The sequence below is a fragment of the Oreochromis niloticus genome, linkage group LG9, assembly GCF_001858045.2.
Source record: "Oreochromis niloticus isolate F11D_XX linkage group LG9, O_niloticus_UMD_NMBU, whole genome shotgun sequence".
Lineage (NCBI taxonomy): Eukaryota > Metazoa > Chordata > Actinopteri > Cichliformes > Cichlidae > Oreochromis > Oreochromis niloticus.
The window spans coordinates 27,773,936-27,846,024 of record NC_031974.2 but is presented as its reverse complement, the minus strand read 5'-3'; the positions used below and the strand labels follow the sequence as shown (position 1 = coordinate 27,846,024).

Below are 72,089 nucleotides of genomic sequence, written 5' to 3'. Positions count from 1 at the left end.
TACTCCTCTTGGATAACTGAATGGTATTTTCTACTCCAAGTGCCTTTTACCACAAGCCTCATTCATGGAAGCTTGTTTCCACCATGGAAAAAAAATTAAAAAGGCCACACATTGGCCGAAATTTCAAGTTGATAAATCAAAATGTTAGGTTTTGCATTAGGTATCTCAAAATTTTGAGTTGATAAGTCAAAATGTCAAGAAAAAAATTGTGAATTTTAAATGACTTTTTAGAATTTCTGAGAGTTAGCGCTGTCAATCAGAAAGCTCCAGGTTCTTCAGCTCTGAATGGCTGCATAAAAGGTATGAAGTGGACATGCACAAAGTGTGCTGGCATCCAGTGTGGGCATCAATTGCAGATATCCAGTGTGGACACGCAGACTGGACCCAGTTTGTTGACGTCACATCAGTGTGGTCATAGTGAACTACTGGACAGCTGATGTCTTCTGTTCCCACATAAGAGCTAACTCTGCCTTTTCAGTTATTTTCTTGAAATTAAGCCATTACTGAATTCAAGATAACGTCAGATGTCTTTTTCAGTGGCAGAAACAAACTTCACACACCCAGTTTTTTCCTACACCCAAGCATCTTGTCTAACATCACTGACTTCATATATTTTTAAAATCATCTCACTTCATCCAACAGTGCTAACGTTAAGTAACGAAAAAAAAAGGAAACCCAATCAGCTTTTCTCATATCTATTCCCAGCTAACCAGATTTCCCACGTCCACCTCTCGTTTCTTTCACCTGCCACATGCCCGATTGTCTTTTGCTCTGTAGCGAAGCCTCCCAGTGTTCCTTGTTGTTTTTCCTGGTGTTCACAGCTGTCTTATGCATGACCTGTTGCCTATTTTCATTCTTTGGTCCTTGCCTTTTTTCCTGCGGTGTGCCTACATTGTTTGGTTTTGCTAGGAGCTTTCTTTGTATGACCCATGCCTGGATTAAAGACTGGATTTGGGATTTTACTCTGCCCCCTGGTGTTCCTTATTACATTGTCATTGTCAGGATCCCTAAATTTTCTGTCCCACTGAAATCCATCATTTATTTCTACATTTTTTTCTCTTTACTTTTCTTTTTTAAATCTTCAGATCACTCTCAGGATGCCGCTAGGAGCCGCTGCTAGCACCTTGGTGTCTGATACGACAGGACACCTTCAGCGCTCTTGTGGAGTTTGTGCCTCACCGGGTCGAGGCGTTTAGGCAGGACGTGTTGGACCCACACTGTGTGAGGCAGGGAGTTTAAAAGCTCTGTTCTTAATTGGAGTATTGGATGCTAACATGCTCGCCTGCATATTTATTATTAATATATGTGTTCAAAACAAATCTGTGAACATTTGAAATCTCAGCTCATGAAAATTCATGAGCATTTTAATATATCTGGTTTAATCCTTTTTTGTATGGAATTTGTTGCTTATTAATCTATTTAAAAGGATTTCTCGTGACATGTTATTTGGTGCAACCATTACCCACGTGGAGTGACCAGCTATAGCAATAACTGTATTCAAAATTGAAAAAGAAAAATACTATTTTAACACATTTTTAAGTCGGTTTTATGTAATATGCATGAACTAATTTATCTGTATAAAAAAAATCACTTAATTTGAAATCTTAAAATGTATGAATGTATTATATGAATAGATATTTATTGTTAGTGTTTGAACAACACTTATTTATCGTTGTTGTTTTAATACTGTATCAGCTGTAACTTCATGGTGTCTTTGTGTATTAAAGTAAAGGAAATCTTATTTATCGATCAGATACCAATAACAAAGTTGGTATCGATACCTTTCAGGTATGATTTTTATAACAACTTACAAATTGTATATATTATCTATATTAGCAGATCTCAAACGAATGGCGACATTACATGTGCCTGTACTCTCCTAGCATTACGTGTACATAGGGCTGGGCGATATGGCCTAAAATCCATGTTGCGGTATAATTTGAAGCATGTGCAGTAACGATATATATTGCGATATATTCTTTTCTTCTCTCTCTCACTCTCTCGCTCGCTATATATATGTCAAAATGACTGAACAGTATAGAATACCATTTTAAGAGCATTTATTGTGCAAAAGTTGTTTTTTTTATTTTTCAACTTACAAAACTTTTCAAATAATTTTTAAGATGAAGCAGTTTTTTTTTCTAGACAATGTAACACAAAATTCTTAAATAACAAATAAAAAAGAAGGTAAATGCGCAAAAATTTTTGAATAAAAGATACAAGTAAAATATCAGTAAAACACTAAATTATACGTTTTTTTAAATAAAGTGCAAAATGTGCCTTTGGAAAACATCAGTCTGCTGGTGTGTAGGGCCACCTTTTTTCTTTCCACTTGACTCACTGGGCGTTTGTGGAGGGCGCCGTTTTTGGCTTTCCTCATATTCCAAAATGTGCTTCGTCTCTTCGCTATTACTGTCGCCTGGCATAATTTGCAGAAGATATTTTTCTGGTTAACATCCAACTGCTTAAACCCAAACCAGGTGTATATGACTGACGTCGCACCGTTCTTCTTTATGAGCACCTCCTCCTCCTCTCCACATGTAAGCTCCATGCTTGCAGCCGCTGCAGTGCTTTCGACCAAAACAGGCGCAGCTTGATGTCACCATCAACATGCGCTATCGTGGTAGAGTGGTATAGTCAAAATCTCTCCCGTTTGGCAAATTCATATCATTTCTTGCATATACTGCTTCTACCGCCCACCCCTATAGTGTACCATATGCGGTTGTTTGTAAAAAGATTTTGTAAAGCTATTTTTAGTGCAGTGTCACTCTGGGGTCAGCAGAATGCGTTGCCATGCATCTTTAAACCTTTAAATAAGTGTTCATCAAACAGTGACGCTAACAGTGCCTGTAATTGATGATTTATAATGTAGTTTGCAAAGAAGAAGGAAAAATATACGTATTTATTATTTATTGTTGTTAGTCAGCCGGAACCATTCTCTGAGTGTCATCTCAATTCATTTTGGGGTTTTGTGTCAGTTCAGTTGGAAAATCTGAAAAATGCTGGTCTGCCAGAGGTACAACAAGAAGAAGGTTAAGGTGAGGTTTAGGACAAGGATTCATCCTCTGTGCAAAACTTCACAGCTGTCACTGGTTACTGAGATATTTCAGTCAGAACAGAAGGCTCACTGCGTGCCCTCAGCCATGCAGCAAAACACTTGCTTGCACAGCGCGATCAAAAATGAAAGATCGAAAAGTGAAAGATGATTAACATTTGTTTTGCTGTAAAACCAAGACGGCTTTGCCCCCTGCAGGGACTTTTCAGTTCTGGTGGTTTTGTCAATATATTTTAATATTTGGCCTGATGCAAGAAGACACAGTGACATAAAAACGCGATGCTTCAGCTCCACTGCTTCATAACAGGTTAAATGGAGCGGAGGGCGATGAGCAATTCTCCAACAATCCCTCTCCTTGGGTTGTTCTTCCCCCTCCAAACCCATCACTTCCTGGTGTTCCGGCTTAAAGCTTTACCCTGTGGGGTCCCAACAGGCTGGAATAAAACACGAGTGGATGCGGCAAGTTGCCATGGAAACTTAATAAGCCAGCAGTTGTAGTGAGAGAGGGAGTCAACTACAGTACCCGGTGAAGCATGCGTCTGAAGGAAATAAATTGAATGCTGTGGAGGGGAAGAAGACGGAGGGAGACGGGAGGGGAGGAAAAAGAGGCAAGGGGGACCGGGTGCTATTGTGAAATAACCTTTTAAGTCGGAATTAAATATTTTGTCGAGAGCGCGCGACTCTGATGTCCCACCCAGGCCTCCTCCGCCTCTCTGCGATGTGCCAGAGGAGGGTTGGAGGTTAAATGGTTGTCTGCGTTGTCACAAGGACACTCTGAGCCGTCTTCTGCCGTGCGTCTCAACTTGTGACCAAGGAGCGCCTGACTGCTACCTCCAGCCCCACCCCCCAGCTTCCCCTAACCTCACCTACAACTGTCACGGCTGTCGGGCCATTACGCAGGCACTCGTCTCCAGGGCGCAATTGATGCGCCTTTAGCTGTCAAAGCTCAAAAGCCTCCAACATGCTACAGTATTGCCGAGCATCCTTTACACCGCGTTCATTAACCGCCAATCTATCATTAATTATTGGCTCCTGGCATTTATGGAGAGGTGGGGAGATTGATAGCGTGGGGGCCGGGTTGCTGATTGAGCCTGTGTATAATGATTCACAACAAGGAGGATCCCTCTTAGCTTTTATTTATAAGGCATGGAGTGAGAAGGGGAGGGGGGCGCTTCTCACCACTTGCCAGAGGTGTTGTACATTGGTCTAGCTAACCCGATAAGTCCTCACGGCAGCTGGAAAACAGCTTTATCTTCATTCTCCACGTCTCTCAGGGTCCGTCTCCATATGTTTTTGGACAGCTCGATGATCATCTCTCTTTACCTCTGCGGGCTCCTCTTCCCCCCGGCCCCCTTAACAGAAACAAATTAATTCCCCTCTGAGGCTTAAGCCCTGGACCCCGCAACTTTAAAGGTGATGAGCTTCCTGCTCTTGATTCAGGGGCCAGGCCACTGCCAGCTTTCTATTATTGGGCTTTGAATAGAATTAGCTATCTGCTGCAATAGCAAAAAAAAATTAAATAACAGCGTCAATGACATCCTTATGTCGCTGTAGCTCTAAATACAATAAAACCAGGCCTCGCTGAGTCTATAAATCATCAGGAAACCTTGGCCTGAAAGTGCCAGCAAAAAAAAAACCAAAAAACCTGAAACGTCTTCCTTCTCTTTTTACACCCTAATTCTTTTTCATCCCCCTCTCTCCCCGGACCTAACACTATTTACAGCTTTTCAGATGCTCAAGCCACCAAAATATACCGTTGTTTTATCTTTAGACAAGTCGATAAGGGACCATATTGGTTTTCTGCTAAAAGCTACGGATTGCGCTGCCTGTATTGACTCATCAGGCGGGCAGTTCAGACCGCAGCTCAGGGAGGCACATCCGTCCACACACACACGCACACACATAGTCCTCGGTTTGCTCACAGCGTTTCATTTTCTGAGATTCACCTGGTGGAGAGAAAGATATTAAAACTAAGAACAAGGATCAGAGCCAGGATAACACAGTGTAACAAGAAAGAGGTAGCGAGCGGGAGCAAGAGAGAACAGAGAGGTACGAGACAGAGCAGACGGAGTAAGACAGGGGAACAGGAATAGACGTGAAATGAACACCCCTCCGGAGCGCTTTATCCTGCATTGTCACGCTCTGTTATACCGGCGGTCTGCTTGATATTTAGTGACAAAGACTAGATTAGGGCTGCCTGCCTATCGCTGCTGTCCCCAATCAACCCAGCGGTGCACAAGCAGTCACACGGAAACCTGCTCCTGCTGGGAGCTAGTGAAAGCTCCTGGAGGCGTCAGGTGAGAGTTAAGATATTGTCAGAGAGGCCAGAGAGAGAGACGGACAGATTCGTTACATCGGTTATTATTCCAGGTCGCGTCACAGTGGAATGGGAGAACTCAGCAGGTTTCATTAAAGCCCCCAGAGTGAGCTGTTCAGCAGGCTGGTTAGTGTGCAGATTCTGGGAAAGCATTGAATAGATGGAGGGTTACTGGAGGTGACTGAGATAAAATGAACTAGTGTGTTTTGGCCCGCAGAGGTTATTATATGTTGTTGCACTGAGGGCTCACAAAAGGCTGGTCTGAGCTACAGCTCGGTCAAGCTGTTTATTATGAACTAGGTTGATGTAACCAGAAATATCCAGAGGCTTAGGAAGCCAAATGGACAGCTGCCATTTAAAATAATACCAATAATGCATGGGTGACTATCATTAGGCAACAGGATAAGCTTTCAGAAGATGTTTGACTTTATGCATTATTCTGTACCGTCGCTCATAAAAGTATTCCAGGAGATGGAAATCTGCCTCCGAAAGACTTTCATCTGCAGGCTGAGAACAGTTCCCATGTTAACCCGGGAAAGACGAGTGTTGAGCTTTCAGCAGAAAGCCACAATAGTAGAATTAGGATTCATGTAGCGTTGGCTTTACAGGTACTCTTCCAAATGACTCCATGGAGCCCTTCAGGCTGCTGTCAGCAGAAACCCTCACAGGAGACATACAGCTTATATGCCCTTGGTGTTTCACAGCACTGGAGCAGATGGTTATGATATGGATTACACTGACAGTAAGTCAATAAGACCCAGATCTTGGGTTTGCACCGGATTAGTCAATTGTCTCTGCCCCCTCCCCCCACACACACTTTTTTATGATTTTGTTTTCTGACTGTTAGTGCCTCTCGGCTTTTCAGCTCGATTTGAAGCCCCTCTGCCAACCAGGCTATGAAACACAGCTCTGAGGTATTCACCACAAGCCGTCCATGTCCAGATAAACAGGGGATGCTCGTCCCGATGCCGTAACCCACCAGCGCAACCCGCACAAATCTCATTTATTGCTCCGGTGCCATATGTTACATGTCCACATGCTTTTACTCTGATTTATGCGCTCAAAACCAAGCTTGCAGGCCAGCTTTGGTTACAATTAACCAGTGCGCCATCCAACCAGAGCGCGGCAATTAAACAGCATCCAATCAAATTTGCGTGACAACCAGACGCCTTTCATCACAGCGGGAAACCAGACGTGCTCCGTGCAGCCCACCTGCCCCGAGCACTGTCTCGGAGATGGTCTGGAATAGCTAATTAGGCAGGGCCGCTTTCAACCATCCAGCACGGGACACTCACACCAAGCCGATACAGAAAAAATTCCACTTGATCTCGTCATCGGGCTTTGCTGTGTTTTTTGTTGTTTTTTTATGTGTCAGCATTCTCCTGTTTCATCCTGCATCCACACAGGCAGAAGAGAGAGAGGAGCAGTTATGGTTTGTTTAACAGAGCTTCAGAGGAGTTTGGAAGCACCTGCTGTGCACGTCGCACCGCATGCTTTTCAACCGCAGTCCCACCCAGGGAAGGGGGATGGGGGGAGGGGTCGACTGTGCAATATTTTTTTTTAAAAAAAGTCTTTTCATTTTGGGAGGTTTTTTTTGGTAAACGGTGGACTCGTCTTTCTCAGCTCACACGTTTAAACTGGTTGTCATGTTGTTGCGAGAGCATTCGTGAGGTGATGTGCTGCAACTCCGGCGCTTTGAGCAGCAGGAAGTGCACTTCAAAGAATGCGTCTCTGCTGCGAGGCTCTTTGGTTACACTTTTGTTAAAAGCAATCCATTTTTAGCTATTGTTCCAGGTTTTGTTAATGCGAAAGCATCGAGGGAGTGGGGGTGGGGGGCTATTTTACCACAGAAAGGATAAATATATGCATATGTAAATAATTTCAACAAAAGCATCGAGTCAAGTCACCTCTCGCTTAGCTGTAAACTGTCAAAACTCCTCTCCGTCCTGGTGTTTGGAGAGGTGAAGAGTGGAGTTCTCACTCACAGCTGGAAAACAATAACGCAACAAATAATGTATGAGGGGCCAGCAAAGGGGGAGCGCACCGCAGCGAACACAAACAGGAATTATTCATTATATATGCAGTATTCGCTCAGTTTGTGTGAGTGAGCAAGTGAGCTCACCTCAGTTAATATGCAGTGTTTTCCATAAGTCAGGCAGGGTACCTCACCCTTGCTTCTAGCAGGAACCCTGTGAACCCACCTCCTTCTTTAGCTTTCCGACTTCCTCCCTGCCCTTACCCCCGACGTCCTGCGCTCACAATAAATTGATGTGAACGCTGTTTTATCACTAGAATACCAACTTGTCAGTAATGTGCGGGAATGTGCTCGCAGTCAGCAAGCCTGAAAGCTGCTCTTTCCCTGTCCGCTTTCTTTAATGTCTGGCCTTGACAGGGAAAAAAGGCATACGTTGGGCCTCAAAACTGAGCAGCTCATCAGTCATGACATACCATTAGTGTTCAAAAGGCCAATTACAAAAACCTACAAGGAACTCCTAGTCACTAAACGGCAGACTTCGATTGGAGCTTGACCTCGCCGCGATTTGCGTGCACAGCTAAGCACCAAATAATAGATAAAAGATCTTTAACATAATTACGCCTTAATGGACGCTGAAGCCACGCTGTCAAAAATTGATATGCAGGCCTTGGTGCGTTTAAGAGGAGATGGCAGAGCACATTTATCTCTACGTCAAAGAGGAACCGAGAGAGAGGGGAGGACAGCTAGAGGAGTGACACACCAGGATGTGGATTGCACCACCCTCTGCAAGATCATCTCCCATCAAACAATTCTGTGTTAGTGCTTTCTAGTCTAATTGCAGTGAAAATATCCACCCCTCACCCCTACCAACCCTTTTTTATATTTAATCATATCCTGCTATTCTGTTGACAAAGCCTGATGAACATCATTTCCACCGCCGGGTCTTCTGCCGGGCCGTATTAGCGCCAATGTTGACCATCTCCACCAAGGTTACCGCCAATAACTGCGGTCAGCTCCAGTTGGCTGCATTTAGCAAAGACTTTTTGTGAAGTCAGCCCCATTAAGTCAGGGATAATTGTGTGTGTGTTCTCCGTGGTGAATATTTGATCTGCTGTTTGCCCTTTGCCGGCCACACAGTGCAGAATAATGGCCCTCTTTGAGCGGTGCGAGGCAAAACCTTCAGCTCCTTCGGCCCAGTAAGAGGCCAACGCAATTACTCTATCAATTATTAATTCATCATAAAGGTCGTCCCTTTGCTCCATTATCCACACCAGTCTAAGCATGCCAATGTCATGAGTGTTAACAGGGCCTCCGGGTCAAACGCCACCCAGACAGAGAGCTACAGACACTTCACAGGATTCAACTTATTGTATGAAGCGTTGGAAGCCATATGTGTATAATTAATGAAGAGTGTGAAATTTTAATATTTGAAAATTCTAAGAGTAGTAAGGAGTCTGAATTAACCTTTAATTAAAGGTTTTACTAAAGGGTCATTTAGCGCTAGCTAGCTAACTGAAGGCTAAAGAAGAAGCAATAAGCTTGGAGCTGTACTGTAGCAAGTAGCCTAGCTAGCAACTGTGTCTAGTGGACAAAATGTTTTATACTGAATGTGAATCTACAACATTTTGTTAGTTAAAGGTTTTGTTCTCTTTCTATGATATTTCACCTCAGTGAGCAGGCTTGCTACCTAGCAAGCTATGATATATGAGAAGAGGACAGACGTGAGTGTGATAGACTGAATTTAAAGAGAGAAAAAGGAGAAAATAGGAAATGAGATTTGAAAACTTGTTGAGAAGAACACGGACAAGACTTGAAAATGTCTTCAGAATAAAAAAAAGAAGAACAGAGGAGGATATGAGAGCAGAGGTGTCAGGAGCTGATACAAGAGAATAAAATATGCGGTTCATCTTTTGTGCATCTTAAGTTACTGATCAAAAATATTAATGTTTTTTTAAATATTTTCTTATTTCAGTGGAGGACATTTTCAGGCTTCAACGAGTGAAGCTGAGAGTGAAAGAAGTGAACGACGAATGGCCAAGAGTATATAAAAGTACTGCAAGTAATACTGTAAGTATGTACTATTAGGCTCCCGTTGGCCTGATAGTCAATTCAGACAAGTGTGGTATTATTGGAGAGCTCTGACTTGCACTTACAGGAGCTCATATTATTATGTTGTGGATTCAGATGTTGCAGCTTTGTCAGATAATAATTCATTTACGTTGGCACAGCATACATGACAATGATTAGATTTTTTTTTACACCCTACCTTCTGTAACTTAAAAGATATGAACATCAGAGAGGTTTTGCCTTCGGTTTGGTAGAAGAGGGAAACATTTATTGCTTGCTTTGTTGTTCTTCACTCTGAAACCAGCAAAAATAACAAAGTATCTTTGCTCTGAAGCAGGTTTTTTCTGTCTGAAATGATGCATAGAACTGTTTGGCGTTCCATTAGCTTAGGTTTAAAAATAACTTAGGAGACCTTTAGGGCTGGGCTAAAGGTCTCCCCAGTTATTCTCGTAACTAGTTACTGCTCTCAACCTGACCCTGGTTACAGATGCCAAACCAGTGGTTCCTAAACATTTTAATGTAATGTACTTTAACGTGCCAAACAACTCAAAACCTTGATCCAACAAGACTTCCAGTCAAGCTCCAACAGCTAGAAGATATTGCGAGCTGCCCTGGTGCTAGCTGCATAGCGAGTCAGGTTACGGTGCATATGAGCTCAGACACTGTTTTGGTCAACCTGAACTGTTTGGACTCCCAAACATATCTCTAAAGCTCAGGCAGACTCATCAGCATTATGCTCACATTTGTTCATTTGAAGTAACTGTATGTGTAACATGCAATGTGTAATGCATAACTTTGCATATGACAAATAAGGATTCACTTGAACTGATTTTAAACTGATCTAGACTTCTTTCACCATACCTTCTACTTTATTTATGGTCAACCAATCATCTTAAACATTCATCCATAACTGTTGACCTGCTATTTGAACCATTTGTCCACTATTTATTTCAATTACTAATGCATTTAACAATTACTAATTGTTCCATCCTTGGCAGCAAGAACTGCAGTCAAGTATTTGTAATAACTACCAGTGAGTCTTTGATGGTGCTGTGCAGGTATGTTGGTCTTCTTTCCTTTTGCAGAATTGTTTGAATTCAGCCACTTTGGACAATTTTTTTAAACGTGAACCGCACGTTTAAGGTTACGCCAAAGCATCTCAGTCTGATTTGAGTCTGGATTTTGAAAAGCCAACTGCAAAACATTTGTTTTTGATTTTGTTTGTCTTTTTAAACCATTCAGAGGTGGATATTTTTGTGTTTTGGATCATTGTTCTGCTGCAGAACCCAAGAGTACTTGAGGTTCAGGGCACAAATCGATGGCCGAACAGAGGACTGTACCAGAAAGTTCTCTAGTGCTGGGATTTTCTGGTACAGAGCAGAATTCCCCAGTTATGGCAAATCATCCTGGTCCTGAAGCAGCAAAGCAGCCCCAGATCATCACACTACCACCACCATGTTTAACTGTTATTATCAGGTTCTTTTTTTTTCATGTAGTGCTGTTTTGCCAGATGTAACAGGACTCCCAAAAAAACTTCAACTTTTGTCTTGTCAGTCCAGAGAATATTTCCCCAAAAGTCTTAGGGATCATCAAGATGTTTTTTAAAAAAATGTTTGATGAGTCTTTGCGTTCTTATAAGTCAGGAGTAGTTTTTATCTTGAACTCTCCCACGGACACCATTTTTGTTCATTCTCTTTCTTGTTGTTGAATCATGAACACTGACTGAAACTGAGCCAAGTGAGGCCTGAATTTGTTTTTAATGGTTTTGGGGCTTTTCTGTGACTTCTTGGATGAGTCATCAATGAGCTCTTGGAGTATTTTTGGTAGGCCGACGACTCCTGGGAAAGTTCACCACTGTTCTATGTTGTATGGCTTCCATGGTGACAGATTTCAATGACTCTCAGCTGTTCTTGAGTTTCTTTAGATGGTGAGATCTTTTAGCCCACTTCACTTTGTCAGAGTTTCTTTATTTAAGTGATATCTTGATTCAAAAAGCAATAATTAGGCCACAGCATTTTGTACTTCATCGGGTCATCCTTGGCTAATGTTAAAATGTTTTTGATGACCTGAAACATTTAAGAGTGAAAATATGCAAAAGTTAACATTTTTGGAAAGGGAGAAATGCTTTTCTTAACGCTGCATACAGCAGTCTCTCATGTCTTATGGGCACAGGCTAAACAGGTTGACTGAAGCGAACCACGAGAGCTACGCAAGCGGATCAATCCGCTTTGACCATGACCAGTGGTGAGTTTGTGGTCCTGTGTGGCTACATGTCAGCGCCGTGGCAAATGTTAAATGTGTCGTCTGGTTTGACCTTTAGTTAATGGTGCTGGCACTCCTTAGCAAAGGTCACATTCTACATTTCAACCAATCGCCGTTCATTGCATTAACCGTCTGCCCGCTGGCAACCGACCAAAACAACCCCCCCCCAAAAAAGATCAAAATACACTACGTAGTATGTGGCCCATCTCACAAATAATGATGTGATCGGTGCGCGGTGAGGTGATGGTGATAATCAGTTTCATGAAGGATTTGATAGCGTGACATGCTACGACCTTTAAAGAGCCTGATAATGTATGTGTGCTGGGTCAGGGTTATATTACAACATCAATATTTATGATAATAACAGCTAAGCATGTTATTACCCTCTTCATCTGGAACAGACCACCTGTATTTTTTAGTGTGCTGTCAACAACTAGAGTGAATGCAGTTGGGGGAATTGGATAGCAGGAGGATTAAATATTTTTTCACACATTTACTGCCAAAGCAGATTTTCAATTAAAGCAAAGCAGTCTACTTTGGTAAATTATAAATTGTCAAGGCTGTCTTCATTAAATTGTATTATTAGTCGTATTAGCATTAAGTGCATAATTTAATACAATTATCCCTAATTATTCACATAAATTACATTTAGGCCACTGAAGAAGAAAAAAAGGAGAAGTTTCCGTGGTGTATTTTTCCTGCTCTAATTTGACTGTCCCGTTAAGAAGAACACCCCCCCCAAACAAAGCCAGCATTAATATTCATTTCCCACATTTCACTTTCACTGAGGAGTTTACAAAACTCCTCTCAAACTTTCTCTTGCTCGTCTATTAACAATATTTTTTATATAACATTATCTTCCATAGCCACGACGTTGCTGCTGAATATGTGCAGCTTGGACAATTACAAAGAAGTGTGAGGACCTGACAGCTTAAATACCAAATGATATTTTTATTACTATCAATTCTCATGCAGTGTTAAATTGAGGGCGTAAAAAAGCATTAATACAGTTATAATTCATGACATGTCGTGATTCGTGACTGTGAACAGAGTGATGACTGCTTTTATAACTGAAACAGACCTACACGTCTCTTTCATATCATTTCGGCTCGCCGGGATTCAAGAGCACAGGGGCATTTTCGTGCAGTGTGTCACATCGTCATGGCAACATGGGAAAGCAAAAGCCAATATGTTTGAGAAAATGTTAAAAAGGAAGAAAAAAAGTGCCAGATCTTTTCTGTGGACTCGGTGAGGTAGTGAGAAAGTCTGCCAGCCACCGGTGGAGGAGACAAAACCGAAACAAAGCGGGCGTGTGAGCGTGCACGCAAAATGTGTGTGTGTGCAGGAAAGTGCTGACTGGGAAAATGTGGGGTTTCTTCAAGAGCTCACAAAGCCATGAAAGCGTGTGATGACAGAGTCTGGTGAACACACTCCATCACTGATGTGGGCACACATGCCTGCCCACGTGCACACACTCGCACACAGAGACGCATTCACACTCACAAATGCAATAAAGGCTGTCACAGCAGATGGGGACACTTAAATTTTGTTACAAGTACCTGCCTGGAATATGAGACCTGTTTGAAATCTGCGATACCATCTTGTAGCCAGCGTAGGTGTTTTGTAGAGTAACTGTATCCTCAGATTATACTGCGGTTATAAAAACAGAGGTAGTGCTTTTTACACGAATGCCAAAGCCATAAGCATCCTGCACAAATGTCTTTCTGCACGGCCATTATTTATTGGATTACTGTCTTCTACAGTAGGCATATTTATCAGCACCTTTGCAGGCTATTACTTTAATTTTAGATGAAAAATAAAAGCACATCTCTATGTTTATATTTAGACACCTTGGGCTGTCGACTGAATATTCCTCTGTGATGGGTGGGCTGCGAGTAACACTTTACATAAAAGCCCTGAGACTCAAGTGACTGGCATGTTGTTGCACAAGAACCATTTTTAATAATCAAATTCCCCTGTGGCTTGAGAAAGAAATGTGTTTGCGTGCGTGTGTGTGCGTCTGTGTGTGCGCCCGTGTGTCTGTTCGTTCCTGTTCTCATTAGGATCTAGAGTACAGGGCGCTGCTTCAATGTTGTTTCCTGTATAGCCCATTACTGCTACCTGCCCCGGGGTTGGAAGTTGAAGCCTGAGACAAACAGCGAGCCGTGTGCAGTAAAATGCACCCGGGAGATTAGCGTGGCGAGGAAATCGGGGTGTGTGTAAGAGGGGTGAACTTAAGGTTGAGTCAACCTGAGGCCACAGTGGGCTGTTGTGGAGAGACAATTTCCAGCAAGGCTTTTAGTGTGGAGGGGTGGTGACAAGTGAGAGGCAGAGAGAGGGATCATTTTGTGTAATTTAGTTGAGAAAATAGAGAGATACATTATTAAAAATCATAGAATTGAGCAAAGCACAAAAAAGTCACCTTGAAAAAGGGTCACGCAATGCAAACAATATAAAAAACTGCACACACAACATTTCCTTTAATTAGGTCAGTAACTTTAGAGCCTGTTCAAATCTGTGTGAAGTGACTGTTCCAGCCACAAAGTTTCACTTTTGAGTCACACAGGCAGTGTTGGTGTAGTTAGTTGAAGCTAGCTAGCAATCAAAAGGCTGCATTTGTTTTAGCTTACATTAAATTCTAATGCCAACGTTACATCAAGTAGACAAGTCGACATAAAAGTTGCCGTTTGTAGGTCATTGCAAGTCTTAAAACTTCAAAGTTTGAAAACGTATCACAAAAACTATGAAGTATTATGCTACATATCTTAGGTTATAACGACATGCTTAAGCAGGCATTGATGCCACACTCATCACTTCCAGTCAGTGCACCTAACATGCATGTTTTTGGACCAAGAAACTTTTGGGGGGTAATTTTCCCTCTGTACGCCCCAACAGAGGATCTTTAGTCAAAGAATCGAGGTGTGATTGAAGTGCAGACGCAGCTTGCGTTTTTGTACATAGTCCCCGTTTTCAGCGGCTCAAAAGTAATTTGACAAGCTAAGATCATTTTAAAGATCAGGATTGTTTTTACTACTGGTGTGAAAATTCTTTGCAGTCACTATCTGAAGTTTAGAACCCATGGACATCACCAACCGCTGGATGTCTTCCCTTGAGACACTCTGCCAGACCTTCACTGAAGCCACCTTCAGCTGACTGACTTAGCCATCAAAGAATAGCCTTTTCTTTGGTTTTGTATCTTGTATCTGACTGGATGCAAAAAGCCATCCAGTCAGTTTTGTAGCATTTGAATAAATCTGAGAAGAACCACTTCTATTAGCAGGCATATCATCAGTAAGCACTAGAGAACCTAGCACCAGGCCTTTTGGTTGTTTTGTATCACATTGCCTCTAAAAACTGGAAACTGTGTATAAAAATGGCTGAAATTCCTAAATAGTTACAGCAATACTGTTATAAAGGACCTTGAATAAAAACTACAAGTGTGCACTTCAATCACATCTTGATTTGTTGATTTAAAAATAACCATTGCTGTGTACAGATGCAAAATTACGGAATATGTATACATATATGTCATTTTCCAAATGCTCTAGCTGAACACATGCTAGGAGAGGTGGGGCATGCAAGGCTAAAATGAAGAATTTCCAAAGCACGAGGTATTTGGCGGGTTTTTATGGCGTTATTTTTGTGCCACATTTTGAGGAAAAGTTTATTTTGAGCGAAGAAAAGCTAAATTTGAGTGAACAAAATTCATTGCTGCGTGCAAAAAATGTATTTCAGTGTTTGCTATTATCCGTACACACACACACACACACAATAGCAGCCCCAGGCATCTCCGAGAACGTTAGAGCACTTTTACAAATATGTGATGTCTTGATAAATGGAGCAGACATTTGAAGTTTACACAGCAACATTCTCGCATTAAAATATCTTAAAAGTTTATTTGGTGACCCAGAAAGAGTAATATTTCAAACTCCGCCACTCCGCTACTGCCTCGTTTGAGTTTTGGACGAAATGGATTCTGGGATATTGCATTTCGTCATTTCGATCTGATTGGAGACCAAAACAGCCAATCAGATTTTTTTGCATCCAAGTCTGTGATTGGCTGGTTTTGTGGCACAAATATAACGGTGTACAGAAAGAGTTGAGCGCGCACGGGCAGAAATGTTGAGAGCGCGAGCAACACATTGCGAGCAAGCGCAAATGCAAAAACTGAGTGAGAGGGGCTGCTATTGTGTGTGTGTACGGATAATAGCAAACACTGAAATACATTTTTTGCATGCAGCAATGAATTTTGTTCACTCAAATTTAGCTTTTCTTCGCTCAAAATAAACTTTTCCTCAAAATGCAACACTTGCACCTGCAAATGTTTTTTACGTGCGCTCAAATTTTTTTTACATGCGCTCAGAATAGTGGCACAAAAATAACGCCATAGGTTTTGACAGATGTGTCTCCTAACTGCCTGTGCTGGCTGCAGAAACTTTCCTCATCACACTGTGTGAGTATGGATGAAAATTCCTGTCCGGGTTAGCTAGCTACTGAGACTCATGCTAATGCTGAATTAGCACAATAAACAGACAGTAGACAGCGTAGCCATAGACGGGACCAAAAGTTAAAGGACAGGAAAGCTAAATGCAGAGGTGGAAACGGGCAGGTGTAGTCAAAGTTAAAGTTATGCTTTAAATGCTGCTCGTACTTTTTACCGTGACTTATCTGAGCAGCCATGAAATCTAAACCAGCATCAGACATTTTGCGAGAAGAGAGGGTTAATACAGAAAGGCAGCATGTGTCTGTTCTGACTCAGTGCTCTGTACACAGTCCGATCTGCCTCATATTCCCCTTCTTCAGTCGCGGGCAGTACTTTCCCTCCACATTAATATCAAAAGGCTAGTCCGTTAGCATTGCGTGACTCAGCTCATACTATGCCTGTGTTGTGCCAGTTGCAATTTAGCAGGTGTTTGGTGGGGACGGTTCACACTGATACTGTCAGTCACCATGTTTTCCAATTACCATAGCCTGCACACCAACATGATTGCTTGATTGGCAGCGTTATTTCCGTGGCAATTATTACGATTTTGATTATGTCAATCATTTCACTCTCTGCTCCACGTGGCATCGACTAGCAGCAGCTCGCATTGCTCCCTTCTTCGTTCCCCCTCATGTGTCTGATGGCTGAGGTATATTCTCTCTTTTTACAGTAGAAAAACTTTTTAAAAATTCATGCTCTGCTCGCCTCTAGCACTATTACCTTTGAGCTCGGTAGCTCATTCTAAATTACTAACGGCCTGTATATGGTCCCCATAATGATCATTTTCACTCTGTGTCAGTAATAATTGCGAGGTTAGTTCTATTTTAGTGCAAGCTCAGGGCTTCTAGTTTTATCTTGCTACTTCTTGTATTATTCATGTCATCGCTGTGTCTTTGACTTTTCCTACAGCGCCCTCCATTTAAACTGCAATTACTACTATTACCTCTTCGACACTCCTCCAGAAAAAAAAGGAGGGGGAAAAAAAGCTATTTTCTTCATTACCGTCGTCATCACTGCCACCACCATCATCATCTATTTACTACATGATTCAATTAGTGAGCCATCAGATAAAAGGTCACAACCGTAATCAGTCCTTTAAGAACATGTTTTTCTCTGAACGCCTTCCACTGGGCCCCGGCTTTACATCCAAGGATGGCTAATGACCTCGCCTTTCCATTTTGCGACTGCGACTCGAACGCCTGCATTGTTTTGAACTAATGCAGTATCCACAGCAACAAATGTCTTTGGCTGTGAGCCCTTAATAGTTGGTACAGAATCAGCAGAAATGCAGATATTGGTCAGGCTTCACTCCCGCACTCTTCATGTGATGCTTTATTTATTAAAACCTTCCTTCCTGATTTAATTCTTTCTCATAAATTTTGCAAAGGGATTGAACTGATTGAAGCTTAATATGCAATATTCCAGCTCATGTCAGTGCTCTATGCTAAGGCGAATGTAGGTGGACATGTGACTCAGTAACGGTTGTTTACCATGTGTACTCTACCTGCAGTTTAGGCAGAGTTAAATAACTGCATGCCACATTTTTCTTATCCTTTATAAATGACTGCCACAACAACTATTGAATGAATTACTTTTGCTTTGTTCAGGTATCCGTGTTCCCAGTGATGCGTTCTACGTCAACCTTTAAGTTTTTACTGTTAAATGGACTGCCCTGAAAGTTCGACGTTTCCCAGATGTTGAACCTTAATAACTTTGATGAGCTATTAGAAGCTCTCAGACTTAATTTCTTCCATCTACTGATGGAAGATCCCATCCCATTTTTTTGTTATTGTTGGAACCGAGAAATTCTTGGAATAACCGTTATTATTTTTTAGTACCTACCTCAGGGTAAAAACATTTTCCAGTCGTTGAGGAACCTTTGAGTGATAAATGTACGTTGGTCGGTCCAGGCACGCTTGCGTGCATCGACTACATCTCTGTAGTTATTAACCAGCTATTAAAATCAACCTCAAAAATTTCTAAAACATGAAACTGACTCATATATAAATTACCAACCCTCTATTTTTATGTCCCTTCCATATCGATAGCAATGGCAGTTTTATATGTACAGCACATTTCATTACACATAAAAGATAAAAACATGAAAACCTATTTAGGTCTAGTATCGTTTAAGGTCATAAAAACAAAAACTTTACAAACTGGTTAATTTAAAATACACACACAAACACACACACAGTGTTATTAAGAAATTCTGTAAGTTTGTTTCTGACACATTTCTAATTGACCCTGGGTCAGCGGGCAGCTCGTTCGAAAGAACAGGACCACAGTAACTGAAAGTCGTGGTGACTGAAAAAGAAAAAATAATCCTTAGAAGGCAGTGGCAGGTCGGGAGCACCTGGAATTTTCCAAGCGGTCAGATAAAGTTAAAAGTTACCTGACGTAACAATCGGAAGATAATTGTTTTTTTAAAAGGGCGGGGCTAAATGCTGAGAGTGAACTAAACCGGGTCACAAATATTAGCAAAAACAGAAACAAATACCTGTTTGTAATGTCCTTCAATTTTGATTGATTTGTTAATTTGTTAATACACATTTACTTGATGCTTGAATGTGAAGAGATTCAGCTGAAATTTTGAGCTCACTTTGTATCTCATTCTCTGTTTTGTGTGTGTAGCCTTGTACATCTGTATGTGCTGTGAATGTATTCCCACTAAGTTTTCAGCCATGCAGGCAAAAAACATACTTTGAAAACTCACAGATCAGGTAGGCTGATAAATCCCAAATTTTTTGCATTTGAAATCTGAAAAACCATCATCCTAGGCGAACACGGTGCACAAACTGTTATTACTTACGATAAACATAATAATTAAAGGTGAATAAGGTGTGAATAAGGAATCACCACACCTGAATCAAATGATTCAGATGTGGTGATTCAGCTCTTCAAGACATGTTGATGAGGTAATTTAGCCATTTAAATCAGCTGTGTTGGATCAAGAACACATCTAAAACCTGCAGGACACCGGCCCTCGAGGACTGGAGTTCCTGGACAGATATCCATGCTTTAAACATTCATGCTCCCCACAGGATGAACTGAACTTTAGGTCCTCTAACATCTTTTAAATGTGTCCAGTCACTCAGCCACATTCTCAGTCAGTCTGTGGACTCGACCTTTAGGTCACAAGCCTTGTTCTACAAGCTTCAATAAAAAGAATGCCAGATATACTTCTAATCAAAGTGATACATTTGACTCCAAGACAATTTCACACTTTGGTTATTTAAGACAGAACCTAAGGTAAAGTTCATTTTATGTTATAGGGCTGAGGCTAATCAGCCTGATATACTTATTTGAAGTGTAATCCAACTGACACACTCTCCAGCAGTGACCTATATCTGAATGAAAGCTGACAGACTGCTTCCTCGCTCACACCCGCATGGACACACACACAGACACACACACACACACATGCATAATCACCTTAAACATCAACATCTTAACTTTTCTGAGCTCACACGCTGTAGTACGACTGTCTGATCAAAGCAAACTAGCAAACTTCAGTCTGTGTGTGCGTGTGAGAGTCCATCTCAGTAGCTGCTCTGTCAGCATACTCCCAGTCCAAGAGGGGATGGGGTGGGTGTAGGGGGGCACACAGCATGGCTAAAGAACTCATCAACAACCCCAGGCGCTGTGCTTGGTGTGTGGGATGATGCGCTGCAGACTCAGCCTCTCAGCCCAGAAACCCCCCACCCAGTGCACACACAAACACATCATCTTCATCATGGACCCGTCTGTACACACATTAACATGCTTACTGTCTGCATTCATCCGGCAAATGTGCTTGTTACCCACGAGGATGGGCATTTTTTAACGGGGGTTAAGAATCTGGAGTGCAGGAGCTTGTTATGAGAAACTAGAATTTGATTTGCTGTGAATGCAAAGCACACAGCGAAAAAGCTCTTGGGGTATTTAGTCTCTGGCTATAGGCTTAATGAGCTTGTGTGTGCATGCAGTATGTGCCGCGTTACAGTTGTGTGTGCGGTGCACGTGTGCGCGTCAGTGTTTGTGCAAGTGCAAATGCCTGTTTGTTTTGCACTTGTCAAAGGCTGGAGCTCTCTCCAAGTGTAATACACTTATGTGATGGCTAGTGGCTGGAGGCGGACGGTCTAATTCACTCTCGGAGGCTAATTCCATGCTAACAAGTCAGTGATGCCACATGCTTGTCCTTGCCCACAGCCCAGTGGGCCAGTCTCAAAGCAAACCAATTAGCCAGTCTCACTCAGGGTCTGTCAACCCCCCCGCCCTGAAAAATCATTCTAAACTCCCCCCTCCCTCCACTCCTCTCTTGGAGGCTTTTGAATGAAGTAGGTCCGCGAGGAGAGTAAAGGGTCTGTGCATTAATAAGCCTGTATCGCTGGCATGAAAGACGCCTAGCAAGAAACATCAAATACACAAGCCTAAGCTGCCTTGCCAATTAGCTAAAATAGCTATTTAGTGACAAATCGTCTAACCGGCGCATGAATCCACAGCTAATGTACAAGTGAGGAGATGAATACAGTTTTAATGGACGCATTAGCACGCCAAGGGATTCTTTGTGAAAACTTGCTCCGCTCTATCACTGCGAGTTTGAGGAAAGCAGGAAACATGACGGTGTCAGGGCTCGCTAAGTGGACTGGCTTGACACTGTGCGGTATTGCTGCAGTTCCACTGTGGGAGTAGCTAATTGGATGGTAATTAATGGAATGGAGGCCGATAAATACCTTTGTGAGCAGGCTTGTCAAGGACAAGGAGGTGACGGGAGGAAGAGAGGGAGAGATGAAGAGAAAGCTACAGGACAGGCACCTTTTCTTCATCATGACAGCTAATCCTCATCCCTTCATCCCTCTCCTCGCTTCCTAAATGAAACTACCCCTCCCTCATCACTCCTCCTCTTTTACTCTGCTCTCTTCCTCCCCCTTATCAGGCCCCCCTGCTTATTCTCCCTTGCCCCAACTTCAGTTGTTTCCATGGAAACGCTGAATAAAAAGAGTTACTTCTAGATTAAATCAAAGATTTCGAGGTGGCGAAAATATTACAAGCTTTTGAGTCGTTTTCCTCGAGTTCAGGATGATACTCTATTTTCTCCTTCCACATACGGCATGCGTGCCCCTGCCTTCACAGTGAGGAAAAAAAGGCCGAGCTGCACAGCTTATTCGCTCACTGATGCAAACTCTACGACTCGTGTGTCTCTGTGGGACCAATGAATAGCTTGTGAGTTGACAGTTTCGCTTTCTTCCTGGGCTTTTTTTCTTCTCCTCTCTTTTCTGTGTTTCAAGGCTTTGTAGGTGTCCCGCAAATCTGTTTAACCAGTCTGTCAGCTGCCATCGAGGTGGTCCAGAAGAGAATTTTCATGCATAATTGAGTCCGTGAGCTGGAAAACGAACAAATCCTGCAATGTTTCTGTAGGACACTACAGATTAATAAGGTTGCTCTGTCTCTAAACACACAATAGGTTAGTGTGACATGATGCAGGTTACCTTGACAATAGACTGTGTTGTTTTTAACTGTCGTCTCTTTTATCCCGATCCCCAATCAGAGCACTGCAAAGTGTGAATGGAAGCTTTGGCTTGCTTAGCTTAAATAAACAGTGGCCTTCTTTGCATTGGTGGTGATCTTAACAGCACAGGTAGAGGTCTCTGCAGAACACGTGGTTGGGTTTGGGTTAAGGATCAGGGACATATAGGGCAATATAAGTAATTCCTTGCAGTCTAATGGTTTAGGCATTCCCAGTTAGATTAAGGAATGGCTGTGCTGTATCCTACATACAGTGCAAATCACAGCCTTTGTAGTACAGGATAATTTGTGTCTCGTTTCCTGTAAAATACATGAAATTATGCAATACTTAAAATACTTGTTCATCTACTACCTAAGATTACTTGTTCATTACTTAAATTTACTTATAGTATAATTATTTCTTTGTTTTGTATAAAAATCTGACCTGTTATCCCTCTTAATCTAGTGTACCTACCTTTAAGTATTTGTAGTTAAATGTAATTACATTAAAATCCATTGAAATTCCAGTTAATTACAGTGGAATTATGTCCTTAATTTCAGGCTCAAAGTGTTACTGTTATGTTTTACAATTATGTAATCCTTAAGTAAATGCAAAAGAGGTAACTGTGGTATTATTTTTGTCTAATGTCCCACGTTAAACAGGTGTGATTTACACATGCTGATACGTAATAAAGGTTGGAAACATTCAAATGGTGCATTACAGCCTACAGAAGGCAAACCAATACAGAAAGAGGCATAAGTACAGGTTAGTACACTTAGGCTACGTCCACACTAATGCGTCTTTGTTTGAAAGCGCATCGTTTTCTCTCCGTTTTGGCCTCCCGTCCACACTGAGACGGCGTTTTCACTGAAGGAAAACAGCGGTTTTAAAACGCTCTCGAAAACGCATACATTTGGAAGCGGCGCTTTCACATGGCAGTGTGGACAGCGAAAATGGAGACTTTCTAAAACGATGAGGCATGTTAGTCATATGATGCAGTCATGTGACCAATTAAACTAAGATGGCGGAGGGCATTATACAGCAGTTGTTTTGTTTGCTCTGAATTTTGACAGCCCTGTTAAAGATTAATATCAGTTTGTACATGCTCCAGATAGCTTTTCTTCAGATTCTTTAATTCTCACTCGCTTTTGCAACTTTGTACTTTTGTGTTACTCGCAGCAACAACTCCACCTCATTGTTAGTCCATTTAAAAAACTCGGTGCTTTTCCTCAACATTTTGCCGCGACGTTTCAAAGAGCCGGAAAGTAAATAAACAGCAGACAGAAATGAGGCAGGTCGAATCTTCTTGCGTTTCACGCATGCGCAGGACTGGAACGTAAGCGTTTTCGTCCGTTTCAATGTGGACGCACAACTCTGTGAAAACGACTGAAAACGCTAGTGTGGACGCGGAGCGTTTTCAGACAAAACCGCCATTTTCAAATCTATCCGGGCTAGTGTGGACGTAGTCTTATTTTTTGCATACACATATTTTCTTTTAAGGTTACATGCATATAGATGACAAAATAAACAAACATAATAGTTGGGTTATACATTCAATGTCCTGAGTGAGCTCTGCTCTGAAAGACATGGAACAGCAATTATCTTTTCCTCAACATGAAATGGGTTTTCCCATTAGTATATTTGTAAGGCCTGTGCTATAGCTATTAAGTCAGGGCAGAGAAAAGTCTGAAGTGGACTGAACTCAGTGTAACTGACGCTTTCTTTACCACAGTTGGATTGGGAACTCTCTGACATTTATTTCACCTAAACTGAACCCTAGTTTGTATGTTACTCTTCACAATTTTTTGCAAACCTAAATGCAGTTCAAACAGCTACTACCGCAAGGGATGCTTGAAAAAGGTTTATTAAGAACTGAGCCAGCTTCTTTTAGTTGCTCAAATGATATCAGTCCACTTAAGTTCCCCAGTTACATGATTCTGTCACGTGCACATGCTCTCGGAGTATCTGAAGTCTGAAGCAGTTTCTTTCCAAGTTGCACCAACACCACTATCAGCTTTACTACAGTGTCACACAGTGTGCGGTATTGCTAGCTGATACTGCTTTGCTAACACACGGGCAGCCTGGTGGAAACACAGTAGCTTGTACTGCTGTTATTATTTTACTTTTCTACTTTTTTTCACAATCATATTTCTGATTTTTTCCTAAATATTCAAATAAATAATACAATTTTGAATAATCGCTGACAGTCTTTAAAGAAGGATCATGCATACCATACACTCCCTAGCTCCCAGGCCCAACAGTCCACATGACCTTCAAAAAAGAAAAAAAAAAGACATGGCCATTTTCTTTTATTGCGCCAGTGGCCGGAGTATTTTTGTTGCAACAATTTTTCGTGATCAAGCAAAGAGACTGTGAGTGCCCATAAACCTGTTGCCATTCGATGTTCCCTTCTTAGACTAACACTGGTAGATACTAACAACTACAGGTCAGAAACTCACAAGGCTCTTGAGACCCAAGACCTCCTTTGCCCAAAGATACCTGATCTTGTGGCCTGGAGGAGGCTCTGGACCCAGGATTGAACTTGGAGCTGGAAATCAATCCACAAGCTTTCTGACTCAGTCTCACGCACGTCCCCTGAACAATCCCAGCCAATTCTTCTTTGCTGACTCTCTCAAGTTCCTCCAAATTTTATGGTCTTCTGGCGTGGACCTTGGTCCTCAGTTCACCTTTTCGGATTTCAATGAGACTAAATTCAAAGGTTTATGCTGACCAATCAGGAACAGTCACTTTGGTCTTTGGAGGCATGTTTTCGGTTATTGTTGTGTTGGAAGATAAAGCGATGGCCCAGGCCCAGTTTTGCTGCTAACTGCTTAAGTGAGGTTTTCTTTCAAAATCTTCACATATTCGTCATTCTTCATGATTCCTTCCACCATGATGGGATTTCCATGTTACTCCCACCATCCTGTTTCACTTTGGGGCGGTCTTCTTTCTTTCTCCAAAAATAAGAAGAGTCTCTGTTTACAAAGAGCTCTAGTTTCATCTCATCTGACCAAAGGAAACACTTCCAGTATGCAGAATCTTCCTCCAGGTCGCCCTTAACATACTTGAGTCTTGCTTGAAACTGTCTTTTCTGCAGAAGTGGAATTTCTCTTGGTCTGCAGCCTCGCAGCCCATTCCCGTGCAGGGTCCTAGGGTGATTGTCTTCTTTGAGACTACAATTCTCAAGCTTGTGTCTTGGCTGTTGTCTTTGAGTCCTTGATATCTTTCACTTCCTGCCTTTGCCAGGCTTTCTCTGCACTGTGCAGCTTTCAGTGAGTTTCCTGATGACACTTCTCCCTCCAGTTCTTTGTATATCCATCTCCTGCTTTGTGAGTTAACATCATTGCACAGTATAGGCTTGTGGGATGGCTTAATCAAAAGGTCAGTTTTTAGGTCAGGGAGCTAATAATATTGACACTGGTCTTTTTTTATTTTTCTGAAATAATTCCATAAATATGTCCAAATAAAAATATTTATACCTTCTATAGACAAGTAGTGTGTTTTGAAATGCTATGTTAAAAAGCTGTCTTTAAATATCCCACCTATTGACAGTTGCCATAGTAACATGCCGTGGCTGATCAGTATTTATCCATATCCACAGCTGACCATCCGTATAGCAACTATACGTCATCTCTTCATCACTTTTGCTCGGAGAGGACGAGTGACAAGAGATCCACAGTGACACTGGTAGCACAGAAAGCTTTTAACAGAAGCCGCCTGAGTGTGTCCCTCCTTCACACATGGCTGAGTCCTGAAGGAGACGAGGCTGCGCGTCACCTGAGCGGGGGCAGGCACGTTCACATGTACAAGGACACACATTTGCAGACACACGCACACTCACACACACACACACATGAATGTGGGGAATTAATGACAGAAGAGAGCTCGGGGTTTGGACATCTTAACAGCAGAGAGAGCACTCCATCAGTCCACAAGAGGACATGTGGTGAAGAAGCGGTCGTCTTTACTCTCAGTACAAAGTTGTCTGGTTGGTCTGTTGCAGTTTCTTCTCCCACAACTGGAAGTTTAACGCATGCTCATTTTTTTTCCCATCGGACTGTATCTCCCTCCAAGTGGAGAACTCACAGCCATGTGAAAGATTTTCAGTAAGGGTGCCATTAAATGCTGCAGGACTTATACATTTTTTAATGCATACATTTTTTATGCATGTTAACCGACTTGTATAACTTACATCCTCCTCCTTTTGTGGCTCTGATGTACTTTAGTCTCTGAGAGCAATAGCATGCTTCAGGGAGAACGGCAGACTGGGTTACATTATTCTGCTTGTGTCTCACCCCCACCCACCCACCCACCCACCCATACAGTACAGTGGTGCAGAGCTACCACCCAGCAGAGAATGATTTATGAGGTACACACTCGCCAAATTACACCTAATGAATTGTATTGCTCCTGACTGAATTTAACACCCCCCCTTTATTTTACTGCCTTTGTTTAACACGGGTTAACTGCCACAAGAAAAGCAATCGATGCTGAAATGGTTAATGAGAGAATATGAAAGATTGATTTGCTCTTGTCCTAAGTGGGATTTATGGTGTGTGTTCTCATGCTGGGCCTGAGGATTAAGCCCACGAGGTCTGGGTTCATGTTACTGTATCCACATGTTCAGCCTGTAGCCCAGGAGAACCCGTGGATGCAAACACATCTGTCTGACCTCCTCCCTGCAACTGACTGAGGTAGAGAGAGGGAGGGATGACTTTAACGCATACCTGCGTCAAACTTGAGGAATTCAGCCGCACCGGAGGCCGGCGTTTTGTAAACTATCCTGGCGCTCTTGTTAACGTGTCACGGCTTTTTAAAGGGCTCTGCAAACAGCCCACCTGGGACTCGTGGGAAAGGGAAGGGCGAAATGGGAGGGGAGAGTACGAAACAGAACGCGGCCCGTCGTTATTTTCACAAGTCTTTACGACTCAATTTAGCGGGTGGGGAAATAAAACAAGCAGGGTGTCGGAGCTCCGGGAAGGGGAGGAGGGGGAGCTGAGATGAGTTAGTGGGTGCTCCCCGAGCTGTCAGAGAGCTCGCTGTATCGGCGAGGGGGTTGGTGGGGATCAGAGGGAGGGATGGGGGAGAGATGAGGGATGGGTGGGGGGGCAGAGCCGTCCTAATCAAGCAAGTTTATTCAGATCAACGTCAGTCTTTAGCTTCGCTTCACATCTCAGCAAGTTGAAGCCTGAGTGGTTAGCTGAGGAAACCAGGGATTCGTTTCAAAGAAGCGGAGGCTTCGCTTAGCTTCAGAGTTATTTAGCATGAATTCTGCATGGAAAATTAGCATATTTTGTGGCTTTTCCTCATCTTTTTCATCAAATTCTCCATGCTTTTCATTCCCAAGTAGAATAAGACGGGCTGTGGACCTTCAAACATAATGAATGACGTATATATTTTATTTTCTTTAGCTTTTTTCTCTCATTGCAGTATGCTGTTAATATTGCCCTCTGATAGTGACTGTTTCCCACATGCTATGATAGTGCCATGTGTTAATGGCGCTGTCTACCCCTCAGAAAGGCCTCGTCTTCTTTATTTCACCTATCTTCTTTTTTTCCCCACCGCTGTTATTTCAGACCAATTGGGAGCGCGCGCACACACACACCCGGACAGGAGGAGAGTGTCGGTAATTAAAATTCTGTTCAGCATGACAACGCTGTTTCATGCCTCATTTTTCCCCCTCCGCACTCGTGGGATGAATACCGGATAAGCGCCGAGACTGTTTTTAATAGGTAAATACACACTGCTGGTATGCGCTTGTAGCGCGTGCGGCGCTACCTCGAGCGCACAGGTGGAGAACAGACGCGAACCGCGCGAGCTTATTATCAGCGGCACCAGCGCGCGCGCCGGGCTGCGTTCGGTAATGGCAGAGGCTGTTGTATTTAAAGTGTGCTTAAAAAAGATGAAAAAGGGGGGGGGGGGAACAGTGGCTGGAGTTTTTGAGTGCAGTGTGCTCTTCACTGACAGCTCCTATATGTTTGTGTGTGTAGGTGTGACACCAGCATGCACAGTTGCATGCTTGCATGTGCTGATTCTGTGATGTTTACTCATTGAATGGAGGGGGGGTGACACAAAGCCTCCTGGGATCCCGTCCACAGGGCTTGTCAACTACTGTCACTCAGCCATCACAACGGTGCTCCCACCCCACCCCCCATGCAAAACAGAGACAGGCAGCCACAGCAGCTTGATCCAAAGGGACCATCGCTCCACCAGTGTTTAACCTCTGCTACAGCTTCTCTCTGTCTCACTTGCTTTCCTTTGCTTGTACTATCTCCCCCTCCACCTCCTCCTCATCCTCTCCTTCATCAAAGCATTTCTGGCTATTTTGTTTCCCAGCTCTACAGAGAGTTATTGCTCATGACAACGATCACGGTCGTTTATTTTCTCTCCGCAGCCCAGCCTCTGTATGCATGCCGGGCTAGTATTACCCTATGATATTCAAGCGCTCTCTATTAAATATGCATGAACCCTGGAGATGAAAATTAATTTTGGGAATGTTCTCTGCCTCTTTCTCCCCTCGCTCTCTCTTTGAATGTTCAAATATGCCTTCATCTGCCTTTGTGTCAAGCCGTGAATTCATTATTTCATTTGCCGGTGACGGTTTGTAACGTAACGCAACGTGCGGGAGTGGGGGGTGAAGCGGCGTTGCGATATTGATCTTGTTAAAGTGAATCGGGGGGGGGGACAAAAAAACAACAAAAAAATCCCCCAGCTTCGGCCAAAAACACACGTACCAAGAAGGGAGTTTTCTCAGATTGGCCAAGTTTTGGAAAAGTTTGCCCCGAGCTCTTATCACTCATGAATATTAAGGGCTATAAAATGGGAAAATATTACACTGAATTATGCATGTATGAAGTAATGGAAATCTGCAGTAGGACACTGCAGTTTTTGTGCTGTCTGTTTTTTTTTTTTTTTTAAACACGATCATCTCGGCAAACCGCCCCTCGTTTCTGCTTGTGATGCGCGCTCTCTCGGCCTCCAGACTCCAGCATATATGTGGGTGCTGATGCGCTGGTGTCTGTTCTGCTGCACGGTAAATTACAGTATTCCTCGGTAAAGAGTGCGCACAACAGTGACAACATCAAAAGCGTTGCAGACACAAACAGCCTGGTTGAGCAGGCTGTGTAGGAGGTGAAGCCAACACAAGTTGAAGGATAAAACAAGAACCGCTTTAAGAAACAGTACACAGCAGTGAAAAGGAAGTCTGGGCTTTCTTATGGAAGATGCTGCAGAGTTTACTGATGTGCTGCTGTAGTGAGATCATCTTGACATTTTATTCTGGTATTAGTCGAGGAAAACTACGCTCTTGTTTCAGTGACAGTATGAAAAAAAAATGGCTTCACTCAGTCAAAAAAATAAGAATATTTTAGGCTGCGTGAAACTAGGAGCCGGTTAGCCTAGCTTGGATTTGTCCAAAAAAGCTAGCAGCCTTTAAAAGCTTTTTTAAAATAGAGAAAGAGATGTTAAATCTTGCTAATTTTGTAAAAAATATATATCTAAAGTGGCTCTGATTTTGTCCTGTTGTGTAAAAGCAGCATTATTCTACCTATTTTTTTTTTTTATGAAAAACCATCTTTTTGCTAACGCAGTTAGCACTTAGCATGATTGCGTTTGCATAGAGCTAACTGAAACGTAAGGAAGCAGCTAACTTTTTATGCCTTTGTTTTTTGAGCTTAAGTTTTGTCTGCCAGGCTTTAGCTTAATTTTAAGCCTTTGTTAAGTACTGAAAATATATGGACTTTTAACTGCTAAATTCTTAAATTTTCCAATTAGCTACATGCTAAAGTTGTCCACCAGATATCTGATACTGGGTATCCAGTGCACAGTGGGTTTTAAGAGTTTCATCACTGACCTATGAGAGCAGTTAGCAGATACTTGAAAAAGATATTTTAACAGGGAGTTCTTCCTCCCCGCCATCACCAAGTGTTTTGCACATATCTATTGTAGGCACTGCAATATATATATATAGATCTATATCTATTGTAATTATTCGATTTTTGGGACTTGTGTACAGTGTCGTTATTCCTTAGAAATGAGCACTAGGCATTATTGTATTTTAGTGTGACCTAGTGTGATATCAGGAAGTTTATGTTGCCTGAAAGAGCTGCCCATTCAGCAGACTGGGAAGCTTTGGGCTGCTCCACACCAGCCCCCTTTTGGCCTGTGTTCACTCACCCCAAGTCCATCTGCATAACTGCATCTTTCATGAGCTGTGGTCAATGCCTAATCCATACTGCATCGGAGTGTGTGTGTGTTCAGGTGAACGCCTGCATGTTCTCTCCTGGTCACGCGCTACATATTTTGCCTCGCCGTGACCCATAAAGCGAAGACTCACATGCGCTACATGGACAGACACAAAAGCATTAATGCGGGACACAACTGTGCAGTCTATCATAGAGTAATCGTTCAGGTCAGCAAATAATGATCCCTCAATCGCTTAGCTGCGAATTAGCACTCTCACCTGTGTCTCTTCATCACCTTCATGGCTCCTGCTAGTGGCACCTTGTTTAAACCCAGTCAGTATCAGCAAAGAGAAATGCGGATGCCGGCAGCAGGTAGAAGACCCCTGTAGTTCTTATCAGGTAAAGTGGTTTTTGATTAGTGTTAATGGCCGGGACTAAATAGCGTTCAGCTTTTCCAGCAGCTATGCTTGTTATTCGCGTAAATGTGTGTGCGTGTTGTGTGTGTGTGTTGTAGCTCAGCTCAAGGACATGCTGGCAGTTCATCAGGTTGACAAAGCTATATCTGCTCTGCATCGACGAACAGGTTTTATGTCTGTGCCTGAACCCTAAAGTTACACCATCAGGTTGCTTCTAGCTATTTTGAGAATGCTGCTGGATAGTGTTCTGGACTGCAAAGCATCTCCCCGCAGCAGCAGTGTCAGTGTGTCAGCACCGCCTCAATAAGAACGAGGCTTTTCTCGTTGTGCACGCTCCAGAGCCACGATCCACTCGTGGCCTAGAAAGACAAGCTTGCAGCACCCGCCCTCCAAAACGCTCGGCATCTGGTGCAACAGACAGCCTTGCATGTTAATGCCGAGTTAATATTATTCTTATGAACTGCGAGTGACTTCGCATGTTAGTGAGCGCTCTCTCTCAAATTAATGTCACTTCCATTAATGCCGCCGTCTATTTCGCGTCACGAGCACGTTTGGGCCCAGGCACACCCACACACACACAGTACAACCTCGTGCACTCAACTCAACGCTGGATACACACAGTATTTATGCGTGCACTTGCGCACACGCCTTTTTCTCCACAGAAGCAACACAGAAGAAGAAAATGAACGTCCTGACTCATTTATCACATAGCCCCAAAAGTACAGATGAATCCAGTGATGAAAATCTGTCCTGAGAAATGTCAGGAAGATATTAACTCCAATACATCAAAGAGGAGCTGCGGTCTCTGAGCTGACTGCCAGCCGATGCTCCCAGCCTTTTTGGTTAAATAGGCGGCGGGGGGGGGGGGGCACCACACACCAGCGCCGATGTAATTTTTGCCAGCTCTGACCGTTTGTCACACAGAAACGAGTAAATAAAGACACAAGTCACTTCCGTCCAGAGATTAACATCCGAAATGATGCAGAGCGAATTTCATTAGTGCGCAAATGCCATTCTTTAGATCTGTCTGATCTCAATGAAGTGTGAGAGAGTGAGGGGAAAGAAAAGAGGGGGGGAATTGCCTTTTCATGTAGATTTCACTAATCGCTTCCCTAACAAAATACGGCAGACTTGTACTAATAAGTAAGTTAAGGCTCAGTGGACAGATAGAGTGAAACACGGCACAGAGGCTAATGGAATTGAGAGCTTTCCATGCCTCCATGGGTGTCTTAATTGTCAAAAAAGAGGAGATTCTCAGATGAGCATTTCAGCCCTCGCCCGCTGGATTGTGGGAAGCCTAAATTGGAGTGCGACTCACTGGACTTGTTTTAAGGCAGAGCTTCTCTGGTGTGTGCGAGGCGGATCAAATCCCTTATCCGATGTCTGGAAACGGGTCCTGTGATTCACTCCTGTTTATTTTGCAGCCAGCGCCGGCACAGTGTGAGCTTCCCATGCAGCCAATGGGGACTGCAGTAGGCTCATATCAAAAATCTATAACTTCTGCTCTTCTGTGCTTTTTCATCTCACAGCGAATGTATTGTGAGCTCATCTATTTTTTGCATGGCTCCTCTGGTTCATAAATATTCATCCCCGCAACGTCAAATAGGTGATTTATCTGAAAGCAAAAATATGGCTTTTTCGGCACCAGCCAGCTTGGATTTGTTGGCTCTCGCCGCTACTGTTACTGAGGCACCTTTATAGCAAGCTATTTTAGCATCGCACCTCTAATGCTAGTTATTACAGCAGTAGAAATTCCAACTGCTGCGGTTCATTAGTAGTGAAACTGGAGTGCAGGGGGGGACTCCATGAGAGACGGAGAATGCACTTTTAATCTAAAAAGGTCAATGTGCATGAGCTATTTTGGAGATTCACTGCAAGCTTATAATTGGAGGCCTGTCTGAAGACAAGTTGGAATTAAATGAAGACAAAGTTACCGAGCGTGTGGTTGGCCTTTGATGAGAATCGGGGAGTGAGGACCCTTCATTTGCAACCTTTAATCAGTCCAGTGAGATCAGATTCACGTGTGATTGTAGGAGAAAAGAAAGGAGGGGGGAGAAATGAAATGGTAATGAGTATTGATTACCTATGTGCATATGACCCTTTAGTCTCCCCTTGCATTCTTAAATCAACCCAAATTATTGAATTTTCTCATTTCATGCTCAGAGAGAAGTAGCCGGCAACATGAAACTGCCTCTACAATGAACCATGCGCCCATTGGGGTCTGAGCAAATTATAGTGAAGAGAAAAAAGGCGTCTTTTCGTGCAGAGGCGTGGGCGTGAACCTGAATTAAGCGCGCTGCTTTTAAGTTATGGATGATAATTATTCTGGGAGGATCTGTTGGGAGTAAAGGTGATTCAGGTAGCTTTTTCTTCAAATTGCATTTCACGTCGCCGCACTGTCGCTAAGCGATGGCCTCAGCTCGGCCATATATGTATGTAATTACTTGCCGTTAAGTCGGAGGAAAAAAGGTCCGTTTAGGCTGGAAAAAGACGCCCAATTACATGTATACACAATTAATACACCCATGGGAAATTGAAATTTTCTTTCAAATGATAAGATTAATTCCTAATTATGGCCTCACACACACGCACACACGTGCACACTCACACAAGGCCTCACACAGCTAATCTACTTTAGTAATAAGCTAGCGTACAGTGAAATAGTGAAGAGAGAAGTGGACAGCAGCTGATGGAGGGAATCCGTGTCATAGTGGACTCAGTGAACCGGGGCACAGCGCAGGCCTGACGGTCCTCTGCCGCCATCTGCTGGCTGTAACGTATATCATGGTTGGTGCAGCACACAGGGCTTTTAGGAGTTTCTGTTTACCTCCTCCATGCCTGCCATCCCTGCATTTGCTGAAGACAAAAAGTGCAAAACAACGATTGGTCCGTCAGTGTGCCATCCCTCATGATGTCCTGTGATCAGTTACAAACCCCATGTTGATGCATGTGTGGTTAGTTGGCACCTTGTAACTGTTTTCAGTGTCTTTGAAGATGCTGTATGTATGTATGGTGCAACCACACGTGTGCTATCGTTTTGAATTACTTTGGCTCTTTTGTGTCTCCCTTGTTGTGCTTCTCTTCATGCTTATATTTGCTTCTCTGTAGATTATGGTGGATTTTTCCTTTTCTTCGTATTTCTTTGTAGTTTGTTGTTACTTTGCATCCTTTATTGTGTTTGAACATTTTGCTTCTGTTTACAGTTTGCCTCTTTTTTTATCTTGTTTTTCTATTTGTGGTGATTTTATGATGTATTGTTAGTTTGTTTTGTGTAATTTAGTCTAAGGAGCTTGGAAAGAAAAGCGTCTGGACTTCTTTGAGTTGCTTGAAGACGTTTCACCTCTCATCTGAGAAGCTTCCTCAGTTCTAGGGTCAAATGGTGGAGAGTCCCAGATTTAAGCCCTGTGGGAGGGTCTCCCGAGAGGGACATGGACCCCCTATTGATCCTCTACCTAATCACACACGCCAGGGCGTGAAAACAGGTGTAGGTCACAATCAGCCAAGGTTTCGGGTGAGCTCATTGTGAAACCTAGCCCCACCCTATCATGTGATTTCCTAAGGTCAAATTGCCCAGGATATGAGTGGGCGTTAAGGCGACTGGGTGACTGAGAACTGGATACAGACATTGTGTTAATTTAGTTAGTTAATACAGTCGGCACTATTGCCTCACAGGAAGGAGGTCCTGGGGCCTTTCTGTCCAGGTGCTCTGGCTTCCTCTCACAGTCCAAACACATGCAGGTAGTGGGGTGAGGGGAACTGCTTATCTAATTTGGACATAAAGGCTTAATGTGACTGTGATGGGTCTGTGTCACCTCGACACACTGGTGTCCTGTCCACGGTGTGTCCTGCCTCTCACCCTTCAGCCCCTCCATTACCATGAATTGGATAAGTAGTTTGTGGTCATTTAGCATTTCTTTGTATTGTGTGTGCATTTTGGGAACTTTGTGATGTAATGTAATGTGTATGTGTTACTCCCTGTAGGGAAATTACTCCTTTGCAAATAACCCATTCACTCAGTGAAGCAGTGGGTAGCCACCAATCTAGTGCCCGGGGAGCAGTGTGTAGGGACGGTACATTGCCCAGGGTAGCCGGTCAGTGGATTCAAACCCCCAACCTTCCAATCATGGGGCAACCACTCTACCTACTGAGCTATCCCTGCCCCCTTTGCTATTATTCGGCATCCTTTTGCAGTTGGTTTGTCATTAGGTTAACTTTGCAAAAACAAATATTTACACAACTAATGAATGGCTCATTAATCTGACACTTGGGGCCACGAGCCTGCTAACTGGCTTCACTAATCTTCAGGCTTCACCAAGAGTCAGTCAACTGAAAGCGATTTTGATTATACAAGCTCTAGTTAAACCCAAAAAATGTGAATTAAATGACTGGAAGAACTGTAATAATCCCAGATGAAATAAAAGGACATCATTTGATGCAAAGTGACAATCGTGACTCAGGCACACATCTCAAGTATGATTTTATTCTGTGGGTCTCATATACATCTAACTCTGTTGGTGCAATATAACAGACAGCTACTCAGTACAGCAGTGCCTACATTTTTAATATATCCACATTTACAAGCAAAATAATTTTTAAAAGATAAATATTAGTTTCCTTGTTAAAGCACACCATGGAGTTCTCTTGGCTTGCAGCAAAACTATATTGCATCAGTCTCATATAAATATGCTTAACCTCACACTCGTTCTAAGAAGATACGTACTGGCTTTGTGCTGCAGATAAAGTGCCTACTCTGCAGCTCTGCAGTCAGAGAATGTCGAAGCAACTCAAGACACAGAAAGTGCAATTTAAAAACACTAAAAAGATCCAGGGCAACGAGGACACACAGATGCATGGCAGGACAGCTGTGTGTGTGTGCATTTGATAAGAGGAGTACCGCAGAGGCTAGACTACAGTTGGTGAGTTTTTTAAAACAAAACTGAGAGGAGCGCCACTAAAAGGAATGACAGTAACAGAACATGAACACAGCATGTGGCCAGAAAAAAAAATGTTCACGTTGTAACAGGAGCTCATTTACAACACAAAGACTGACACCTCACAAAATTTCCATCATACACAAAGACTGAACTCAGACCGTCATACAGCCTTCACATGGCCACTGAAGCGTCCGAGTCTTTTGGTCGATTGTGTACGACGTGCTCCAGCTGTCCGGAGTCGGAGACGTCGTAGCTCGTCTTGTACTTAGCCAAGATCTTCATCAAAGGACGCAGCTTCAGCCACCACTGCTCCTTGGGGATCCTGTGACTGCACACAGATGAAGAAACGTCAGTGTCAGCGTTTATTCCGGCATTTCTTTCTCATTTTGGACTCCCAAGTTCTCTTTTGGACTAATCTCCCTGTGTCCCAGCGAGCTACTGTGATACATACACAAAGTCAGTCTCATCCTTGAGTTGGACCACAGGCTGGAAGACCAGAGTCCTGCGGCGCATTCCCAGCAGACAGCAGGAATCCTCGGTGTTAGCAAACACTCGGCCTGCACACAAACACTGAATCAATCAAAGGTGCAAACACAGGAAGTCCCTGATCTTACAAACATGCATTAGGGTGGAATTAAAGCCACTGGAAACCCAAACCTACAACAGCGTTCCAGCTGTACTATTTAGGGTCTTATGCAGTGCTGTTATTTTGGAACTTTTTGATCGCTAGGTTTAACTTCCTCCACCTCTGTGTGTCAGTGATTTAAAACCCACTGGTGAAAATGACTAGTGTCATTGTTTTTGTTGGGGAAACAGTGGACTACACTGGTGATCAGGGTTACCCTCACATCCCCCCCAGAATGTGCGAACGTGGAGGTCCATGAGGATAACTGCTTCCCGTCTTAAAGTTGGTGGTTTTGTTAGTTGGCACCAGAAATACTAGTCGTTTAATTATTAATATTTTGTTAATGTATAAAGCGAGTTAACTGTAGAGTTGAAGCTGCATCTATGTAGCCAACCACCAAAAGCCACAGCTGCCTTACCAGCAGATGGCAGCAGCACCCCCACCCTGCCTCTCTCTGTGATAGGTAGCTTTAAAGAAGATCAGTCACAGCAGAACATGGATCAGCGAATACGACCCGATGGCCAGAATCGGCCCACCAAAGGGTCCATCCTGACCTGCCAGATAGCTTTCAAAGAACGGCATGAATTTTGCACCTTTAACTGTACAAAAATGTGACTCGTGGCTTGTTATACGCCACAGTAAGAAAAGCAGAAAAGAAGGGACACTTCTTTTGTATTATCAGCAGTCAAGTTTCGTTTTTCAGTCTCTATTTTGTATACAGTAAAAATTCTGAACTTTTCTGTCACTTCACACCTAATTTCTATTTTTTAATTACAAAGTCCTTTATTTCTTACAGTGTAATCGCAGTGAGTGGTGCTGACAGCTGTCTTTCATTTACTACCATAAAGAAAAAACTGAGATGAAATCTTTCTGACAGAATCCTTCTCAAAAACTAAATATTCCACCAATCGGTGTTTTCACCTCACACGATAGTGTTAAAAATCTGCTCTCTCCTTTGATATAGAGACATATGTATACAAATATATTCATAGAACAAAAATATACTTGAAAGGCTCGTTCACGAGTCAAGTTTAAAACGTTAAAGCTTCTTTGCACTGAAAGCAAACAGGACGATTTGGAGTTGTTTGTTTTGTTTTTTTAACAACAGTTTGTTTTTTAGACAACAGCTTTACTGGACTAACTCACTTGTGCTGACGATGGGCTGTATGTGAGGCATGATTTAAAATGAGCTGTTGTATGTGTAACCACACACAATGTTGAACCTTGAGCTCAGTTTTTAATGTTTTTGGACTTTTTTGTCTCCTCAAAAAGGCCGAGGACTCACCTAAACTCTCAACTTTGATACCATTTATAATTGTTATGATGTTTGGCTAAATTCCCAGTGGCTTTAACACTGAGATGTATCTGGGGAGGTGAGGGGTGGTTCACAGTGATTTCTTTCTACTAGCTAGTGGGTATCTGAAGCATCTTCATAAATGAAACAGCTGCAGTGTGGTTTAAGAGGAAGACAAAACCGAAGTACAAAGAGGTGTTGATATGGAAGCCATGAAAAAAAGCAGCTGAATCGAGATAAAGCACCGCAGACTACCAAGAAAATGTGGGAAAAGCAGGAAAAAGAAATGTGTGTGTCGCTCACACAGCCCATGCTTGCACATTTCCATTTCAGAAAGGACCTGGAAACAGCACTACATGGTGGCTGCTGGTAAATTTGGAAGGCATGGGCAGATTGCATCCCACATGTGTGTAACACAACAGTGAAAATGACACACACAGAAACACACACACACACTGGGAGTATGGTGCTAAAATGAAAGCACAGGATAGGAGCTAAATATGTAGATGTAGATGGTCATGGAGCCAGCATGAAGAGAAAAGGATTTACCTTCATCTTATGTCATCCGAGTGTAAGAGAAATGGACACAAAAAAACAAAAGAAAGAGGAGTTTTAACTTTAATGGCGGCCTTAATACACAAACAGTGTACAGGTCGGTTGTGTCGTTATCTGTCAGATGAGGAAGTGTGTAGATCCTCATTAAAATGCTACATTGATGAGTGTAAATGATCAATAATTCATTTTCTTTGTGAGGATAAACATACATCAAAATGTCAGACAGAGTGACTCCATGATAGATCTGCTTCACAACGGCCACGCCTCTGCAGGGAGGGAGGATCGGCTACCACGGGTCTAATTACAGGCAAGGGGAACATTAACCTTACCTTGTCTGAACGTCTCCACCAGCTTTTTGGAGACCCACTGCATGGCCTTCGCTGAGATCTTGGTCCCAAAGTTCCGGTCAAATGGAGACGGTGCTCCTCCCTTTGGAAAAAATGAAGAGGTTTCAATCATCCACCAGATCTTTTTCCCCCTTTCTTCATAACTGAACACATGTTTGCTGATGTGGTTTGCTAGCTGTGCTATCTTTAAAACAATCCACAATTCTTTTCCTTTGCTGCATTTAATTACAAATTACAGATTTTCCCCAGAGTTCATCAAAGTTTTGTGTGTTCCAGTTTTTTTTATGTGCTAATCTCAAGATGCACAAATCCAAAATACAACAAAGACCAGCCATGTAAACTGAGAACATGCATATTCATGATACAAATATGGAAAATTGGCACTTCTGTACTCTGGAGGAGACGTTACCACTGATTATTTATACAATGGGAAATCAGCCCACCTGCTGCATGTGTCCCAGCACATTCTTCCTGCAGTCAAACACCCCCCTGCCTTCTTCAGAGTACAGCTGATAGATGAAGTCTGTTGTGTAGTTCTCATTGCAGTTCTCATTCCTAACAGACACACAGTGAAAGTGTTAGCAGAGCCACACTCACGATGTGTTTGGCTGACGCTCACGCTAGCCGGACGTCATCAGTGGGAGCTGCATCGTAAAATGTCAGCACTGTCAAAACTGTCGACTTCACCACAACAATTGTTTACTATATAAGGTACTTCGAGTCAAACACCGAGGGATGGAAATGCATGTTTACACTGCAGCTCATTACAAAGAGATGCTGGCTGGAAATACAAGGTGACTGTCATTTTCTTACCTGAGGACCAGACCTCTCTGAATGCTCGTCTTCATTTTCTCTGTCAGATGTTCAACATTGGCCTGTGGGAAGAAGTAGTGCATGTGGCTGATGTTAACACATAGGTGGCTCTGTAAGGTCTGCCTTAGCACTAGATTAGAGTGACATCTAGTGGACAAAACCAGGAATGACATGTAAAGAACTGTCCCTGAAACTTAAAGGGGACCTATGTTGCTTTACCTTATTTACTGTCATATACACTAATGGCCACTTTTTTAGGTACACCTCTTTTGCTATCAGTGCTGGTACTAAGGGGCCTAAAGGGGCCTAAAGTTTTCCAGGAAAATTCCCCGACACCATTACACCACCAGCAGTTGATGCAAGGCAGAATGGAGCCAAGTTTTTATGCTGTTTATGTCAAATTCTCACCCTGCCGTCCCAAAGCTGTAGCAGAAATAGGCTCGACAGCCCAGGCAACATTAACTGTTGCCTCAACTTGCAGTTGTAAGCTGACAGGAGTGGAACCTGCTGCTGTGGCTCATATACTTCAGGTTTGACTTGTTGTGCATTCAGAGATGTTCTTCTGCAAACCACGGTGGTAACGAGTGGTTATTTGAGTCACTGCTGTCTTCCTATCAGCTCAGAGCAGTCTGACTGTTCACCTCAGACGTCTGGCGTCAACGAGGCCCTTTCACCGAGAGGACTGCAGTTTGTCTGGATGCTTTCTTATTCTTTGATCGATCTCTGTAAATCCTAGAGATGGTTGTGTGTTCAAATCCCAGTAGATCAGCAGTGTCTACATGCCAGATGCACTGAGTAATTGTCATGTGATTGGCTGATTAGATATTTGGATTAACAGGAATTTAAACTGGTGTACCTACAAAAGTGGGCATTAAGTGTATAGACACTATAAATATAACAGATTCCATCATTATTAAAGTTATTATTGAATGTGTTTGCTTTCATACCAGAGTCAGCTTTCAATGGTAGTTTTCTTTTTGCTGCTGTTTGTTTTGTTAGAATGTTTTATTTGCTTGCTTACTTCAGTGTTTATTTCTGAGCATTTATATAACACTGTTTGTTGTTCATTGGACAATACGAAAATAACTGTAATAAAGGGAGAATGTCCCTGGAGAGAGAGGAGCCAAAACTGTTTGTTTGGATGAACTGAGGGGCTCCAAGTTCAAATAAATGAGGATTATTTTGGAACTGTGACTCATGCAAAGTTACTTCAGTCCAAGAATAAAAAGGTGGTGCTGAAAATGACCGTCACAGGTCTACTTTAAATAATGAATGCATACTGGTTCTGTGGTTGCGTCTTACCTGCAGTTCTTTGATGTCAAACGGCTCCTCGTAGATGTAAGCTGCATCAGCCCCTGAAGCCAGGCCCCCCACGGTGGCCAGATAGCCACAGTAGCCTCCCATCGTCTCAATAATGAACACACGTCTCTTGGTCCCACTGGCTGATTGCTTGATGCGGTCACAGGTCTGACACACGCACATGAGCTCACAAAGTCAGTACACATTCAGCACTAATGTGTCAAAGCTAACCTCTGTAACACTGAGCTCATATTTGTCCATCAAAGTAAACATGATGATTAGAAGTCGTGAACTGTTAACTTAAGACTTTCCACACAGTAGAACAACACCATGCTTATTTAGCGAATAGCTACATTTCAACAACAGATTCATCTAAATGCTGCTTTCACCAGACAGACTGGAGTCCTGCGAAAGACGACAGAACACATCAGATTGTAACATTAAATTCAGAATTCATATACAAACACTTGCTACATTTTATGTGGAAACATTTTTCTTCCTGTGCTAGATTTTTATTTTGATAGCCCAGTGCTGACAATCAGCTAAACATGAGATAATTTAGTTTCAGTTTAGAAGCTGCAGCAGTGGTAAAAATATAAAAATATGCGATACTGTGAATCCACGTGCTCCGCAGAGAGCCCGTCTCCCAAAAATGGGAAATTGTTCTTCAGTGTGTTTGTGTGCTTTTAAATGAGAATGTGTTGAAACAACACATTTATAGCTGCTTCCAATAAATAAACTGTTGCTTTACCGGGGTCTGTGTTTCTCTGTATGGACACAAGCTAACAGCCCATATGGAAAAGAAATATGAAACTTATAAAAGACTTGCATAAGATGTGGCCTACTTCATATAGTGAATCATTTAAGGCTTATGATTTACTCATGAAAGTGGCCACTTTCTCATTACTTTCATATATTGTTTTAGTAAGTATCCAAAACATACAAGTTTCATTTATATAATTTTTCAAGGGATCTTATATCTGTTTTCACTCTTGTATGCTTTTCATACAAGTTTCACACAAGACAGATACAAACTTTTTAAGATTTATATATATCTTTTCCATATGGGAGTTTTGTAAATCACTATCCTGGAGTGCTTCAGCATATCATATATTTAATGTTAGAAAAAACACTGATGTACAGTACTTAAATGTGCACAATTTTACTTCATGCTTTTGTGTATGATAAGAACTGAGAAAGTTGTGCACCAAAGTTTTCCATCTTTCTCAGTTGTTTTTATGATGTGAGGGGGCTCAGTAGGAAAACACTTTTTTCCAATTTTTCCAGCAGCACATGAATGCACAGTTTATGTTTGAATTAGTGTTTGGGCTGAGTTTAGTTCATTGACTTTTGTTGCCTTTACTGTAACCTAAATCCAGAGAAAATAGTAGTGTAGCACCTTCTGTAAGCAGACAGTTTGCTGAGTATTAGCACTAGACCACACTTTTATCTCTTGCACTTTTATATCATGCCTCACGTTATGTGTCTTTGCACAAGCATCTTGAGCAAAGCGCTCAAAGCTCTGCTGGCGGCGGTTTGACTGCCTTACCTCCACAATGGCATTGAGGGCCGTGTCTGCCCCGATACTTAGATCGGTGCCGGGTACATTGTTACTTATGGTGGCAGGCAGCATACACATCGGGATGCAAAACTCCTCATAGTTGGCGCGAGCCTCATACAGCTGCAGCAGACTCTCAAACGCCTGAAGCAGCAGTATATAGAAAACGCGTTAGACGACCGGTCACTTAGAGAGAGAGAGAGGGGTGAATCTCTCTCAGTTTGCACGAGAGTATCCCGCCATTCCGGCACGTTCCGTGTGATAGCGGCTATGGCTTCCCTTTGGCAGAAAGGATGGGAGGATGGGAGTATGAACAGAGTGGTGGAGAAAAGAGAAAAGAAAATAAGAACAGAAAGAGTGGCAGAGCAGAGTGGGGAATGTGTAATGTAGAACAGGAAGTTGATGTGCAGAGAGAGAAAACAGAGGGATGATAAACAGGGACAGACAAAGAACAGATGAAGAGACAGGACAGAGAGATGTGTGTTTGTTGGCCTCAGAATCCGCTCCACAGTGACGCGGCATATAACAACCACATGACAGCCAGATCTGCTTATATTCAGCAGGACAAGCAGGGCCAACCGAGTCTGCATACACAGCAGGAGGAAATGAAGAAGATGATGGCCAAGCTGCGATTCCAGTTTGAAACAGCACACGTTACCTGAACTACAGGCTGTTAAGCTTGTGTTCTGGTGATGTGTAGATGTCAAAACCTGCATGCAGCCAGCCACTCATCATGACGTGTCAGAGGACACTATCAAAAACACACAGACAGGGAGAAGGGCAAGCAGAGCAAAACATGGCGGCCACAACACGTGTGCACCTCACAGCATGCCTCCATGTTGACACTCACTTACTTACCTGAAGGGAGCTTTACGTTTACCAGTCACGCCTCACGGTGCTGACATGACTCACTTTATCTGTCTGAATTTCTAGTTTTTAGGGAGGCTTTTTGTGCCAGATGTGGCTGACAGATGCCACCGTTACAAGAATTTCTTCCGAATGATCCCCTGACAGGCTGGTGACTGGTAAAACAGAACACTGTGGGTTTTTTCCCCTTCTTGAAACACAGCTGGCTGGCTTGCAAAGTGAGCAGATGTGTTTGTGTGTCTGTGTCATGTCTGTCTATTCCTGTTGGCAGGCCCCATCACTTACAGTAGTGATGGCGTTCAGAGCTGTGTCAGCGCCAATGCTGAGGTCAGAGCCCGGCACATTGTTGGAGACAGTGGCTGGGACCATGACCATGGGCACACAGAACTCGTCATATTTCCCACGAGCCGTTAACAATTCCAGCAGTGACAGGAAGGCCTGCAGGGCAGAGCCAAGTGCTTTAGTGTCTGCGAGGGGTTTGGAAGATTGGTCTGGTCGAGAGGTGCTACTTGCCACAAAGGAAAGGGTAAGACATAAGTGGAGGGTGCCAAGGGGAGGAGCCAGGTCTATCACAACGGACAGCAGCGAAACAGACAGGTACCACTCCACATTCACCCTCAAAAACACACACGTACATCATACACAGGATAACTCATTTACTTGCATTCATCAAAGGAAAAGTAAAGCTGGTGAGCATCTATACAGGAGTGCGTGAAATGGCTGAAGAAAAGCAGGTGTACTCTGTTTCCAAATCAGATCAAATTGAGTCAACTTCAGTTAAATAATCCAAATACATCATGTTAAGGAGTCTTCTTTCTCACTATATAGCTATACATATATATCATATACCATTTAACATGTAATGCTAAATATTAGCTTCCAATGTTGCAGTTCTGCAGCTCTGCTTTTAGGCAGAGAATTGAATTTAAAGCATAGTTTTGTACACAGCTATGCATGGAACCATACAGAGGTGTGCTGAAATGAAGTGGGATAAGGCTGATGGAAAAGGTCAACATCATACTGTTTATTGTAACATGTTTGCTGTTACAGTCATAAATATTCATCATTTAAAAGCTTTTAAGCTTGTACACAGACTTAAAGATGAGAAGCATCTACTGACAGATTCAACAAGTTAAAAGCAAAACGAGCAGAGACAAAAAAGAGTCTGAAACTTACCTCGAATCCACCGATAATCAACAATGCATTTATATTGTGCTTTCGCATTTGCTCAGCAATTTTCTCCACGTGTTTTGCAGGAAGTGTTCTGAGGATTAAAAAATGAGTATTATGAAAAAGATTATAGAAATACACAAAATCAGTGAAATACAAAGTGTATGGCTGGAAATTTAGTTTCTTAAAGCTATCTATGAGGAAATTCTCCAGATATACTGGTACAGTGCCGATACAGACTCCATCACTTTTGTAGATATCTCAATTTAATAATTACTTTATAAGAAAAACTGAACACTCTTTACCTTTTTGTCCCCAAGAGGGAGCCACCCTGTCCCGTCCAACCTCCGACATCACCCCATTTCACCTCCTTAATCTGAAGGGTAGATGGATGAGACATAGCTATTATTGATGGGTGGAGTCATTCACAGGATGCTTTTATTTATTTTGTTTTGTTTTAAATTTTCTTATTTAGTGCTCTTCTAACTTGTAAAGAGCTGAAAAGCTCCAAAACCTGCCTTTTTCTTTGTTGTGTTAAGAGTTGCACAGAGACTAATGAATGTAGCCCCAGTGTGGAAGCTGCTTTCCCCCCAATATTTTGTTTATTTTCTTAAGTTTGCATCTCTCTCATAACCTGTGCTGTTCACAGTTGTGTATTTTCTGTCCTATCGTCCTGGTTCTCAGGGCAGACATTGCAAAGACCAGAGTTAATTTGCTGGACAATCTCTTTCATGTAGCAGCGTAAATGCTCCAGTGGAAACTAACAGAAGCGTGTAGCAGAGAGTGCTTGAGTCCTGAATAACAGAAATCCATTATTCCCTCTGGTCTAATCTTCTTGGGCTCAGTAGGCACAGTCTGAATCCAGGTCTCAGAGAGGATGTTTAACTAAGCAGTGACAGTGGAGACATTCTGATAGAGATAAATGATCCGATTGTTTCTTCAGTGCTGTTCACTGAGCCAACCCCACACTCTCAGCGGTTTCGTCAAAGGAGGCCAGAGGAGAGAAACTAGTTATACCAGTCATGCAACAAAAAAAACAGTATCGCCTCAGATTACATATCAGTACAGGTTTTTATTTTTAAAAGTCACACAGGTGTTGCTTGCTTTTCCCCTGTATTCATAAATCCCATGACATTGTGGTGATAGGTAATGTGAGAAACTCTTTGACTTATCAGTACAAAGCTGTGTTTCTCAGCCCAGGGAGAACAGTCTGTTTCCCCCCACTGGATAGTTGTGGTACTGCATCGTTTCGACTAAGCCGAGCAGAGCAGGGAGAGTGAGCGTGAGGAAATTGGTTTACATTAATCTGGACAGATTATCCCCCGGGTTTCCCTGATTATGCTTTGGTGTGATTGTGCACTGTCTGACTCTCATCAAGCTAAGCCAATTCTCTCTGAGATATTGATTAAAAAATTGGAGTCACACACACAGAAGATTTTTATTAAGCTTGGAAATTATGAATGCATTTAAATAACATGAAATCTCATTAGTTTGACGACTCCTCTGGTCGAGTATAATGACATGCAGTAGTGCAGCAGCAGTGCTACAAGACTCACCTGTCCTTTGTAGAATCCCTCAAAGCCATCACTGACGGCAAACATCTTGTGCCCCTCAGAGATCCCCACCCTTACAGCTGAACGGACAGCAGCATTCATGCCCGCTGCAGGGGCCCCGACATTCAGCACTGCCACATTGAAGTTGCTCTGAAGACATAAAATGACAGCAACAGGTTATCATACATTCTGGCTCTGGAATAATCCCACCAAATGATAAAGTGTGTTTTTGAGCACAGATGATCACGCTCTACAGAAGAAATCAATAAATGCTTTCTGGGATACTCCAGCCACATGCTGAGCTTACAGTGGTCATTATCACAGAGGCAGAGGGTGGAGTCAGACCCTAAGGCAAGCTCCACAGCATGGAGTCTGCCAGGCTGCCTCTACACTTCGCTGATTTTCAGTGTAAGCTACCTCCTATGGAGCCGCAGCTCCTGGCAGGGATGATCAAGTCCAACTCTCAGCAGGGGAGCCAGGTGTGATCTAATATCACTGCACAGCAACAGTGGGCACCCGGGCCCCATACGAAGCCTGTGCTCACTAAACCTTAAGGCTTCACGGTAAATAAGAATAACATGGTTAGAAGTCAATATTTGTTTTTATTATGTGCACTTTTTATCTTTTTATAATGAACAGCAGGGAACCACTGACGCATATGACTGCTGAATACTAATGCTCTCAGCATGATGTCATACACCTGTCTACAGGACAATGCTCATATGATTACTCGCTCAGAAGGTGTGTAGCACAGGCTCCATAGCTCAGTGGTTAGAGCACTGGTCTTGTAAACCAGGGGTCGCGAGTTCGATCCTCGCTGGGGCCTGATGCCTGGACAATATTTTTTATTTGTTTTGGGTTTTTTGTCTTCCCTTCACCTCTAGATAAATAAAGTATATGGATCTAGCTTTGTTTTGTCTTAAAATAGCAGCAGCAGCGAGGCACATCACGACAGCAATAGCTGAGTCATTATTTGCTGGGCAGAACCTTAGGACAGCGTCATAAAATATTTAACATCAGTGGCTTGAGAAAGGCTGACTTGGCTCCTTAAAAACAACCTGCTCTACAGGTATTCTGTGGGGGGCCTCGCCTCTGTCCTTTTTCATTTCTCTGTGTGTTAAGTGTGAGCAAGCAAAGCTGACACCATCACTGACTTACAGTCGGCAGCTCGGATTCTGGTTTACGATGAGCCAGCAGTTTGTATGTCTTCAGGTTGTTTTCAAAGCTCCTGTAGAAAAACCAAGGACAGAGAGTTCATCTGTTCCAAGCAGTGTATACACTTCAAAACTAAGGAAGGTGTATTTGAAAATGAAGTCCATGATCCTGATTCTTTCCCTCTTTCCTCGTCCTGCTGAACACTGAGTGTAAACAACAGACTGGTGGTGTTCTAAAATAGCACCTTGATCCACTTTCCCTGTGTGCATCAGACTGAGTGAAGTTCAGGTCTGTCGGTCATACCTGCCCCGAAGCTTAACGGCCTCCTCAAAGCGTTTCTGGTCCATAGCTTTCTGGACCTCTTGAGTCTGGGGAAAAAAAGAAAGGAGGTTGTTTCACTGCCTGAAATCTGCATTTAGACACGGCAGGTTCTAAATGCACAAAAGTACTTTTCAATTTGTTTAATCTACACGACTTGGGAATAAACATCTGCATGCAAGGTCTGTGATCTTTGAGTGTCACAACTGCTGCGTGGAGGAGAAACTGCCCTGAAGTGTGGACAGAGGAAAAAATAATGTGTCATTGTGTGTTTGGGCACAGAAGTCTGACTAATATGTAACCTGCTCTTCACCTCTAACATTTCCTGCCTACACAATGTCAGTAAGGTCTTCACTGTGAGCTCTGTTAAACCCAAACAAGGAGCGAGAACGACAACAAAGTTTTTTTGTCCATTTCTATGCAGATGGGTTACACTTACATCATACTGCCGCTCATCAGTAAACGAGCCAAATTTCTCAGATAATGATTAACCAGTGGCTCCCTCTCAAACAATGCACCTCTCTTGTGGACACTATCGCCACTCCAGACTCTGTGCTGTCTGAAATCATTACTTAAGCTCTTTGTCTTTATGGACTCTCTGTCTCTGTCTCTCCTCGGCTTCTCTAGTTTTGTGAATATGTGTGTGTGTGTGTGTGTGCGTATTGAATATGTGAAGATCTTGGACTGTTTCCAGCACAGAACAGCACTTACCATCTGCACACACTCCATCAGGGGCACGCGCACCGATTGGTTCCCGCACAGAGAGACCACACAGGCCGGCGTGTTGGCCGTGGTCTCCAAAAGCGCAAGAACAGCCTCCACACCCATACGGCTGGCCTGTATGTGAGACGCACAGATTAAACATCTTCCTCACTCATCGTTTCCATGCCAACACATTCTTCCCCTGCTCAAGGTTTCTTTTGTTCTTTTAAGTTTTATTTACTCTAAATCTAAAATTGGTTTTAATTCTCCTCTTAAACATCCATCATTTTTTTGTTTTCATCTTTAGACGGCTTGTAGTAAACGGGAAGGGTTCCTGCTCACTGTCTGGGATACACTTGCTCATGTGCTGAGCCACAAATCTGTTAATATGCTTAACGTAAAACCTGAGGGCAACGCTCCTCAGACACACACGGGATTAAACAGTAAATGTTTTGGACAACTTCTCAAAACAATACTGCGGACAGGGAACATTTACTGTGAATTCTCAAAAGACCATCTATTGAAATTGTGAAAATTAAATCATTTCTGATAATATGATGGCTTCTAAAATTAGAATTAACACTTTAAACACTAATAAATATGCTTCTCAAAAATATAAATGTGCCTATAAACTGACAAAATAGTCAAAAATGTCAGTTGCAACAACCTCACGTGATATATTTTAATAACATGGTTTGTTTGACAGGCCAAAAGCAAAATATACTGCTTGGAAAAGGAAAGGAACACTTTTTAATCAGAGTAAAGCATCAAGTCAGTTAAAGTTCTGGGGTATTGATCTGGTCAGGTAAGAAGCAGAGGAGGTTGCTGATCAGTTTCAGCTGCTTTGGTGTTAATCAAATTAACAACAGGTGCAAGAGCATGGAGGAGATTCCAGGAGGAACTAAGTTACTCTAGGAGAGCTGGACGAGGGCGTAGAAGGCCCTTAATCCATCAGCAGGAGTGCTATCTACTCCTTTGTGCGAGGAGGAACAGGATGAGCACTGCCAGAGCTACAAAATGACCTCCAGGAGAACACCTGTCTGGATGTCTCTGACCAAACACAGAAACAGACTTCATGAGGGTGGCCTGAGGGCCTGATGTCCTCTGGCTCCCCCCCTGTGTTCACTGCCCGGCACCGTGAAGCCTGACTCACATTTGCCATAAATACTAAAACAGGCAGATCTACCACCGATGCCCTGTGTTTCTGACAAATGAGGACATGTTCACCCTGAGCAAATGCGACAGACATGAAAGGATCTGGAGAAGCCATAAAATCATTCAGCATAACTGGTTTGTTGGTGGGTCAGTGATGGCCTGGGCAGGAAGGAAGGACACACAGACCTCAACAGGCTAGGCAACTGCACCCTGACTGCCATTAGGTATCAGGATGAAATCCTTGGACGGACGCTCAGACTGTCCAGGAGTTCAGTGACGCTCTGGTCCAGCTCTGGGAGTAGATTCCCCAGGACATCATCCTTTGTCTCATGAGGAGCTTGTCAGGAATGCTGACAAGATTGTGGGGGTCACACAAACTACTGAGAACCATTTTTAATTGCTAGCCTGCAGTAATTTGATTTTTAGGGTGTCTTCTGGAGGTTGAAGTTCATTTCCATCAAATGATCTGGCATCATTTAATTCCTTATTCCTTTTAGTTTTATTTAACCAACGGGCCAGCAGCAAAGTAGTTTGACAGAGAAAAAATAAATCCTGCTTTTTGAGCACATGAAACCAACAAATGTTTGATATTTTGGCCTCTAAAGTAATTCAACATTTAGCAAAAAAACATCCGAGCACTGGCTCTACCAGGACCTACCAAGATACGGTCAAAGGCAGATGGGGTTCCTCCTCTCTGCACGTGTCCCAAAATTGTCACTCGTGTGTCGAAACCCAAGCACTTGACCACGAGCTGCGAGGAAAAGAAAAACAAGTTTGAGCAGATGGCTTGGCATCACGTCATCAATATTCTCATGAAAATAACAGCTGTTCATTGAGGTAATGGATCCTTAAAGAGGCAGTTCACCCTAAAATCAAATGTCCGTACTTTCCTCAGACCTGTGCTGCTGTTTATCACCTGTATTTGCTTTGGTGTGAGTAGCTCAGCTCTAACAGGCAAGTCTGTTTTCTCTTGAATATAATGCAATCAGATGGAGTTTGCCTAGTGCTGATCAGAGAAGCAAAAATTAAATAAATACATGCATTTGAAATAAACCTCACAGGTACATGCAGGTTTCCTTCCACATAACGATACAACTGTTAGTCGGTTAAACAAAATAAATTAAAAAATGTGCGTGTGTGTTGGGGGGGGGGTTCATTGTTTATTTGTTTTTTTAAATAAGCAGTCATAATTTCTAAAATGCATTCCTGCTGAGCTTTTTAAATGGATTTTGAGCACCACAAATCGACATAATAATATAATAGTCAGCACTAGATAAACAGCACCAGAGAAAAGAAGATGTTGATTTTTGGGTGAAGTGTTACTTTACTGTTGTCTAAATTCATCTAATGCATATTATATATACACTAATAAAGGTATAACTGTGTCACTAATATATACAAAACAAAGGTATATGCAAAAACACATGTAAACAAACTGGCACATCACAAACTTGAACATCAACACAATCTGAAGCTGAAGAGAAGGGGAAACAGCAAAGCACAAGCAAGCCGTTCTAATTTTTCAGTCATGTTAGAAAGGAGCTTTTAATTTGAAATCAAAAATAATTACTCTGCTACTTTAAATAAAAACAGAATCTCCAAATAAAAAATGTTAGTAATAATTACATAATAATTTCATCATGATTCAGAATTTACAGTTAAAAAGCCAATTTTTAAGGAAGAAGAAGGCTATGTGTGAAGCAGCTATGAGTAAATGCTATAAGACCTATAAAAGCTGTGAGGTTTAGAAAAGGTGTCTTGCAGTGCTTTGGCAGTACAGTGTGGTGAAAGCCCTCTTACCAATCTAGCAAGTGTGCTTTACAGAGCATTCCAGAAACACAGCAACAAAGCCACACCAGGGCAGCAGTACAGTAGTAGAGGTCATTCAGGAGGGAGTCAAAGCTGGAACTGGGTACACTCTGTACTTACATTCTTAACATATTCAGTGGTAATGGGTTTGTTGTTACGATCAATCGCCCCTTCGGCTACAATTATGATATTCAGCCTTTTCATCCCTGCTCGGTTCTACAAGGAGGGCGTGGTGGAGAAACAACATGACAGAAAAACTGAGACTGTGGCTGTGACGTGGGCTTTCAGAAGCACGGGGAGGGAGCCGGACGACGACGGCAGCCTGGGAGCCGAGGACAGATTCTTTCACAGTAAAAGCCCGGGTGTCACCACGGCTTGTGTTCACACTTAGTTATCAGGCGTATCCTGTCTTTATTGCTGCTTGTCCACACTTTGTTATTACGGGACTAGTGTAACGTGGATACTGTATGAAAACTGTAACCAAAGATTTTGGCTGTGTGTAGCTCAGATGGCTGGCTTGCATCAGTCAGGTCTCCGTGCTTCTGGCTTCCCCTTTCTTAACACTCAGGTACTCACATCCTTGACAAAACTAGAGGTTATAGGCTTCCCGTGCCTGTCAATGGCTCCCTCTGCAACTATGATTATGTTCAGCCTTGTTCCCCTGGAACGGGTCTAAATCATAGAGCATTGGCATTTTTTTCAAAGCAGAAAAAACACAAAATCTCACAAAAGTCTTTTGTGATTTAACGTCTGTGTAGAAAAACAAAGAAAGGTTGTCAGATTAAATAAAACATTACACCTCATAGAACAACCCAGTAATACTACACTTCACTGAGTAAGTCTGACTGTGTTACCGCGGATAGTTTCTGACACATCTTCTCCTCCCAGCCATCCTCTGGAGGCATTTCAGGGATCAGCACCCAGTCTGCCCCACAAGCCAGGCCGCTCACCAGGGCCAGGTAGCTAGGAAACACACACAGGTGATAAAGGTCTGTGTCTCTGACTGACAATTGATGGTTCTGGATCTGCTCAGGTTTATCTATTCTTACCCACAGTGTCTGCCCATGACCTCCAAAACAAATGTCCTCTGGTGACTGAAAGATAAGGAGAGAAAATATGATGTAGGAATGCTGATGTACCCGAGAGCAGATGTAGAAGATACTATGATAGTTTTTTCCTGCTTTAAACTTTCTCAACTTCAAGGTGAGTGATTGAAACAGCTGCCGGTGACAGTGAAGGATTAATATAGTAGAAATTTACCCAGATAATTAAAGCCTGAACTAGCGACTGACTCGTCACATATGCAGCAAACTTTCACATGTAAAGCTGTTAAAGGTGCTTATTTTGACTGCTCACCTCTGTGCAGTTGTCATAATTGCATCTACCACCTCGATGATTCTGTGCAAAGCCGAGTCAGTGCCAATTGTCATGTCAGTTCCACAGAAGTCGTTATCGATAGAGCCGACCATCCCCACAATGTGGAGGGCAGAGTACTTCTGGACGGCATCGGCTTCAATCAAACCTGAAAGGAAAAGAAGCTTAGGGCAGGACTGGGCTTTTGCCTGAGTAATTGACTCTGAGTCACAGCTGTTCCTACAAACACAAATCTCTGATATTACTGGCAGGAGATACGGTTTCACAGTATGGCACCAAATGACTCCAAGCTCCGCATGCTGTTAAGGTCAGAATTGTTCTCAACAGTGTAACCATACCCTCACAACATATAAACTTCATTTTGTCTTGATTGAAAATAGGAAACACAGAGACATAAAGCCTCCACTACCTTGCTCCACCAACTCATTCAGCAGCCCGCTCCATTCCTCCTTGAAGAGGTTGGCTCCCGTCAGACTGCCGTCTCCACCGATCACACACAGGTTGGTGATGCCGCGCTGCACCAGGTTGTGGGCAGCCTTCAGGCGCCCCTCGTGAGTGCGAAACTCTTTGCAGCGTGCGCTGCCGATAACAGTTCCTCCCTGGTGACGATAATGGGCACATTTTAAAAGTGTCTCCAGCCCATATCACATGGTTATTCTTGTGGTTTGAACTCCTGTGTTTGTTCTTCAACAGGAAAAGCACTGCTGATAACACACCGCCTACTGCGATGTTAGAGGTTGTAATCTTTCACCACTAAACAGCCTTCACACATCGTCTGTGTCACATGACTTACATGTTCCTCCTTTGTGCATTGCTTCCTGCAAGATAAACCTGACTTTTATAAATACATATTTCAGTGTTTTTCCGCACTTTTATATTTTATTTATGGTGGGCATGTGGATGCATTAGTCACGCCATAATAAAAATGATAATAATTCCAATTTATAGTAAACGTTTCAAGAAATAAATCTGATGTGAGGTTAGGTTATTTATTAATTATTAAACATGTCAATATGAAGATTGTTCCTCTGCAAAGTGCTTTGAGTGAAATAAGCTGCTTCTCTAGTAAACATCCCATCCTGCAGATGAACTCTAACTGCACTGTCTTGAACTGCAGCTGGTGACAGTACGCCAAGGTGTCCTCCGCAGCCTTGGAGTTAGAATGGTTCCTCAAACTCACAGAGGAAAACCAGAGCAGCATAAGTACTTCTAGCCCCAGCTGCAGTCTAAAACAGTGGAACTGGAGTATATCAAATGGATGTGATCCTCTCTAGAGAAAGCAGCTGAATAACGCTGATTACCATCACAACAGTAGCCTGGTCAGAAAGCCAGGAAGAAAAACGATACAGGAAGGGCCAGAGTTAGCTTACTGGAAGACAATGAACTTGCAGAGTGAGAAGATCATAAATCAATCACACATCACCGCGTTCCTCCATACAAATAAAAAGCTAAATAAGTTCTTGGACAGTTATTAAAACACCTGGCAGCCCATCCAAGTAATGTTTCCATGTGGGAAACACTGCACACTGCAGTCCAAGAACTACAAAAGTACTTATTACTTTCAAGTGTTTCTGATATAAGCCAGGAGCCCACAGGAGAGAGAACACTTGTAAAACCTCACTCTGTGTATGTTACATGTGTCTAATATAGACCATGATAATTACTCACCAACTGTAGCATGCTGGACACACTTTCCCATGTGGCTTCCTTTATGTTATCCCCACCATCCACCATACCCTGATATCCCTGATTACATAGACAAAAAAGAATATACATTTAACATTTATGGCTAAAATCATGACTTTAACTAATTTAATTAGATATAAATTACATGTAATAAACATATAAATTCCCCATGTAATTCTGTTACATAAGTATAATATAAAATGTTACATTTTAAGGAATCTGGGCAAATGAAATGTGTGGTATACATTCAGTTTATTTTCCTTAATAATTATTTATTTGAATACATGACTGTTTGATTTTATAGATTTCAATTGCAAATATTTCCAAATTATTGAGGGCAAAGAATCATCTTTCTGAGTGTTACACGAGCTAAGCAAACAAACACACACTCCAAATAACCTCTGGCTAACAGCCCAAAATACAACGCAACAACATCTTATTGTCATCATGACTTGAAATAATCAAAATATTTCCACATAATTCAAAACCAATGAAATTTACATCATTAACTATAAGACTTGTGCATCGTCATACTGTGTTACCTTAGCTGGGTGCAGGGTATTCATATGAGGCATCTAAAGCCTCAGTTATGTAACATCACACTGTGAGTGAGCAGAAGCCACACGCACACAGATGTGCTGGGATCACAGGATGAGCAGACAGAGCATGGCTCTTCCCAAAGCTCTTTTAACATCTGCTTCATGAAAATAAATAAACATCCCTGTATTGATACCGGACCCCTGGCTAGTACTGTACACAAATCCAGCCATTAAAGTTGGCCTTAAACGTCTTCCAAATACTTTATAGTGATTTTCCTTGAAAATGCTACTATAGTCCTAAAGATAAATGTATGGCTCACCTCATGAATGAAATAAACCTTTGCCCCCACGTACAACCCCATTCGAACCACAGCACGTACAGCACCATTCATTCCTGAAAGAGAAAGAGTTAAAAGAAGACATTTTAATCATAAAACAACTTTTTTTTACAAGGTCAAACTTTAAAATGTAGAGAGGGAAAACACGTGTGTCTCAACTGCACAAAATCATTGTAAAACCCCAATTTGCATGGCTGTCCAAGGGTTTAAGCTGCATGGATATTTATTTAATCTGGGTGCAGCTGTAAACCTTTATTTATTTATTTATTTATTATGAGTTTTTCTGTGTCTTGGATGCAGGAGATAATGTGTGTAAGCCCAGCCTTTGCGTGTTTATAGTGTCTGTGTGTCTCTTGCGGATTTTTTTTCCCCATCAGAAAGCACTGCCATGTTTGGTCAAAAGGCTTTCCTAGCTCCTCCTACAGCTTCTCTGCGATTAGTCTGTGTGAAAATACTAACCAGTAAGACCATGCTCTGTGGCTTTAATGTCAAAGTCAGGCTTAGCTTAAACACAGACAGATGGGATAAAAACGTAACGCTTTACCCACAGGAAGGAGGAGGACGGGAACTTGGCTAACTGGAAGAGTTGTAAACAAAGGAAAGAAAGGACTGGGTTTCCTGGTGAACCGAGCAGTACTGTTACTATGCAACACAAAGGCTCAGCCCACTAGGGAAGCAGAGGACACAGCAGTGAGGGAAGGGAACAAATTAGGAGAAGACCTCTGAAATGTGTTCTGCTCATAAAGCCGGCAAAGCATCCAGAATTATTAGAAAAGGACCAACAATACAACCCAGTGTATAATCCGTGGCACACTGTCCTTGTTACATAACTACAATCACAGGGGCATCAGACATCAGAGTGTGGTGAAAACAGAGGCAGAATATATGAAAAGATGATCGCACAGATATCTCAGCTGAAGGTTTCAAAGTCTCTATCAAAGCAGAACATCTCTTCTTCTGCGTGACTGACTCTTTCTCCTGCTGACTGACTGAAAGCACTCAGCCAAGGCTACACAATGTACCCTGACACTGATGCACGGTCTCAGTTAGCATGCTGCAGACTCACTGCTTAACTCTGGGGCCAGCGCTGCGTGTTTGTTCTGCAATTAAGTGGATCAATTCACTGCTACTGAATAACCACATTCACTCTTTGAGCTCCTAAAGGATGGCGGTTACACTATAGAACACCTGGTATAATTAATAATAATACATTATTAATAATTGTTCACAAATGCACTTACATAACAACAACAGGTGGTTTCTGAGAAAAGGTCAACATTTGTCTAAATTAGGTATTGGAAAGTTTAAAACAGGGTGGTTATTTAGCAGAAGATTTTAACATAAAGAACATTAGAATATAAAGAACATAAAGATGCTTCTTTAATGTGGTAGAGCAGTGTTAGCGCTGCTGCCCTTTGTATCACAGTCCAATGCTAAAAGTGGGCACAACTTTGATCCGACCATGGCTTCTCAGTTTAATATTGGAAGAATATCTGGATCAATAAGCCAAAAAAGTTGAAGTGCTTTCTGACTATTTTTAAAGCAGGATAAAGAAGTTTTTCCCCCACAAAGATACAAAGCTTCTTGCTATTTCTTTCGAATTACAATTTACAATTGGTTTGTTAATAACTTTCTATGCAGCATGAACACAATCAGAAGAAAGTTACTGGTTAAAAAGATATTTTGTAAATAAAGTACAGTTGAAATAACGCAACTGAACTTCGATCTTTAGTTGCACAGATAGATGAAAAATTAACTCCTTTTCTCACCCCTGAAGTTGAAAAACTGAGTAAACAGCCAGGAGGACAACATCTCTACTAGTGTTTAAAAATATCCATATTTATTCATATTTTGCTCATATTCCACTTTCTACAGGATGGATTCACTCTCTCTTTATGTTTCCTCTACTACACTGGTCAGGTGTAGGCCTAATAATAAATTACATAACTGGTAAAATCACCACATCCTGTCTTTAAATAAAATACATAAAGTTTCGACTTTTTTGTTTAATTATGAGATGATGCAACTCATTTTCCGCGGCGGATCAGCCGGCTGCCATTACAATGTGGCGTTACACGGCAGTAGTAGATGTACATGTGCTTAAGCGAAATTACGGGATGAGCCGGTGAGCACATGACTCGGGTTTCCTCTGTGACGCATAGTCGAAGGAAGAGACGTAGATGAGTTATATGCTGCTCATCACGTACACAGGATGCCGGCATCCCACAACCGCTGGCCTCCACTGTGCTATTAAAAATCCAAAGTCTCTAGTCTCATTAAAAATGAACACGACAGAAACGCTGTGTAAGAATTTCCAACCTGTGCGCCAGTGGCCTACACATCCACCAGAACCAGCTTTTAATGGTTACACAGCGCCCTGCACTTCTGCGTGTCTGGCTTCTGCACAACCTAAATTAATTGGGACTCTGAGCTAATTAAATGCTAACACCAGCCCGTCAGTTATAATGCAATAATAAACTGTGTGGAGGAAAGGAACCCGCGCGGCTCGACCTTGACGCATCTGTCTCAGCCGCTGCCACGGTGGGTAATGTCACACATGCCTCTGAATCAGTGACAAGATGATGCTGTTAACGAGTTAGCAGGATGCGTGGTGTTAGCATGCCGGCTAACCGGGTAAATGGCACATAACATCACAGCCTTACTGTACCACCCCGCCCCACCGCGTTTTTAAATAAAAGCCAGGCCGACTTGACAGGCAGTACACTATGACACAGCTGTGTATCTTCGCCCTCTGCGGGCATTTCCTCACTGATACAATGCTTCATACAAGTATCCACAAAAAGTGTAACTCGACACTCTACCTTGAGCATCCCCTCCGCTCGTCAGCACCGCAATGGCTTTGCCCGCTCCCGACAGGTTCTCAAAAAATATCTTCTTGCTGTCCGGCTGCGCCATTTTCACTGAAACTCAATATATCAGTATAAATAAATATGTTTTTGCTGGCACAAGCCGATAAAAGAGAACACCGGGAGGCCCCCGACAGTACGGAACTGTGCTAAAATGATGAAGGGCAACAATCTATGCCCTCTACCTATGTACAGTATGCCCGCTTTGGTCGCCTTCTCCTGCTTGTTCCGTATCTGGTCGCTGATTTGCATAGGCCGAGCGCGAGGACAGTTATTGGCAGAAGCTCGGGCCAATCAAATCACAGTTCCAGCAGCATCCGTTCGCTTGCAAACTAATAAGAGATGTGTGGGCGGGTCTATCATTAGAGGATGCCGGTGAGGTTTCAGTTTTTATGAACCTTAGTGAGGAGGAAGCAATAAGTTACGAAAGTTACACACAGAAACAGCGGAATTATACAGTGTAAAGACGAATAAATCTATAATTTTTATTAATACTGTGACTATAATAGTAGTAGAAGTATTTTTATTTCTATTTCTAGGCCTTGGTGTTTTTATTGCAGTAACTGGTTTGCTCCATAATCAACATTTTGGTAATCCTTCTATAAGACAATATGTGTTTCAACTGTGTACATTTTATAGTATTCTAAATCTATATTCTTTCACTGTTGCTGATGCATTTGCCCAACTGTGTAAGGTAAAATAAACCTTCCACAGATGCACTACCTTATGCCATTCTTCGTAAAATGCATCGTTTACGACCCAGGCTGACTCTTTTGTGAAGTTTATTCTTGTGTGGTGATCACTGCTCATATTTACATTTGCATCACTGTAACTGTGCGCTTTCCTTCAGGCCGAAATCCTTTTACATTGGAGCTATGACTTCCATTCATTGTCGTTTTTTATGAGCCATTGATTTTTGTTACTACCTTTATGTGTATGGGACTCCTAACACTACACAGAATAAGGTAGCGTCGACTACTTAAGATTTTTCACAGATAAACACAAGAATGTAAAACTATGAAACACGCAATGAGGAAGGAGTTCCACTTTGGATCGTTGACTCCATCATGTGGCCTTAAGGCCAAACTACAAGTGCAAAGACATTGAATTGTATTTTTCTTGTATTTGTTGAAGACCATCGCTATAAAACTGAGGTACTGTGCAGGCTCTGTATTGGTCTCAAACAAAAAGTGTGAATAAAGGTCTGTTTAGTAACGTATAGCATCAAAACCTGAGTCATCAGCAGAAAGAAAAAAAAATCAGTCATTCTGAATTATTCTCATCACACAGCAGACACCGCTGAACGACCTAATTAAATTATAGCCTACTTTGCAATATGATTTAGAACAAGCAAATGAGGGTACTGTGCTTTTAGTCCAGAATCACCCTATTATCAGAAGAACTGTTTTTGAGCTCCTCCTTTCATGTTGTAGCATGAAAGGAGGAGCTCACTTCCAAGATCCTTGGGGAGCATTACATAACTCATTAAAATAAAAATAAATCAAAAACAGCACAAACTAACCATTTATAGCTGATGTGCCCACAATCATTCATAACTCTGAGGCTAAACACAGTCTTGTGTGATGACTGGCAACAGTCTCAATTGGCCACTGAAGGAACAGCACATTTTGGAACTGCCAGTTTCATTTACAAGTGAGCTGAAAACCAAAAGGGTGCTCCCATGGAATTGCAGATCAGTGACTTAAAGTATAAAGAAAGTCTCTAGGCATCAGTTATGCATCTGAGTAGTCATTTTGTTGGGTCTCACCATGGCATAATCGCCAAACAGTTTATTTGTGCTAAATATACCATCTGTACATGTTACAGTAAAACTATCCCAGTGAAAAAGCACAAATAACAAGCTCTCACTTTTCTCATTTATCTTCCTTTTTTTATCTTCAAGTGGAGGGAATTGCTTCCTTTACATTACCAAGCCTCTCTGCCCTCAGGCACTTACAGCCATCATATGGTCTCACTCCACGTGCTGACGAGACGGCTTTGGTGGAAACTGTTGAGATGACTGCCAGCTGGAGGCCCGATGTGGATCTTTTATCTGAACTCATCATGTTTTGCCGTCAGCTTTTTACTTCACATAACAACGAAAGCTCCGTATCCGTCAAATCATGTCATCTGCTACAGTATTGGTTTATCGTCAGGCCCCAGCTGAAGGAGCAGACGACGACGAAGAGCTTAATTTGTGTGACAAATGAGTGCAACTTATACACACAACAAATGCTGTTGTTTTCATTTCTCCAGCGCATCATATTGTGTGCGAGGTAACATGAGTACAGCCTACTGTAAGTATCCATTAGGGCGTTAAGTGACATGTAGAATTTCCAAGATTCCAATTACGCTAATCTCTTGGAAAAGCGTGAGAAACACCAGCATTATCAGTTGTGCATGTGAGCAGCCTAAACAAAGGCCTGCTGGCTGGCAAACTGCCATCGGTGTTGTTTTCTCACCGTACCTGTATAATAAATACATGTGCGGACTTAAGTTGCTCCCACAGGAAAACCGGGGCTGTCCATTAAAGTCTGTTAGCTTCATCCCAGAAGCATGTAAGAGAAATGATAGTGAATGGAAAGGGAATGGTTGAGTAAACTAAGCTGAAGAGACATAAATGTGTCCACGTCTGGTTTGTCGGAGGCAGCCTGCAGGTAAAACTCCTCAGACTCTAGGAAAAGGGTGCTTTTAAAATGTCACTTCCCTTAGTTATGCTGCAATAGACGTAGGCTGCTGAGGGATTCCCATGATGCATTGAGTTTTTCCTTTTCAGTCACCTTTCTCACTCAATATGTGTTAATAGACCTCTCTGCACTGAATCACACTTGTTATTAACCTCTGTCTCTCTTCCACAGCATGTCTTTATCCTGTCTTCCTTCTCTCACCCCAACTGGTCGCAGCAGATGGCCCCGCCCCTCCCTGAGCCTGGTTCTGCCGGAGGTTTCTTCCTGTTAAAAGGGAGTTTTTCCTTCCCACTGTCGCCAAAGTGCTTGCTCATAGGGGGTCATATGATTGTTGGGTTTTTCTCTGTATCTGTTATTATAGAGTATACTGTACAATATAAAGCACCTTGAGGCGACTTTTGTTGTGATTTGGCGCTATATAAATAAAATTGAATTGAATTGAATTGAATTGAATTGAATTGAATTGAATTGAAAAGTGTTGGGAGACGGGACTTGTAGAAAAGCAAGAGAAATGAAATAACTGAAAGAAGTTGGATTTATCTTTTTTTCTTTTTAAAATGTAGAATCTTACATCTATTTGTAGTTTCTTGTGTTTTCTTATCATTGTTGTGTAGCAGCCATTGCTGAAGTGTTTTTCCTCTGGGGAATTACACTTCTTCTGTGTATTCTGTGCTGAAAAAAGTGATTCTTGTATTACCAGTTCATTTTCTACTTCCAAGAAGCAGCAATCATACACCTGGTGTTTACGACACCAAAGAGGAAGTTGCAGTTAACCACAGATTTACTCTTGATTGACTTATTTATTTCCTGCATGGGCACAGGGAGAGAGAGCCAAAAGACATTTTTATTTTTACATATTAAAAAACATAATACAGAAATGTAAAAATGTGCTATTTATTTGGCTGTCGAACACAGAGATGTTTAAAACTAAATTCATAGACAAGAAATTGTCGGAAAGAAAGTTAATGACTGAAACATAACACGCTAATGATCTTGGCCCAATTGAACTTGATGGTAACATGTTATGCTCAGAATGATAAGATAAGATAAAAAGTGAAGAACTCAATCTATAATCTAATTCGATACAATAGTGAGATTACATGTAACGTAAATAAAGGTATTTTGTTTTGAGGTCAAATTTTTTTGTATCTGTCCCTGTGTTGGTAGAGTTCAAACAGATGATAGAGAAAGTGTTCAGCTGCATGTCCGGATCCATTAATTATCCACATCCATTTACCGCAGCCCCAGTCATTTACATGACCTCTGCATCAGCTGATAGAGGAATTTTACAGTGTGTTGATTCAGACAGATTCAATGACACATTGCCTCACTGAGTAACATGGATGCTTTTCATCAGCTAGCACTACAGTATTCAGGCCACAGAAGGGTTCCCTTGCACTAACAGGTTCAGGAAGACAGCACTTTTCAGTCACAACTAATGCTGATCCTCCTCCACATTTCTTCTTACTGATCAGATTATAGCTGGTATAACTGAAGAATTTCTAAATCGCTGAAAAATGCCCACTATACAAAAAGCTGCAAGTGGCCACTTTAGATTGGCAACCATGGTACATGGTACAAAAAGCAGTTGATGTAGAGTGGATGTAGACTGTTACACACACGCAAGCACACAGTGTACCCTTAAAGCCTTAAAGCATAATGTTTCCACCCACATGCTTGACTATGCGGATGGTGTTCTTTGGTCATACTCAGAATTCCTCTTCTTCCAAACACGGTGGGTCGAGTTACTGGCACAAAGCTCAATTTTAGTTTCCTCTGATCACAGCACTTTCTCTGAATCATTTAAATGTTCACTGGAAAACTTAAGGCAGGCCTGTACATGTGCCTTATTGAGCAGAGGAATTTGTTATGACATAGCGTGTTATCAGTGCTGTTCTTAGTTACCATGATCCCAGCTGCCTTCCCAAGCTCCTCCCATGTAGTTTTGGGCTGACTAGCCTTCCTAAGCTCATCCTCACCCCAGGAGGCAACTGGGGCGAGCCAGCAGTTGTCACCTTCTCACCAAGCCTCATGCAGTCTTGTAACTTCTATATTTACATTTATAATATATATTTATAACTTTTTTTCAGGAGTTTTGGATGATATTCTGTTTCTCTTTACTGACATAAAGCTACCACAAAAATTACAGATAGTACGTGGTGTCATCTTCCGGTGACCATGAATATCACTCTGACATTGTGAAATGTCTACTGGTGTCTGAGATGTTTCCAGTTTGGACCAATTAAAATGTGTAATAATATATAATTTAATGGGGATATCCGGTAATCCCCCCCCAGGAGAGGTCACTCATGACACCACTACACATTCTCAGCAGTCGTCTGTCCCTCACACAGAAACTCACTCTCTGTCAAATTACATTTCCTCCTTGTAATTTTACACCACAAACCTCATCCCTCATTGCCACACAGATCCCCAGGGAAATCCAGTGCCAATTTAGAACAGGTTTGTGCAATATAGGCTCGCATTGATTGTTTGTATATTGGCTGCAGGTTGTCATTCAGATTGGTCCTTTTTGTTGGAATGAGGTTTTAGCCGATGTTGTGACCCAAAGAGACAGAGCTCAATCTATTTCCATCCCAAGAGGGGAACTGCAGTCTCCAAACCTGCAGTGCCTGCATGGAAAAAGTTCATTGTTGTTGTTTTTTATTTAAAAATTTTAAATATATGCGATTAGTTTCACTGCAAAATTCACTTCATTAAACAGTTTAAATTAGCGGTCTCCAACCTTTTTTGCACCACAGACCAGTTTAATGTCAGACAGTATTTTCACGGACCGGCCTTTAAGGTGTTGCGGATAAATACAACAAAATAAAATGATACGATCAAGACAAAAACTGTGGTATTTTGTAAATATAATAATAAACGCACATTCACTTGTAATTGTGCAACTTTATTAGCAGCGTCCTCCTGAAATGCGCCAACAACATTGAGCGTAACATCCTTAATGCTCTCTGGTCGCTATGGTAACGAGTAAATATTTCTTTCAAAATAAGACACACAACTACAATAAGGGAAAGACCCAGGGAAACCGAGTTAACGATAAAAACTCTGAAAACCATACATTTCAAACCCGAGCCTCAACTCTCGCGGCCCGGTGCCAAACAGCTCATGGACTGGTGCCGGTCTGTGGCCCGGGGCTTGGGGACCCCTGGTTTAAACCATTTGCTGGACTTTTTTTCTCACTGAAATATTATTGTATCCTGTCATTGGTGCTAAAAAGTCATGGTTAGGTCCCTCAGACATTTGTCTGTGGAGAGAAGCTAGTGACTTTCCAAGTTCCCAGAATTGTTTTCCTGCTTTAAAATTCCTTACATATATATATACATATACATATACATATACATTACATACTTAGCAGTAGTAGCACTAAAAAGGTATTACTAGTAACATGCAAAACTAATTTGGTTGATTTGGTTCTACTTTTTACTTGGTCGACACCAAAGCTTTTACCATATGCAGTACATCAGGAAATCACACAATACGGGTTGAAATTGAAAGTGTTAAAACAATTCTGCCACTAATAAATTCAGCTTATTGCATCCCTGTAAAAAGCAGTCATGCACTTCCTGCTTTTGGGATGTCGCATTAAAGTCTAAGCAAGAATGGCTTTAACGGACACATGCAACAAGGATGCTGTTTGTGTTTCTTCTCTTCTTCGATTGAAAGGCTCGTTTCTACTTTAAAACAGGATCATGTAAAGCACCGGACGGACATTGTGAGCTAATGGTCTGTTGAAAGTAGAGAGCCATGAACGATATCCTCTAAGAGGGGAATATGATTGTGCTTGTCGTCCTTGTCTGGTGACGTGATGCATCATTTAGGCTGATGCATGAGACTCATTAAGATATTGTACTGAGATGCCTAATGGCAGCCTATTTCACAGCTGATTTTCCAACGCAGAGTAACATACAGTATATGAGCAGTACTTAACCATGCTGATTATTTCTTCTTTTAAAAAGAAATCAATTGACAATATTTTTACCACCACACGTATTTATAAAAAAAAACAACCTCTTCTGGGGTTAATAGAGGTCACATTTGGCATCAGTAGCACACATTTGCAGCAGCATAAAAAAAAAAGAAGAAGACGTGAAAGTAACAAAAAGAATACAAAGAGATGGTTTATAATGTTAGGTAATAGCGTAAAGGTGGTGAACTGATTTCTTTCCCTTTCTGATTGCCACATGGGAACAAATGAGTGAGCTGCCAATCTGCTGAACTGATTTCGGGGGGCCTCAGGTTGCTGATTAATGAAATGTGGGAGGACAAAAAGACGACTGTGAGCGGCGCCTACCCACAATCCCTCACTGCTTTTTCTGATTGGGCTAATCACCCCATTGTCCCTCAGAGCTCCGAGTCTGGGATTTTTAACGGCAAGAAGAAAAAGAGCGACGGAAGGAATCGCACAGAAAACTGCATTTCCTTTTTTCTTTTTTCCAAATCCTCCCACCATCTCCTCTTTCTGCCATATCAAATCTTGCACCATTACCTCCAGTTTTTCCATAACGCCTCATGTGTCATCCATCTAGCTCACTTTAATGGCAGCCTCATAATTATTTAGATGATTATGTGTTGCAAGCCATTTAGCATGCTCAATGACACATGTTTAATTTATTTGCTGCAGCAGCTTCTCATAGAGGAAAGAGGGGAAAGAATTGAAGATGGCTGCTGGTGGTGGTGTAGCGGCTACAGTTGCTGCTGCTGCTAGTGAGGCAAATCCAGTGCCAAAATTGTTTGATAAATTGCAGCTGTTGATATAATACGCCATGCCACATCAAAGAGCTAATGTGATACAAATAAGGTATGCTTTGTGTAGCATTGCAAGGCAACATTTGCTCGGGCTAATGGCGTGTGTCTTGGTTGACCAGTCAACCCACATAACGGACTGCACCATTGAGCAAGCTATTAGGACACGATAATGGACAGAGCAGCCTGGTGCCGAGTGTGGGCTCGTTTCCTTCGAATCCAGCTGAAGGAAAATACGCAGAAAGCTCATTCTGTGTTTGCCTCTATTTTAAGAAAATCTCAATATTTCCATTGTACTGGCAAGAAAAACTGAAATTAGAGCTGGACACACTTGTCTGTAGAGCTCAAAGAAATATTTGAAAATATAGTTTTGGCATTAAAGCTCGAGAGAATTGACAAATGAAGGGAAAGGACACAAAAAAGCACAGGAGCTGTGACTGTTCGAGTGCCTACATGCTTCTGCATGGCTGCAATGATGTTAGGCAGCCACTAGAGAGTAGTACATCCCTGCTGAAAAGGTAACAGATGGCACTGATTCCTCTCAATCTCAGAGGTTGGTTTGGTCTTAAACATGAAATTGCACTGCACATGCAAACAATATAATTACTATAAGTATGTGGATCTGATTAACTCACACTAGTTTCCGAAGTTTTTAAGCTTGAGCTATCCATACAAAAAAGAATACTTTTGCTTTTTTACTTTTTATAACACGTATTTGACTCAAGACTGTGATCATTATTTCAGTCATGTTGTGTTTAGACTTTGGTTCTTGTGGGTATGTATATATGTGAGATGAACAACATACAGTCGAAACATGGCCGCCCCTCCCTGAGCCTAGTTCTGCCAGAGGTTTCTTCTTGTTAAAAGGACGTTTTTTCTTCCCACTCTCGCCAGATGCTTGCACATAAAGAGTTGTCTGATGAGTTGTTGAGATTTTCTCTCTAGATGCAAAAAATCTTATCAAGCATATTTGTCTAATTTCTACTCAAAATATCATCCCACTTGAAAAAGGGATACAATCAGCTACACAGTAACATTTCAGTGAGATATAGGAAGTGAAAAAGTCTTGAAAACATATTGTTTTGAGTCATATCTCACACAAAACAAACTTTTTCTAGTTTTTATACATTTTTTAAGCTCCTGTGTTATTTGTAAAAGATGAATCCTCTTGTTTCAAGAAATAGACCTAACTTGAATGACGACATCAAATCTGCTTTATCAAGAACTGCAGGTTAAAAACATGCCCAACATTGGATTATTATGAGTCGTAGTATCTTAAGTACAGTGTGGTTATTTTTCTTACAATTCAAACAAACCATGTCAAGGTGACACATTCTCTGTTGTGTTGCGCTGGACAGACTTCGCTTGAGTTGTGATTTCACACTTTAGAAATAAAACTGAATTGAATCGAATCAATAATATTTGCTAACCTGTGCTGTTGTGTGGTTTTTCTTAAAATTATGTGGTGTTTTTGTCATAAGTTTGGCGTACAACAATATGTAACTTATCCTTCTTAAATACAACATTTTTAAATATATTGTATAAAAATATAACGTCCTATGAATTGAACCCAATACAGAGAACAAACTTAATAAAAATGAATGCAGCTGAACTATATTCCTTTTATTTGTATGACTTGAATGTTTATGGCCTACGGAAAATGACCTGTGTATAAAGTTTAACATTAGACAGTTGCATGCTTGCATGGTCATAGAGAAGGAATGGATAGAAATGAAAGGGTTTTGCCTACATGATAAAAAAGACAAATCATTTCAAAATAAGAGCATTGCCTATATGCTGAAACATTTCTGTAAGAGATCTTAAAGTACAAAAAAAGTTCTCCCTGAGGACCGAGCCGGGTCGATCAGCACAGATTTATGCTTGCGTGGTGCTGAGCAGCACAGCTTGCAGACACAATGTCGAGTGCAGTGTGCTGCAGCTGGGTCTTGACGTGCGCTGAAGTCTGTCACTGCGCTCCAGGAGCGCTCTGTCATCTCTAGCATCTGCCGTGACTTCTTGTTGGAGAAGCTTCTGGAACAATCACAGTTCTCTGGTTGTCAGCACCTGGTGTTCCTGTCTGCTTCCCTGCAACATGTCACTGTCACCCAACCGCACGCATTTCACCGCTCATATCCACGAACCAAACAAGCATGGTATTGTCGTGCACTTCTCACTGTAACCGCAGACACTCCTGTATCAATTAGTGCCTTTTTGGAAATCATATTTACACAGCTGGTTACTGGTATCATTTAAGGATAACTTTCATGTTTGAAGTTCTGGAATTTTCCAGCTGTATAATGTTGTTTAACAAAATCTAATTTCTCAAATGCAATTCAACAAGAGTATTCACAACCATATGCCTTGGTGTTTCGTACTGACCCAGAAACCATATGGACCATTTGTCAGCTCCACAGTGTGCCTCTTGTGTTTGTGTGGTATCAAACGTGTGCACATATAGAAAATATGCTTCTTTCACATCTTATGTTACTCTTTGGTGGTGCTGCAGCCTAAGATTAAAGAAGAGCTGGACTTTTGTGTGTGTTTGGTTCTCAGCACTTCAGACGGAGACGTTTTCAATTGTTTCACAAAAATATGATACAGTAACCTCAAAGCATCTGGGCTTAATTACAGGGTTAGTAAGTAAATGTGAAATCAGCTGTGCTATCAGTTCTGTTCTTTGAAATACATGTAGCAAAATTGTACAAATGTATATTTCATTTCATTTCTTTAATTTGTCAGAAGGTTCAATAAACTCTTGTGTTTCAAAAGATTTAAATTTTCTGGCTATTATTTTACACTTTAGACTTTCCAGGGCGTTATTATATAAATAAATTTCATCAATGCAGCAGTTCTGTTGTTGGCAAAAGCTGAAAAAGGTTTACTGCTGCCCGAAAATTCTTATAATTTGTAGGTGTATAAAGTCCTTCACCAATGTGTTATCTTAATATGTTGGTTTTTTAAATCTGTGTCATGACTTCCACATTAAATAAGTTTGTACATTTTATCTTTAAAACAGTTACGCTTCAAGTGCAGCGAGTTATATACTTCCATAACTTTGATGATAAAAACATGCATTCATCAGACACTTAAGTACACCTTGCAAGTACTAGGCTGGCCCCTCCTTTGGCTTCAGAAGTGCTTTAATTCTTCATGGCACAGATTTAACAAGCTGCTGGAAACACTGCTGGCTTATATTGAGATGATGGGATCACACAGTTTCTTTTCACAAAAGTTTAACATGTGGGGTGTTCAGAGATGCTCTTCTGCATGCCTTAGTTGTAACACATGATTAGTTGTAACACATGATTATCTGAGTGACAGTTGCGTCTTATCCTCTCAAAGCAGTCTGGATATTCTGCTGATAGAATTAGGATATTTCCATTGCTTACTAGGGTTTGAATAAAATGCTATAAACATTTCTTAGTATTGTTCTAATAACCAGTGCTGAAAAAATGTATTAGGCTCCCTGTCATAAAAAACAAGAAAACACAAATAATCTAGCAATCTTTAAAAAAAAAAAAAAACTTGTTTAAAACACAAATTTACTGAATTCCCTGAACGCTTCATGCTTTTATACCCACATCTGAGCCGACACACTGGACTTCTCTGAGAAATCAGAAATTAATCAAGCAGAACATTCATCCACTAAAGCAAGATTTAGAACTGAAGAATTAACTGAACAGTAGAAAACTGTAATTGCCTTAAAAAAAGAATATCTTTTACTATTTTTTTCTTCCTTCGGGAAAACCATAACAATTCATTAATAAAAATTATATTTTTAGGATTAAATAGATCATTTTGATTAAAAAACTAAAGGAATTAGCCACATTTTATAAAACATGTATAAAACAATTGGTTCTTCCTGTACTGATTGGACAGTGACATGGACAGCAACCCACCTAACCAACATATGTTCTTCAAACAAAATCAAATAAATAAGTATGCAGAAGTAAATGATTTATCCCATGACATTTGGACAGGACAATCAGGGCATTCATATTGAAAAGTAGACTGATGTTTCTATCTGCAGTAATTTATGTTTGACACAGCAGCTGTGTCCCAGGAGGGACCATCACAAAACAGAGCACCTACCAATCCCAACAAGCAACACTGATGGAATCAGATTCAAGACAAAAGGAGGCGGGTTGCAAAGTAGCTTGGAGACGCACAGCAACAGTAGGAAGGCCCTTTCCTTTCTAAGCCTTCACAGCTTAGAAAGGAAAGCATGGTCAATAAGGAAATATCTGAGGTAAGAGACGTACTCACTTTCCTACAAAGCAGTTCACTCTGTGGCCTCGGGGTTCTTCATGCTCCCAGTTCTCTTCAAAGTGAATTTACACTGTTAAGCAAACATGTTCCCCCTCCTTCTTTGCCATTTTGGCCATGTTTGATTTAGGAGCTTGAGTATGTACTCAAAAATACACACCTTAAACAGAAAAATGAAGGCTTCAACATGCTGAATAACAAATCCCAAACCCTGGCTGTATGTATTTTAACCTTGTTAAAAGTTCACGGTCCTTTTGTTTCCGCCCGGTAACTAAAAGAGGATTTTGTGGAGTCGCATCTTTTTCTCATCACCATTAATTAATGATTAAATGATGATTGAAAGATCCCTCACCTGACTGCGTATGGAGATGTATTTAGTCTGCTGATTGAAGTCTCTCAATCAGTAGCTAAGTCTGCAATCAACACCTGATTATAACATGCAAACATACAGTGGGACCCTCCCCCCCCTCCCACATCCTAAAAATCATCTCTCCATTTATTTCAATTAATCAGCTAATGGTGTTAAGGTTGGCAACTGTTCTACCCACTGTATCCTCCCATTGTTCCGACTCCATTTTTGTCTTTAGAGCCTGAACCAACCCATCATTGCTCCATAACTCCATCAACAGACAGATTAAAGCAATAAGTTAAAGTCTGGTCTCTTTGCCATCATGTTTTGTCTCTGACTAATGGTGACGTTTAGGAGCAGTGATAGCTGTAAAGCACGCAGATAAAGTGAAACTGCATCCAAGATGGGTTTAAAAAAGGTATTTCCTAGCTGCACAGATTAGATTCTGGGACATTCAAATAAGTGACATCAAGTTTGTGTTTAATGTCAAACAGGGAAGCAGAAGACCTGACTGCTACCTGCAAATGCTGTGAGTACAATTGTGATTCAAGAGTCGTCAAACAAGCAGAAGAAGCGTAGCTACAAAAATCAGGGATGACACGTGTTACTACTGGCTCTGTACAGGGAGCTTTTTGGGTATCATTGTCTGCTTGTGTAAGTATACATCAAATCCAAGCATATTTTTTGGAAATACAATTGTTTGGTGTCTTGACGGAGTTAGAGGAAAAGATTGATACAGTTCTCATGAAGCTTGAATGAAGAAGGATTAGCGTTAGGAAACAGCTAGCCTGGCTTCATCCAGTTAACAGTAATCCTGAAGCTCAATTCAGGACCTTGAAGTGCTGGAAAGACAAGATAGCATATTGGCCTGTACCAACAAGGCCTTAAACTAAACACTCATATTGGTCAGTTTGAGTTCTTAAAACACCAACAAAGATAATGTAAGGAAACTGAAACTATCAGCAGCCTGGAGTTTTAATCAAGTTTTTTTTTTAATTATCTATTTACTCACGAGTTGATTTAATTTGGCCACAAAAACTGCATTTTGCAGGTGTATCTCCAGGTAATAATAATGGCTATTGTGGTGGAAACACACTGGAGTACATGTTATTGATTAAAACAATCATGCTGTTAGTTAATTTAAATCTGTGAGGGGCTGTTGCACCTGTTGCATCATGACGCTCATGCAAGATTTACATTGTTTTGGGGGTTTTTTTGTTTGGTTTTTTTTCAACCATTCTTGATAAAACATTTCCTAAAGTCCAAATTCAGACATGTGATTGACACAGTGTGTTAAAAATACAACAAGCTAAACCTCCTGACCTTCACCACCTGGAGCTTAATGAAAATCCTGCAGCAAAAATACTCCTGTAGTTATTTGTTTGCCGTACAAAGACAAGGTTTGTAGACAATAAGTGCTGACAGTAAATCTGCATCACTCAAAGGAAAACAGCAAATTAGACCAATTCAGCTATGTGTATGTGAGGATTATATAAAATACTGTGCAAAACAACCTTACTGTTAACACAATATAAACAAAGTCAGATAGAGCAACCTAATTCTAAATAAAGTATTTTGTGATACTGACTTCCTCTGTGCAAAAAACAGTCACCACTTAATAGATTTCCAATGCAAATTCTGTTTCTGGTGTACCTTGGTGATAAGCTCATCAAACAAACAGACACCCTCAGTCTAAGTGACCAGTTAGTATTTAAAGAGACTGAAGGAGCAGAAGAAAACGCGTCCACAGAGCTGGGTGGAGCTGATTCATTTTTTCCTTGAAGCTTGCCAGCTGTTGTGTTTTTGTGAGGAGTAAAATAACTGTCAGACTGTTGGACTGCAAAAATGGGCAGAAATCCAGCCTGTGCGGTTCTATCTGCACTTAGTACAGTGAAAAATTGTCACAATATACAGAGAACCACCTGAGCTGCCACCATTCCAGCTTCTTCTCCAAGAACCAAAGGTAAGGATAGAACCAAATGTTTACACCGATCAGGAATAACATTATGATCACCTGCCTAATGCTGCGATGGTCCCGCTTTTGCTGCTAAAACAGCCTTGACCCACTGAGGCATGGACTCCACTAGACCCCTGAGGGTGTGCTGGGGTATCTGCACCAAGATGTTAGCAACAGATCCTTTAAATCTTGTAAGGTGTGAGGAGGGGCCTCCATGGATTGGACGTGTTTGTCCAGCACATCCCACAGATGCTTGATTGGATTGAGATCTGGGGAAACTGGAGGCCAAGTCAACACCTCAGACTTATTGTTGTGCCCCTCAAACCATTCATGAGCCTTTTTTGCTTTAAGGCAGGTGCATTATCCTTCTAAAAGAGACCGCAGCCATGAGCTGATACTGTTCCCATGAAAGGGTGTACATGATCAGCAAAACGCTCACATAGGTGGTATGTGTCAAAGTAACTTCCACGTGGATGTTTCCCAGTTTGCTTGCTTGCCTTCTTCTCAATGGCCCAAAAAAACCAAACAAACAGTGGGTAACTCTGTATTCTGACAACATTCTATCAGAACCAGCATTAAGTTGTTATTATCCATTACTATGTTAACTTGTTATTAACAGGAACTTGTTTGTTGGATTGAACCACACAGCAGCCTTTACTTCCCCACGTGCATCAGTGAGCCTCTGCTTCACCACTGTTCCCACCTTGGACCATGTTTGATAGATACTGACCGCTGCAGACCAGGAACACCGCACAAGAGCTGCAGTTTTGGAGATGCCCTGACACAGTTATCTAGGCATCACAATGAGGGCCTTATCAAACTCGAACTTGCCCACTGTTTGTGCTTGTAACACACAAAG

At 41.9% G+C, this 72,089-nt stretch overlaps 1 protein-coding gene, 1 long non-coding RNA gene and 1 other non-coding gene across 9 annotated transcripts in view; 2 read left to right on the top strand and 1 right to left on the bottom strand.

Moving 5' to 3' along the window:
- LOC112847925 (uncharacterized) overlaps positions 1-1,726 on the top strand; it is a 5,450-nt gene extending 3,724 nt beyond the window's left edge. The window contains exon 3 of the long non-coding RNA XR_003221762.1: positions 1,086-1,726. This is a non-coding gene — a long non-coding RNA (uncharacterized LOC112847925). The remainder of the gene's footprint in view (positions 1-1,085) is intronic.
- Positions 1,727-34,699: 32,973 nt separating this feature from the next.
- Positions 34,700-57,445, bottom strand: pfkpa (phosphofructokinase, platelet a). 7 transcript variants are annotated; one of them, XM_025910255.1, is made up of 23 exons: positions 57,160-57,443; positions 54,320-54,393; positions 53,443-53,520; positions 52,184-52,373; positions 51,757-51,922; positions 51,450-51,494; positions 51,255-51,363; positions 50,977-51,072; positions 49,250-49,342; positions 47,446-47,571; positions 46,720-46,784; positions 46,420-46,489; positions 45,265-45,411; positions 44,014-44,084; positions 43,715-43,802; positions 42,824-42,976; positions 40,117-40,281; positions 38,815-38,876; positions 38,445-38,556; positions 37,984-38,083; positions 37,649-37,654; positions 35,632-35,737; positions 34,700-35,508 (listed from the first exon to the last, which is right to left on the bottom strand). In XM_025910255.1, the coding sequence occupies exons 1-23, from the start codon at positions 57,251-57,253 to the stop codon at positions 35,352-35,354; spliced, it is 2,373 nt and encodes a 790-aa protein (XP_025766040.1). In that variant the 5' UTR covers positions 57,254-57,443; the 3' UTR covers positions 34,700-35,351. The 7 variants fall into 7 exon arrangements, with proteins under 7 accessions (XP_025766040.1, XP_005471723.1, XP_003450263.2 ...); XM_005471666.4 differs by lacking the exon at positions 42,824-42,976 and adding an exon at positions 41,663-41,815 and having other exon boundaries at positions 57,160-57,442; XM_003450215.5 differs by lacking the exons at positions 42,824-42,976; positions 50,977-51,072 and adding exons at positions 41,663-41,815; positions 50,521-50,616 and having other exon boundaries at positions 57,160-57,442.
- trnat-ugu (transfer RNA threonine (anticodon UGU)) lies at positions 46,015-46,087 on the top strand. The gene has a single exon. It is a non-coding gene; the product is annotated as a tRNA-Thr (tRNA).
- Positions 57,446-72,089: the final 14,644 nt, after the last annotated feature.

Excerpts from the sequence above, each read along its gene's own strand:
- pfkpa (XM_025910255.1), bottom strand. The coding sequence starts at position 57,253 with ATGGCGCAGCCGGACAGCAAGAAGATATTTTTTGAGAACCTGTCGGGA. Across the intron at positions 46,785-47,445 it reads TGATGGAGTGTGTGCAGATG|ACTCAAGAGGTCCAGAAAGC; the intron begins GTAAGTGCTGTT and ends TTTTTTCCCCAG. Across the intron at positions 43,803-44,013 it reads TCCCTCTTGGGGACAAAAAG|AACACTTCCTGCAAAACACG; the intron begins GTAAAGAGTGTT and ends TTTAATCCTCAG.